The sequence below is a fragment of the Benincasa hispida genome, chromosome 1 (assembly GCF_009727055.1).
Source record: "Benincasa hispida cultivar B227 chromosome 1, ASM972705v1, whole genome shotgun sequence".
Lineage (NCBI taxonomy): Eukaryota > Viridiplantae > Streptophyta > Magnoliopsida > Cucurbitales > Cucurbitaceae > Benincasa > Benincasa hispida.
In genome coordinates, this window is record NC_052349.1 from 2,957,297 (window position 1) to 3,029,385 (window position 72,089).

The following is a 72,089-nucleotide window of genomic DNA, read 5'->3' on the forward strand; positions in this document are numbered from 1 at the left end:
TTTGTATGAACTTGTGTTTATAGGTATGACTGATATAGATCTTGATCTTTTGTTCACGTTTTCATGTTTTTACTTGGAGAAAATGATCTCTCATCATTGATAGGTATCACGTCAGAAGGAGGATGCTTTTTTTCACTTGAGCTGGATGAAGACTCCACTTATTCAACCATGGAGTTGAGGGTCTTTCCTACTAAGTTGGGGAAAGCATGTGTAGTAGTAAAAACATCTGAGGTTCTTTAATTGCCATTAGAAAATCATTCTCCTAAGGTTTATTGAGGTCTATCTTATGCAGATTTGATTGTTCCAAGGTCTTCGATCCTTCTAATAAATTTCTTGTCCTTGGCCTAAGCAGAACGTGAACAATATTTTCATTTAGTGGAGTGGCTCTGTTTTGATCCTCTTTTGGAAAGAAAACCTTTTCCTTATTTGTTCTTAGTGAACCCTGATATTTTAACCATGGCCTAAATTGATGATTTTTAATGTTCAAACCTATTGCAGATGTAAGTTTCTCTACACGGTATTTTAACATGGTCTAAATGCTCACAATAGTAGCAAAGGTCCGGAAGTCTCTCATAACGAATAGAGACCTTGGTGTCCTAAACTCTAAAAGTTTATCGAAATGAATCTCTCCTCAAAATGAGAGAGGAGGGTCTTAAATATAGAAGATATTAGTTACAAAATGATTAACTAACTATAACAACTAATAACTTCTTATATAATTACAAAAAAGGGCCTTTTAGCTTTACATCAAATCCACCCCTCCCAAAATCAAACTCGCCCTTGAGTGAACTAGGAAGTTAAATGAAAATCATCTAGTGCATGGTATGACTTTAAATCAACAACATTGAAGACGGAGTTGACATGTAGATCTTTCGGATGCTCAATTCGATAAGCATTAGTACCATATTTTGCTAACACTTTACATGGTCCAAGCTATATATCTTTCAATTTAATATAAGTTCCAGTAGGAAATCTTTTTTGCGTAAATAAACCATCACAAGACCTCCGTCTTCAAATGTTACTTCTCTTTTTTACTTATCCTTAGCTTCTTTGTAGGATAAAGTTGATTTTTTTCTAAATGATCATAGACTTCTTTGTGTAATTCTTGAATTCTCTCCATCATATTTTTAGCTTCCATACTTACATCCATGAAGCATGGTAAGTTGGCAAGGTCAAATGTGAGTCTTGACTCAAGTGTAGACTATTTCAAATGGACATCTTCTGATTGATCTATTTCTCATGTTATTGAAAGCAAACTCGGGTTGTGCAAGTGCTAAGTCCTCATTGTTAGGTTTAGAACCACTTAAACAATATATGAGACTCCCCAAAGTTCTGTTGGTTACCTTCGTTTGACCGTCTATTTGAAGATGAGATGTGGTACTAAATTTCAACGTAGTGTCAAATTTCTTCCGTAGAACATGCCAAAAATGGCTAAGAAACTTGACATCTCTATCTGACATAATGGATATAGTGTTGGGTTTTATGCTCTAAAACTCGTAGATAGTAAATGTAACATTTGACTAATCATTAATAAAGTGTTATTAATGTTTATTGCAATAAATAGTTATTGTTTATCTTGTATTTATCTTGCCTAAATAACCCTAATCCAATAAACTAACATCCTAGACTGTTGTATGAGTCTTGAACTATATGTGGAGACATATGGGGATCATTGTTCAAGATACAGTCTAAAGGATTTATAGTATATGGATAAGGTTGTGTACCTTATCCTGATAACACTATAGATACACCCACTTTGTATTTGATACAAATGCAATGATCCATCACGTTCATGTAAAGGACATGCGAGTGGAGGTATCCTATGCAATCAATTTGCATAAGACCATACCACAAAATAGTAATCACTAGATGTAACTTCGTTGACTAGTTAGGTTTCTATTTCACTAGGATAACCTAGGCAAATTAGTCTTAATCCTGAGTAAGTTATGGACTCCTGTTCATAAGGGATTGTCCTTTGATTTGTATGGGTGAGAGTGGCCAGTTCGCAACTCAAGAAGCCTACCATTTTGGGGACAAGACCGAGTGGGGAGCTAGAAACATACTTTCACGAGATGAAATTCACTTCTTCCTGACTTTAGGGTAAGTAGATGATTGTTCACTTAAGTGGTGTCTCCGAGACTTGAGCAAAAGGCCCTACCCTCTCAATGGCCCAAGAGGAGTTTCAGTTTAATAGTTAGACCATAAATAGGTTGTTCATTAGAGAATCACTAGTACTTAAGAATACAGATGTAAGTCAAGGGTAAAATGATAACTTCACTCAATTGATATGACAAACACTTGTAAAGGACTAACTTGTTGTCGTTGGTCTATATCCGTGGACATAGAAATATATTTACAGTGAGAAGAGTGCAACTATGGGTCTTTAGTGGAGTGTACTCATAGTTAACGAATACTGTTCAATTGGTTAATGAGTTTAGCCAATTAATCTCATATCGTGAGCTTTTGATTTGTAGGTCCATGAGGTCCCCTTTCTAGCCCGTAAAGGGAATTAAGGTAACTATGCTTTGAATAGAGTTTGAAATGTTCAAATTCACTTAGGAAAATAGTATAATGTGTAATGATACATTATAATATAATGTTTATATTTTAATTAAAATTTATAATATAAATTTATTTTTGGATATAATTCAAAATTAATTTATGGGAGAATTAAATATTTGAAGGAGTTCAAATATTAATGAATTAGATTCATATTAAAACTATAGGTTAAAATTAATATTTATTTGATGCACATTAAAACTAGATTATGAGAGAAATACAATTGAATATGATTTAAATGTAAGCCAAATTAAATATTTGATATCTAATTTGGAGATAATTTAATTGGAGAATTGAATAATTATTTAATTTAATTTAATTAATTGAACTAAAACTATAGGTTATGTGAGAGGTGTTTGATTTAATATGATTTAAATGAAATCATTAATTAAATTATATTTAATTAATGATTTATTAATTACTAAATTAATTAGATAACTCCCTCGTTGGAGAAATGTCTAAAAACGTGGGTCGTTCCACGTTTCTCTCCTTCTCTATCTCAGTTGATAAAAAAAAATGGTTTTGATCACAAGGAAAAAAGAGAAAAATCCTACAACAATTCTGGCCTTTTTACTTCTCTCAAAGAAAATTCCTCTTCTCCTTTCCTTTTTCCCAATTCAATTGGTTCCTACAAATAAAAAATCACTAAAGATTTCTCATCAAATAGGAAGGTTGCTTTTTTGGTGGTGTTTGAAAATCCCAATTGGAGAATTGGATTCTCACTTGGTTCTACAAAGGTAAACGTTTTCTATCTCTTTTATGTGATTTTTAAGTATGCTTAACCTAGGTCCTAATTTTGCAGTAGGCTAATTTTTGTTTTTCTTTGGTCTCTATATTATTTATGAATTACCCAGTGTATGGGTATTTCAAAAATCTCAAATTAATAATGAGCTTTGTTTTGTGCCTTCCACTACGATAAGGCTTTCGTCCCTACATTTAAGCACTCTATGGAGTCTAACAACTTTCCTAAAGAAGGGGTTAGCAATGTAAACTGCATCATTTGTTTTCTTGCAAGCTAAAAAATGAGACATCTTGCTTAATCGAGCAACAACTACCATAATTGCATCATATCCCTGTTTTGTTTTAGGAAACCAAGTACAAAATCAACTGATAAGTCTTCCTAAATAGTTGTGGGAGTCGGTAAAGGTGTGTATAAGCCGGCATTGGTTGAAGTCCTTTTGGCTTTTTGGAAAATGACACATCTTTTAACAAAGTTATTAGTGTTGGGTTTTATATCCTAAAACTCGTGGTTTGTAAACAATAAACTCATTCTGTAAATCGATAAAGTTGTTATTCAATATATGAATTGCTTATTTTATTTTAGAAATAAATCTAACAAACTAAAAAATCCATGACTATTACATGAGTAATTGAACTTTATGTGGAGACATAAAAGTGGATCAGGTTTGATTAAATAGTCAAAATGATCTATAGTATACTAATAAGATTGGGTGCCTTATCCTAGTAACACTATTGGATGCGCCTCACTCTGTAGTTGTTATAAGAAGTTGTAAAGTGCTACAAACGAAGTGATCCTTATTCGTTCATGTGGTGACATAAGAAATTGGGGTGTTCTGTGCTTGCAATTGTTCATTAGAGGATCAGTGGGACTTGAGGAACAAGAGGTAACTCAGGGGTAAAACAGCCTTTTGACCCAGTCGTTATTATGAACAACCTATGAATGGTTAACTTACTACTTATGATTATATCGAGTGGACACAATATATCTACAGTGAGGGGAGTGCAACTAGTAGACTTTAGTGGAGTGACTCGATAGTTAACAAATAGGGGTTAATTCGGTGTAAGGAGTTTAGTCAATTAATCACGGATCGTTGGAGCCCATGATTTGTAGGTCCATTAGGTCCTCCTACTAGCTCACAAATGGATTAGCCTTAGAATAGCGTGATAAGTTGATTTGAAACGTTCAAATTCGAATTAAGGGAATTAGTAATTATATGTGATATAATTACACGTTTAATTTTGGAATTAAACGATTGGAGAATCAGTTAATATATAAATATGATTTAAATATTAATTTCATGAATAGAGATTCATGGTAATGGAATTAGTTAATTTAATATTTGTTATTAAATTAATAGAATTAATTAAATTATTTAATTAATTATTAATTATTAATTTTATTAGAAAATTTGATTATTGAACTAATTTTTGTAAAATTAATAAAATTTCAATTTTAATTAAGAATTAAAATTGGAAAAAGTTTTGATTTTGAAAATCAATTTTCATAATCAAAAAGGAAATTTGAAAATTAAGAAAAATCCCAATGTGGTATTTTTCCACTTTCAAACAAGAAGGTTAGTCACATTCTTACACACAATTCCACCATCAAATTCAAGGAGTAGCTGGAATCACTTGAAATGATCAGCTTTGCATGAGAGTCATGTAATAAAATCACTCTTAATTGAGTGGAAAAAGTGATGCAATTGTTGAACTGTTGAGTTTTGAAGGTTAAAGAAGTTCTTCAACAAGCTGAAAACCCAGAAAACCTCTCCTTCAATTCCCTAAGTTCAAGCTTGTTTTGAATCCTACAACTCAATCTAAGGCTCCTCGAGAATAGTAGGGAAGTTCTAGTGGTGGTCCATAGCAAGAATTGGAGAATATTGCAGCTGAATTTCGAGTTTGAATAGGATCTTCAAAGGTATGTAATGAAACCCTCTTGATATCCTATGAACATGCTTATTTTGATGTCAAAATAAAGGAATTAGAATACTTAATGATCCTGTTTTCTTCCACTACATGTTTTTGTAAACCAACAATTAGTGTCTCTTCGAACTTATGGCCAATAGAATCTTAGACTAATTCAAAAAATTCTTGTCTTGACCAAAATGCCCCGTCAACCCCCTGAGTGAGCTTCCTTTATTAAAAGCCTCTCGAAGAGAGGTATGTGGAATACATAATTGTTCACCTTTGAATAGGAAGCCATCTATAATATGAAAATCTACTAAAGTTATGTGATTAGTGCAATTGTACCATGCTTTTCCAAAGTCTGTATCTTTTTCATATAATTTTGGGAGATAGCTAAATGCAATCACTTCAGTAGAGAGAATTGGTAGCAATGAACTCTTATGACTTAAGGCATTAGCCACCTCGGCTTGATGTTCAATAACAAAATCAAACCGTTGGATATATGAAAGGAAGGAACTGTGAGGTCCACCGTGGAAGCGCAGATAGTTCCCAAATTTTTAATTTCACATAATAAAATTCAAAATCCAAATTATGCATTTTAAAAAAAATTACAACATGCTTTTGAAGGAAAACAGAGAAGAGAATTAGGATTAAAAAATAACTTACCTTGAAGAACAAGATCTTCACGAATCTCCTCCTCGTTCCAGTGACAAACACTTCAAACAAAAGCAAATGTCAATTTGGACACCACCACAAATGTGCTTTCTGTATTCTCCTTAGGGGTGAGAATTATAAAGAAAGTTGTGGACTTCTCTGATTTTTGGGAGAGAGTGAGGTTTTGAGAGGAGAAAATCTTTTTTATGGAAGAATGACGTTGGAAGAAGAAAAAACACACAGAGATCATTTGTGAAAGATTTTCTGTGAAGAAGATGAAGAACTGTACCGTATAATTCCCCTCTCCCACACCACGTGATCGATTTTCTGAGAGAATTAGGGAGGGGAGAATTACAACTCCCTCCTTAAAATTTAAATTTAAATTTAAATTAATTTAATTTAATAAATAAAACATATATAATACTAACATATTATATATATATAATTATATGTTATATCAATTATAACACATAGCCTACAATTTACATATATCAAATATAATACAATCTATAGTTTTAGTTCTCTCAATCAATCATGGTATTTAATATAAATCAAATCTATATCAAATTTAATTATATGAATCCAATTCACATAATTAATATTTGAATCATATTTAAATATTTATTTCCTCTCAAAATAAACTTTATATTATAATGTATCAAATACATTATATTAATTATAACACATATATAATTAATTGAAATTAATTACACCATTATATATAATTATACATTATATACAATTAATTATAGCACAATCTCAGTTAAGCTATAGAGGAGACCTTGTGGACCTGTAGATTGAAGCTCCAATGGTACTTGAATAATTAATCAAACTCCTTTAACTAAATTACTCAACATCATTAACTGTCAGTCACTCCAATAAAGATATATTTCTTCACACTACACAAATTGCTCGTAAGTACAAATATATTTCTTTGCACTACAGTTGCACTCTTCGCACTACAGATATATTTTTGTGTCCATTTGATAGTGATCAAATCTTATATTAGACTGACATCTACTGACTGTCCTCACTGCTTAGTAGATATTAGATCTAGTTCATAACATCACATACATCAGGCTACCAATAGTCGATGCATAGAGAATTCATGTCATTTCTTCAATCTCTTGAGGTGTCTTAGGACACTGTTTCTTAGAAAAAATAACTCCATGTCTTTAAGGGAGTAAACCCTTCTTGGAGTTTTTCATCAAAAACTTGACAAGTAGCTTGTCAATGTACGATGCCTGAGACAGGGCTAGCGTTTTGTTCTTTCAATCTTTAAAGATCTGAATGCCCAAAATAAACTGCACATCTCCCAAATCTATCATTTGAAATTGGATTGCTAGCCAATTATTAATTTCAGTTAGCATGGTTGCATCATTCCCAATGAGTAAGATATCGTCTACATACTATTGGTCTGTAATAAATGGATAAGGCTGGATACCTTATCTTGGTGATACTACGAATATGGCATGCTTTGTAAATGTTACAATTATTGTAAAGTGCTACAAATGATCTGATCCTAATCATTCATGTGGAGACGTGTGAGCGGGAGTATTCTATACAAAGAAGTTTGTATAAGACCAGACCACGAAATGACTAGTTTATAATAGAGACTTACATTTCACCAAGATGACCATAAGTGACATGACCTGAATCTTGAATGAATTGTGAACTCCTGTCTATGAAGGTGGTCCTTTGATTTGTATAGGTAAGAGTGGTCAGATCATTAACTCAAGAAGCCTACCACTTTGGGGATTCGTCTGATTGGGGAGCTGGGAACACAACTACACAAGAAAGAATTCACTCCTTCTCCAATGTCGGGGTAAGTAGATAAATTGCTCCCTTAAGAACTGATTCTGGGGCTTGAACAATGTGGTGTCATACCCTCTTCTGGCCTCAGAGGGGTTTAGTCATAGTTGAACTATGATTTATTATTCATTAGAGGAATCAGTGGTACTTAAAGAGTTATATATAAATATAGGGGCAAAATGGTACTTTTTGTCCAGTTGTACTTATGAGCAATTTGTGAAGGGTCATCACACTAATGACTAGTTATATCTAATGGACATAGAAATATATCTGTATTGCGAAGATTGCAGCTGTCGGACTTTAATGGAGTGTCCAACAGTTAATGGATGTTGAATAAATTAATTAAAGGAGTTTAATTAATTATTCAAGTACCATTGGAGCTTCAAAGGTCCCCTCTGTAGCTCAACAGGGTTTAAATGAGAATCAATTTTGGATTAATTTGAATTATTCAAATTAATTAAAAGAATTAATTATATGTGATATAATTAATTTAATTTAATTATATATGATATAATTACTATAGTATATTTGATACATTATATTATAAAGTTTATTTGAGAGGAAATAAATATTTGAATATGATGCAAATATTAATTATGTGAATTGGATTCATATAATTGAATTTAATATAAATGAGATTTATATTAAATATCATTGTTGAAAGAATTACAACTATAGGTTATATTGTATGTGATACAATATTAAACCATAAGTTATATGTTATATATGAAGGAAATCAGACATGAGGATTTCCATGAGCAGTGGAATGATCATTCCAAATTCTATTCGAAATTGAACACAGACAATTATAGTATAAGAAACGAAAAATTATAGGTCATGCAACAACTAGAAATTATAGCATGTTGACAAGATAATCAAGGGATAAGATATACATACCTTTGAAGACTCATTCTTCAAACTCCCTTGATCACAAACGCTCGATGAGTCTCCAAGACAACAATACATGAACGCTCGAACACAACAACCGTAACACAGCACGATCCACAGCGAACACCACATGAACAACACGAAGCCAACGAATGGCCTCCAAAACCTCAATATAAATCGAGTTGAGTGAGGACACCACCATAATGGTTACCTTGGTATTTTCAGTGTGAGAATCTAGGAGTTTTGGGCTATGTATGGACTTGGTTAGAGGAAGAGACTGGAGGAACAAAAATCGTGTAGACGACTGAGCAAGTAGGAGATGACACGGTCTATCGTATAGACGATGTACTCAATCGTGTAGAAGTAGGCAGTCTATGGTATAGACAATGCCCTGAGATCATTTAGCTACAACTAGCTAAGTGAACTATCGTATAGTGACACTCCACTGCTATGTGAATGGTCATTAAAAATGAAATTGCTCCAAGTATCTCACCGAAAAGAAGAAAAAGAAGGAAGGTAAATATGATTTACTGGTCCTAGAAACTTGTTTAGTGGAAAATGACCATAATGCCTAGATACTTGATTCGGGAGTCAATAATCACATTTGTTCTTCTTTATAGGGAATTAGTTCCTTCCAACAGCTTGAAGAGGGTGAAATGACGCTCTAGGTTGGAATGGGAGACGTCATTTCAGCTTGTGCAGTAGGAGCTACTAAGTTGTTTTTTAGAAATAGATAATCTTAGAAATTTTGTATATAGTTCCCAAAATTAAGAGGAACCTTTTATCTATTTCTTGTTTATTGAACAATCATATTCTATTACATTTTCATTTAATGAAGCATTCATTATGAAAAATGGTGTTGCAATTTGTTCAGCTAAACTAGAAGACAACTTATATGTGTTAAGACTAACTGAATCAAAAGCATGTTTAAATCATGAGATGTTTAAAACTACAAATACTCAAACAAAAAGGCAAAGAATTTTTCAAGTAACAATAATATGTATCTTTGGCATTTGATATTAGGTCATATAAATCTCGATAGGATCGGGAGACTGGTAAAGAATGGACTTCTAAGCAAGTTAGAAGATGATTCATTACCTCCATATGAATCCTTTCTTGAAGAAAAAATAACTAAAAGACCTCTTAGTGGAAAAGGTTATAAAGCCAAAAAGCCCTTCGAGCTCATACATTCAGATCTTTATGGTCCAATGAATGTAAAAGCTCGAGGAGGGTACGAATACTTCATCTTTTTCATTGATGATTATTCAAGGTATGACTATTTATACCTAATGAAACATAAGTTTGAAGCCTTTGAAAAGTTCAAGGAGTATAAGGCTGAAGTTGAAAACCTATTAGGTAAAATAATTAAAACACTTCGATCAGATCAGGGTGGAGAGTACATGGATTTAGAATTCTAAAACTATATGGTAGAACATGGAATTCAATCCCAACTTTCAGTACCTGGTATACCTCAGAAAATTAGTGTACCAGAAAGGAGAAATAGAACCTTGTTAGACATGGTTCGTTCTATGATGAGTTATGCTCAATTGCCTAGCTCGTTTTGGGAATATGCAGTAGAGACTGCAATTCACATCTTGAATAATGTTCCCTTGAAGAGTGTTTTTGAAACACCTTTCGAGTTATGGATGGGGGTAAACCGAGTTTACGCTACTTCAAAATCTGGAGTTGTCCTGCACACGTGCAGAGACAAATCTTAAGAAGTTGGAACCTCGTTCAAGGTTATGCCAATTTTTTGGTTACCTTAAAGAAACGAGAAATGGTCTATTTTATGACCCTCAAGAAAACAAGGTGTTTGTATCAACAAACGCTACATTCTTAGAGGAAAACTACATGAGATATCATAAACCACGAAAAAAATTAGCATTAAATGAAGCTACTGAGGAATCGACAAGGGTTGTTGATGCAGTTGGTCCTTCATCAAGAGTTAATGAAGAAGTCAACACTTCAGGTCAGTCTCGTTCTTCTCAGTCATTGAGAATGCCTCGACACAGTAGGAAGGTTATATCACAACCTGACCGTTACTTGGATTTAACTGAAACTCAGGTTGTCATACCAAATGATGGCATTAAGGATCCATTGTTCTATAAACAGGCAATGAATGACGTAGACAAAGACCAATGGGTCAAAGCCGTGGACTTTAAAATGGAGTCTATATACTTCAATTCAATATGGGAACTTATAGATCTATCTGAAGGTGTTAAACTCATAAGGTGTAAATGGATCTATAAAAGAAAGAGAGATATAACTAGTAGCATTCAGATCTTGGAACATTAGATTTGATACTGCGGATAAATCTTTTGGTTTTGATCAAAACATGTCTACAAGAAAACCATCAACGATAAAAGGGCTTTCTTAGTATTTTATATGGAAGATATCCTACTCATTGGGAATGATGTAGGATACCTTACCGATATTAAGAAATGATTGGCAACCAAATTCCAAATGAAAGATTTGGGAGAGACACAATATGTACTTAGGATCCAAATTATTAGAGATTGCAAGAACATAATGCTGACTCTATCTCAAGAAACTTATTTCGACAAAATATTGACTTAATATTTGATGCATAACTCTAAGAAGGGTTTATTACCTTTCAAGAACGGGGTTCACTTGTCTAAGGAACGGTTTCCTAAGATACCTTAAGAAATTGAGAATATGAGACGTATTTCCTATGCCTCAACTGTGGGCAATTTAATGTATGTTATACTCTGCACTAGGCCAGACATTTATTATGCAATGGGAATAGTCAGTAGCTACCAGTCCAATCCAAGGTTAGACCACTAGACTGCGGTTAAGAATATTTTCGAGTATCTTAGGAGAACGAGGGACTACAAGCTTGTATATGGGTCTAAGAATTTAATCCTTACGGGATACACCGATTATGATTTCCAAACTGACAAGAATTCTTTGAAATCCACATCAGGATCAGTGTTTACACTAAATGAGGGAGTTGTAACATGACGTTTCATCAAGCAAGGATGCATTGCAGACTCCATTATGGAGGCTGAATATGTAGTTGCTTGTGAAGCAGCAAAGGAAACAGTTTGGTTCAGAAAGTTCCTAAGTGATTTAGAAGTGGTTCCTGGACTTGCCTATCACTTTATACTGTGACAACATTGAGGCAGTAGCCAACTCTAAAGAACCTTTCAGCCACAAACAAGGAAAACATATTGAAAGGAAGTATCATCTAATGCAGGAGATTGTGCAACAATTGCTTCAGAGCACAACATTGCTAATCCATTTACGAGGGCTCTCTCGATTAAAGTGTTCGAGAGTCATCTAGAGAATCTAGATCTGTGAGACATGTACATTGTATAATTTAGGGCAAGTGGGAGATGTGTAATGGGTATCTAGATGCCTTAGTTTATTGTATTTATTTCCCATTCTCATTGCTTTGGATAGTGATATTATATACATCACACTGACTAGAGTTTTAGTTTAAGTGGGAGTTTGTTGAGTTTTATGCCCTAAAACTCGTAGATAGTAAATGTAATTAATTGACCATCATCATAAAGAGTTATCGATGTTATTTCAATGAATGTTATTAATTGTGTTGTATTTTATTTTGTCTTAATAAGCATAAATCCAATAAACTAACATCTAAGGTTTTCTTATGAGTCTTGAATAGTATGTGGAGACATATAGGGATCAATGTTCAAGATACAGCCTAAAAGGTCTATAGTATATGGATAAGGTGGTTGGGTACCTTATCCTAGTGACACTATGGATATGACCCACTTTGTATTTGATACAAACGCAATGATCCAATGCGTTCGTGTAGGTGACATGCAAGGGGAATATGCTATGCAATGAGTTTGTATAAGATCGAACCACTAAATGTAACACCATTGACTAGTTAGGTTTCTATTTCAATAGGATGACCTAGGCAACTTAGTCTTAATCTTGATTGTATTATATGTTGGGATTGGTGTACTAAATCTCTTGTATTCTCGTAGTTTGTAAACATTGTTTAAACAAATTATTGTTAAAAAAATAATTGTTATTTTGTGTGCATACACTCAATCCAATAAACTAAGATCCTAGGTTATTTTATGTAATTTAAACATGTATATTGACACATACGGGTGGATCATGTTTAAATGATAACCTAAACGATCTATAGTAGATGGATAAGTTTGGATACCTTATCCTAGTTACACTACGAATACGAACCGCTTTGTAGATGTTACAAGTGTTGTAAAATGCTGCAAAAGATCATCCTGATCATTCATATGGAGACATGTGAGTGGGAGTATCCTATGCAAAGAGTTTTTATAAGATCGGACCACGAAATGATTAGTCTCATCATATAACCCCGTTAATAGTAGTCAATACATTTCACCAAAATGACCATAGGTGACATGACTTGAATCCTAAGTGAGTTGTGAACTCCTGCCTATGAATGTGGTCCTTTGATTTGTATGGGTGAGAGTAGCCAAATTGACAACTCAATATGCCTACCATTTTGGGGATTCGTTTGATTAGGGAGCTAGGAACACAACTACACAAGACAAAATTCACTCCTTCCCTGATGTTAGGGTAAGTAGATAAATTGCACCCTTAAGGGTTGATTCCGAGGCTTGAAAAATGTAGCCACACCCTCTCTTGGCCCAAGAGGAATTGGTCAAAGTTGAACTATGACTTATTTTTCATTAGAGGGATCAGTGGTACTTAAGGAGGTTGATGCAACTATAGGGGGAAAATGGTAAGTTTGGCTCAACTGCACTTATGAGCAATTTGTGAAGGGTCCTCGCCCTATTGATTGGTTATATCCAATGGACACGAAAATATATATGTAGTGCGAAGAGTGTAGTTGTCGATATTTAGTTGAGTGATCAACAGTTGATGGATGTTTGATAATTTAATTAAAGAGTTTAATTAATTATCCAAGTATCATTGGAGTTTCAATCTATAAATCCATACGGTCCCCTCTATAGCTCAACAGGGATTTATTGATAATAAGTTTTTGGATTAATTTGAATTGTTAGAATTAATTGAGAAAATTAATTGTATGTGATATAATTAATATAATGTATTTGATACATTATAATATAAAGTTTATTTTTTAGATGAATTAAATATTTGGATATGATTCAAATACTAGTTATATGGATAAGATTCAGATAATTGAATTTAGTATAAATATGATTTATATTAAATGTCATGTAATGATGAGAGAAAATAAAAACTATAGGTTATATTGTATTTGAGTTACAACTCCCTCCCCTGATCTTTCTCATCCAGTACGTGGAGAAGGGGGCAAGCAGTTTAGAGGGATCATCTTCTTCCCAATCTCTCTGAAGGTTAGAGAGATGGTTCGCTGAAAATATATATTATAGTATATATATATATATTATTTCCTCCTTCTCATCCTCTTTCCCTCTTCCAAAATTATGCAGGGCCCACCTCTTTTGCATATTCTCAATCCTAAGAGAATACAGAAGGTTCTCAAGTGGTGGTGTCTTGGTTTGGAGATTTAAGATCCAAATCGAAGCACTCGTGATTGTGGATCGAAGGAATTAAGCAAAGAAGGTGTTCTTCAAGGGTATGTATTTTTCTTCCCTATTCTTTATTTAATCAACATGTAATTTTATTTTTAAATGAATAATGGTTGTATGTTTCTGTAAAATTCATAATTCTGTAATTTTTGGGATTTGGTTCTAATCCCTGCTTCCGCTCATGAACCTTAACCAGTTCTTTTCATTATGAACTGATTGTTCTTTGATTTGTATGGGTGAGAGTGGCCAGTTCGTCTACTCAATAAGCCTACTATTTTGGGGATAAGACCACGTGGAGAGTTGGGAACATAATTAAGATGGAACTCACTTCTTCTCGATTTTAAGGTAAGTAGATGAGTGTTCCCTCAAGTGGTGTCTCCAAGACTTGAACAAAGAACCCTACTCTCTCACTTGCTCGAGATGGGTTTCTGTTTAATAGTTGGACCATAAACAGGTTGTAAGAGAACTAATACTTAAGAATATAGAGGAGGTAATCCAAGGGTAAAACAGTAATTTGACCCAATTGGTGTTATGAACACTCATGAAGAACTAACCTGTTGTTATTGGTCTATATCGAGACCCCACAGTTAACGAATATTGATGAATTTGGTTAATGAGTTTAGCCAATTAGTCTCATATCGTTGGTGATCTGTAGGTCCACCAGGTCCCCTTGTTAGCTCACTAAAAAATATTAACGAGAATTTGAATTATTCAAACCAATCGAGGAAATTGTTTATTGATGTGATTAATATATAATTAATTATAGATTTGATTTATAATTCAAATTATGTAAGAGATATATATTTGAATGAGATTCAAATATTAGATTTATTTGAATTGGATTCCTAAAGAAATGTATACATATAAATATGTGATATTTATATGTTAATTAACTCTATATTAAATATGATTTAATATAGTTACTTAATTGATTAATTAATGGTTAATTAATTGATTAAGAAATGATAGAGAGATGGAAGAATATAAACATGCAATGTTTATATATATTAACTAATTAACTATACAATAAAAAAAAATTAATATGTGGTTATTTAATTAGAAGAGGTAAACTCTTCTCCATATAAATTCATCTTATTAGCCCCTTTAGGGCAAAGATTAATATTGTGAAAATTATACCCTAGTCTCCAAAACAATTTCCTTCCTACACTCTCTCTACAATCTCTCTACCTCTTCCTCTTCCAAGGGTTGGAGACCACTCATCCAACTCTTGGAATCCTAGAGAATAACAAGGTTATTCTTGTGGTAATGTTGGCGTTCATTGAGGAAACATTCGTGTGAAGAACAAAAGGAGTTTTGAGAAGTTTGGGAGTCTACAAAGGTAATAATCATTCATCCTTTTGTTTCTCCTTGTATTACATGCTAAGTATGTTGTTTATCCTCCTACTCCGTTCTGTTAAGCTTGTTGTTTTTGTTTCTTTTAAAAATAGAAAAATCGAATGCAAAGTGTCCTTTCGCTTCCGCTCGGGATTAGATCCCTTCAGCTACCACTATCAATAATGACATTACATACTATAATATGGATTGTACAATGGGTTTTGAAAAGGCAATGCCTTTATAGGTGAGATTCTCTTTTTAGTGCAATCAAATTCATTGAAGAATGCAAGATAGTCTATCCCCCTCATCGGGTTCAAGAAATTCTGCCTCATCCTCCTATAATCTTTCATCATCTTCACAAGAATCATCTTCTTCTTCTACAATTGTAATTGCTTTTTGTTGAGGGCAAGCATTGAAAAGGTGTCCACTTTGGCCACATCGAAAGCATTTGTCAAGTGAGGGACGATTGTATGGATTTCGAGCTTTCTTCTTGAGTTCTAGATCTTATTTCTTTTCATTCTTATCATCGGGTTTATCTTGCTCCTTCTCCTTTGAGGATGATGGTTGATTGTGGGATGTATTCGACAGGCCACTTTTTTTGTTTAAGGCAGTCTCCCATGGTCCTCTTCTTGAAATTCTCTTGGAGCATGACTCATTTAATTATTCTACCATTTTAGCAAAAGAAATTACTTCAGCAAGAGAATGAAAAGGTTGAAGCTTCACATTTTCTTTGATTTCCAGCCATAGACCTCCAAAAAAACCAAGCAATCAGATGTTGTTCATTCTCCATTAGATTGGTTCTTGCCCCCAAACGATGAAATTCTTCTATATAATCAATCAATGACCGAGCCCCCTGTCTACAATTTTGATAGTGGCTATATAAGGTTTGCTCGTAATTAGGAGGTAGGAAATATTCCTTCATCAACTTCATCTTTTTCCACAACCGAATTGGTCCCTTGCCCCTTCTTTGTCGATTTCCTTCAAGTTGATCCCACCATGTCGAGGCACCACCTTTTAACTTCAAAGCTACTAAGTGAACTTTCTTATGCTCAAGGGTATTCATGTAATTGAAGAAATTCTCGATATTCTCAATCCAATCCAAGAACAACTCAATATTACGTTTCCCATCATAGCTCGGTAAGTCAATTTTCATCTTGAATTATTGAGGTTCCCTTCTTCCTCCACAGTAGTCATTTGCTCCTCAACTAATCAACTAAACTTTTTGCTCCTCTCCACTAGAAGAACTCCAATCTCGAAATTCTTAGTTGCATTCTTGATAGTTTGATCGTGGTTCTTGATAATGTGGCTGAGGTTCTTGATAATCCAGAGGGTATCTCCGTCGAAAAAGATTATCTTGCTCCTTTCTTGATGATTTTCTTGGCGAGCTCACAACCTCCATGGATGCCCGAGATCCTTCTTGAACGAATGGTTGGGCATTTTCTTGGTTTTGCAGTGCTGTCGACATCATCTCAATCTTTCTTGATAAAGCTTCCAATGTTTCTTGCACCGTGCTCATCATGTTCCGTAAATCTCCCACAGAGGCCTCAACGGACAACAAGCGTCTCAAGGAGGATCTTGGCGAGAGGGTGGAGAACTCCTCCACCTCTTGTTCTTGGTGAATGTTTCCACTCACCGGCTAGTTTCTTTTTCCAACAATTGGTCCAATATTTTTTCAAAAATACACGAGAAAAGATTTTTCCCATTGGTCTTAATGTTGATACCGTTTTCCATCCTCCATGCTTTGAAGAAAGCGTTTCTTATAGAATGTCCAGAGATTGCTCTTGAAGATAAGAGCTTCCCAACCATGCAATGATCTAACCTAACATTGATGTCATTCAAAATTTCAAGATCTAACGAGATTGAAACAAACTCTTCTTCTCCTGATAAGCTAAAAATTTCGATATTTGAAACTGTATCTTCATGCATCCTCAATGACTCGATCAATCCTAATCAACAGAAGCTGCTACAAGATCTTGGAGGACTCTTGATTAAATCAAGATCCTAGCAGAAATCCTGCACCCTCCAAAATTTTTATTATAAATTTCAAAAACATATTCTCATATTGGAAAAAATATAACTTTCAGAGATTAAATTTAAAATTTATTAAAAGTATAGAGATTAAAATTGGACACTTGAAAATACATTAACTAAAATTGAATAATTTTAAAAGTAGAGAGACCAAAATGATATTTTAACCTACGTTTATTTTAATGCAACGGTTTTGGGAATCAGATAGAACCTCCAATCTCAAATAAGAAGTACATAATAGTTATTAATAAGGTAAGTTCACTTTGTATAGAAATTAGGTTATTAGGTTAAAACGGAAAAAGAAAAATATCAGTTTCTTGAATTTAAAAGTGTATTAATTTAAACTTTATACAAGTACTAATTCAAAATTTAGTGTGAAATTAAAATTCTCTTAGATTATTTTGACTTCAAAAATTTAGAAATAGAGAATCACCTATCAACTATTCTTTCAAACTAGTGATTTAGGCGTAATTTGAAATTTTAATAGCTTTCAAATAATTATTTGCAATTATAATTTTAGTAAATTGGTGTTTGGTTAAATACAGTTTCAAACTTGAAATACTCTCTTAATTTAACCATTTAAATCAAGAATCAACCATTTAAATTTTATTTTAATTGTGTTTAGTATACTCTCTTAAATGATTTTAGGACACCAAAAATAAAATAAAAAAAGCTTCAACCAAAAAAATGGCACATATAATTTTCTTTTTTCCATTCCTTTTATTTTTCTTGTTTGGACAACTTTGGATTGACATCAAAATGGAACTCCAGTCTTACTACATTATTAATTATATAAATTTAAGATCAAAATAAAGGAATGATCTTCAAAAGAAATACAAAATATATAAAAATTCGATCAATTATCCAACAAAAATATTACAATAATATAATGACTAGTAAACTGGACCTGAGAGATGACCTAGAGAACAGAAATAACCATTTTGCTATCAGAAAACTAAAGAATGCAATTCACATAAAGTTGCAAACCCAATAAAAATATATAAGGCATATATATTATATATTACATGGGGACAAGATCACCACAGCCATCAGGCCAAGTATCCCATTGTTCATATCACAGTAACTAAAAATACATCAAAACAAGATGACTACTACAAAAGAATAGTAATAAATCCAAACAAATTCAGCTATATCATACAAGGCGTTTTATATATCGACCTCAATGTGCCCACGACACGGAATCGATCTCATCCCTGGCTGCCTTGTAGAGCTCAAGCCTCTTAGAACATTGCTGCCTTCTCTCCATTAGTGCAGGGTCTTCATCCAGTAATTGTGAAAGCTGCTTGGCCTGATAGATAACATTGATGAAAAAAATAAATAAATAAACGATGATTCTAAAATTCTCACAAAATCCTGGTTAATGACCAAAAATCATTAGTCTCCCAGATTAGTATTGAGAAAAAGAAAAACCTCTCACATTCAAAGGTTTCACTACCCAAGTAAACAAGTTTTTATTGAGTTAAATATGTGAGTGGGAATTTGAACATGAGATTTCATAGTTGGGGATATATGCCTAAAACTAGTTGAGTTATGCTTAGGCTGGCAAACATATCTCAACAGTTAGCACAATCTATCGAGCAAACTCATAGCTCAACAATAAAAGCATCGGTATTCATGAAGATTCAAATTCCCCACCCCACAATTATAACAATAGAAATGACATTAAGATCACCAATGGAGGGTAGTTGTGCATTTAAAAAGGAGGAGGATGATTGTCACCACCCTCTGGTCATAGTTAGGTGTCAGGCCGTCTAGAAAAATTGGCAAGAAAAAGGAAAGTTCTTTAATTCAAAAAAAGAGAATAAATAAGTAAAATACCTCTTTCTTCCCTAAGAGTGTGTAAAAATGATTAAGTAACGATTGCTTAGCTTCCTTGACTTGGCAATAAACGACGGCCTTCGGGATAGTATTCCTTAAAGTATCGGATACCATTCCTACATATGAAGAAACGTTTGATCCTATCCGCCGAAAATGACCCTCGGAGTATCGATCCCCTGTCGAGGCGGCAGCTGCTGCTGCTGCCGAGCCTCCAGCTTTCTCAATCTCTTGAGGAAGTCTTCGAAAGAAATCCACTGTCAAGTAGGAAGATTCCATGTCAACAAGTCGAATAACTGTCTTCTTACTCTCTTCACGAAATCTTTCCAGGGCCTCATTTGAAGCAGCAGCTATCTCAGCTTGTAAAGTGGGAAAGCGCTTTAATTCCTGATAGTCCACACCAAGACATGACAATTAAATATATATGCGTGTGTATCTTGTAACAAATTTTCGAAAGGAGGACCCCATAAGCCCCAGTATTATTTACCTGTGTTTCTCCAATAGACTTCCTCACAAGTTCTTTTAAAACAAAGTGAACCTAAATGAATGTTTCATATGTTAATAGAGGCTCTAGAAAATGACTAATAGTTAAAGACTAACAATGATGTCCAATTAGATGAGAAGCTAAAGGAGTCACTTACAGCATCCACAGACGCTTCAGCTGGCCCCCTGAAATAATTCAGGGATCCCTCAATAAGACGTCGGTAACCTTGCTCTGGGGCGATCAAGTGAGGTTGATAACCATCTGCCTCCGAAACAATTTTCCTCACATTCTGCATTGAAAGATGGCGATCAAAAGGAAGCTTTCTCAAAGCAGCAGGAAGTTGATGGTCAAAAACCCCGTATATACGATCACCTCCAGGTCGCCTGGCGGAATAATATACATTATTAAAAATAGATCATATCTTTGCTTCTTAAAGAGAGTCAAAAAATTATTGTGATTTTTTCTCAAAAGTAGAACCTACATTCAAAATATTAAGAAGAAAAATCATGAGGTAGGGAGAACACAAATTTTACAAATACTTTACCCTCCTTCCAAATGCTCCTTAAAAATTCGATCGAAAGCACGGCAAAGTTCCAAAATAGTATACAATTGAGCCTGAAATAAAATAGGTAAGTAGAAGGTAGTGTAACGGTAAAGCATTTTACAATCTATAACAAGTGCAATAAGTTGCTCACCCCAGCATCAACAGCAATGGGCCTGCCAAGATGATCCATCTCAGACTCAAGTTCATCGATGCTTTTGTTAATCAAAGAAGTGATACTGGGTATACGAGCTCTAATCACGGACTCCAAATGCTACAAGAACAAGAATGCACCATTAATAAAGATGACTGTTCTGAGCAAAACAAAAATTATACTGAATGGCAATAAAATCAAAACTTAGAACCAAACCTTCGATAAGAGCTTAGCAAGATACTCCGAACCCATTTTATTTGCCAAGTGTCCATAGTCGGGACTAGTTGCAAAGTACTCACGCTCCTTACGCCTAGCAATAATCATATCTACATTTTTGTTTATGTCAGCTTGAGATCGGTTCACTATGCCAACCCATGGGTGTTGTAGTCGATAAGATCTTCCTTCCAACACCTTTAGAAATAAAATGAAGGTATATGTTGTTTCAATTCCTCCTTTAAACTAAGCATATATCCAATACATCGATACAGCGAGTAGGAATTATAAGTAATGAAAAATAACTATGACAACTTTGAGCATTCTACATACTCATTAACAATTCAATCTTGCTGCTATAAATTTCCTCTAGCAAGACTTTAAAACTAATAACAGGATGACAACTTACATCCAAAGCATTAGTTCCTTTGTCCATCAAGTCGAGCTTTGTCAACACCCCAAAAGTTCGTTCCCCTACTCAATCGGAAAAAAAAAAAAAAAAAAAGAAGAAGAAGAAGAAGAAGAAAAACATAATCATGGGCTTGAAAAGCTACAAATTTTACAAAAAATTAAAGGGAAAAATGGGGAGGAAAAAAAAAAGGGAACTACAAGCAAAGCATACCAGATGGGTCCACTTCCCTGGCAAGTTTTATGGCATCAGACGTTGCTATGTCTTGATTAGCAGGAGATATTGCTAGAATAATGCAATTAGGCTGTAAAAGGTATGCACAACACAAATTCACGTCTAGTATACATTCACCATCAAAACAGCAAAATAACACAAAAATATGTATATATGTACGGGCGCATGTGGGTGTATTGTGTGTGTGTGTGGGTATATATATTTTCACAATCAACATAGCAAGTGAGGAGCAGGATAAGTCAAATACACAAACGGCTTGAGTAGAAGTTATGGACACTGGAGAAGGCGAGCACCATAACATGTTCAAAACAGGATTTATGATGCAGTTGAGATAAACGAAAACAAAGAGAGTATGAGTACCATAACTTGAGTACCCACAAATTGTTGTTTGATGCAAGGCTTGACCACCCATCACACAATAATTATTACTGAAAACGAACATAAATAATCTCACTACCTTCTCGACGTAAGTTCGAACCATGGCCTCAATGTCTTCAACGATACTTTCAGGTTGTCCCTCTAAATTTAAAAAATAAAAAATACATTTGTAATTAAAAATACAAAAATCTTGTTGAGCCAATATTATCAGCTGAACGTATCTACATACCTACTGCAACTTTTGTTAAACCAGGTAAATCAATAAGAGTCAGGTTGACAACTGAAAAAATGAAAGAAACCAAGTGTCAGAACATTGTAGTAAAACAGCCTTATAAGAGGTCCACGTAAAATAAATACTCTAAGAAACCAAGAGTCAGAACATTTCAATACTATACTTCCTAATACAAGTAAAGAGCTGCTATAAGATCACCACAAACATTTTATCACGTCCATACACTGATATAACATCCTTTAGCTTTATTGCAGAATAAATGTACTTTTAAGATTAAAAGTAGCAAGAAAATAAGGCAAATTAAAAAATAATAATAATAACAAAATAATAAAAATTGTAAATTATAAATTGTAAATTGTATTAACAAAGTAACAGAGAACACCAACAAATTGAGCGAGAGGAATCACAAAGACATGTAATAAATTAAACATTGTTCAGGCAACTGTGGAACGAACAACCTCCCACAACCATGATGAACGAGCCATGAGAAAAATAAACAGGCGTAAAACCACATACCATTCGGAGAGTAAATGCTAAGATGAATGGGAACTGGGGATATCTGTTTTGTCCTCCCAGTTACTCTGTCCGTCTCATCCTGAATTTCTTTACGGACCGCAGCTGCAGTTCATTACAAGAAGAGGACAAGATGAATTACAACAAGCTAGAACAACAAATGGGAAATTACTTACAAAGACTAGCAATTTAGAACATGTAAAATCACAAGTGTACAAATATGCACACGTGTAACCATATATCATAAACAATAAATCTGAAGCTAACAGTCAACATGAGAATAGCTAAGTGGTGATTTGCCTTCCCTCCACATTGAAGGATCAAATTCCTATACCTCATATTTGTTGTAGCAAAAAAAAAAGGTTAAACTACAGATTTAGAGTGTATGGAATGCATTTTCAAGCATTTAATTTAAAAAATAAGTCATTTTGGAAAAAAATTGGAGAATTTTGCAACAACTCAACATAGCTTTTAAAGTGTATTTTCAACAACTTTTATCAAAAGTGTTTAAATAAAAATGAATTTTTTGAAAAACATTTTTTTCTAAAGTCAATCCAGACGGGCTCTTAATCCTTAAATTACGAGATTTGTATCTATTTGGTCCATAAACTTCCAAATTTACAAATCTAGTCCTTGAACTTTGATATTTTTTTTAAATTCACAGATCTACTAGACACATAATTGAAAGTTCAGTTTACATTAAACATAAAATTCAAATTTATATCTAGTAAGTTAATTAATTTTAAAAAGATTCAAATTTTTCAAGAATCAATTAGACACCAACTGAAAAGTCTATGGACTTCTTATACCAAAAAAATTATAAGTTTAAGGACTTAGATATTTTTTGAAACTCTAGAAACCAAACAGTCACATATAACAACATAGTTTGAGGAATAACTTGTAATTTAACCCCCAAGAAATCCCAAACTATCATAGCAGAACCACAAGGAAATGGTCATCCTACCAAAGTCCGTAAATCTCCTCTTAGGAAGGTGAAGAAACTCAGCATACTCTTGCGACCCCTCCTCTGTCTTGTGAAGCTGCAACACTAATGGCCGTCTCGTCACTATCCCTGCAATTATCAAAATGTATAACCAAGTTAAGCAATATATACTAATTTGTAAACTCTACAAACTTGAAGGAAACCTAAAGGATCAAATTGTCTTACCTGAACCTCTGGGAAGGAAATCGCGACCAACGATACTTTCCAGAACCGAAGATTTTCCGGAACTCTGTTTCGGGAGAGAAATTAACTAAATAGTCAGAAGAAAACGATACATACCAAGAGAATTATTTCTTACAAAAAGCAATGGTTTAGTTTCATTAGTGAAAATCTCTTCCACCTCCCCAAAACCCTAACCATAAACAAATTCTTCAGCAACCTAACTCCACTTCGAAAGACTAACGCCGAAACTTCTCCCACCGATAATAATTCCTCTAAATCCCAAGAGAATTATCAATACTTGCCACAGAAGTAACAAAGGAAAAAACGAAAATTAAGAGAAAACAGAGAGAAATGAAAGAAAGAACTAGAACCTGGCCACCAACAACGGCAACGGAAGGAAGGGCTTCCCAGAGAGAAGAAAAGGTGTTATCACCACCGCCATAGTCACCGAGCATAGTACAAGCTCTCTGAATCCGATTCACCAGCCCAATCAAGCTCTCCATGGTCGTCATCTCAAAACCAACCGAACAGTCACCTCGAAAATCAAAGATACAGAACTCAAAAACAAGAATCGATGCTAAAGGAGAAGGGAGAGAATTCGAGGACTATTCAGAGGAATCGAAACTGTAGAGAAAGATTGAAGAGCTGAAGAAGAAATGGCCTGTGCCCGCTCGCTACTTTAGCCTTTTTGACAGTGGTCAAAGGCCCGTTGAAAGTGGCTAAAGTACGCAATGCTTTAGACAGTTGGCTAAAATGCGCTGCGTGTGCAACTCACGTGTGGTTTTCAAATTTTGAAATTTGAATATTTATTTAGAAAGTGAATGCTGTAATGGTGGAGCCCACCGGGGAGGCGAATTCTAGAAAGAAAAGCTGATGATGTTTTTAATTTGTTCGTTATAGGGATCGTCACTCCCACAATTCTATTTTATTTTATTTTTATTCATTAATTATATTTACGGTTTGTCGTCGGTTTGATCCGGCCCGACCGGTCATTTCTATAATTTTACGAACTCTTTTTTAATGAATTTATACATTAATTTTTTGGAAAAAGAAAAGAAAGAAAGAAACACACAGTAAATTTGGCAACGTATATTAATTTCACCAAATGATGCATTAAATTTGGATGATTTGTGTGTAATCCATTTATTTTACACAATGTTGATCGATGTCTCAATTTTACGTCAATACCAAAAAATATCGATAATCAATATTTCTAAAAAAGTTATGCAAATGAAATTTCAAGTCAATTATTTAGATTGGTAAATAATTATTCTTGTTTATTATTTATATTATATTTACGTTATTGATATTGTTTATTTTTTATTTTCTATGAATTATTTCTATGATATAATGAAAATGTCAGATCATTCTTCGTGTCAATCTATGAAAATATAAAAATTTCGATTGAAGACATGTTATAAGTTTTTTTTAATGTGTTTTCAACAAGTTGTAGAACATGGGTTATATACAAAATTGATATGTTTTTTAAAATAAAGTATGATATCAGAGCTATATTTTTTAGGTAAGTTTTGACATAATTATTCAATAATTGTATGTAATCGATTAAACTTAATTTTTTGTCTGCTTTGCTTTCATTTAAATTATTTTTTAGATATTTATATTGAATAAGTGATATATTATCAAGTTTTTTTTAGTACAATAGAGTATGGAATTCAAATCACATATTTCTATATATATGTCAATTAAGGAATACTTACTTTAGCATATTATCGAAGTAGTTTTTTTCCCAACAAATTTCAAATGTGCTATACATATATTGAGTTCAAAGTCATATAAGAACCAATTCGAGCATATTTCAACTGGTTAAAGCATACATTTACAACCAAGAAGTCAAATGTTTGAATTCTTCCACCCTCAATGTATATGATTTTTTCCATTGAAATAAAAAAAAATCTCATTCGTTAACACATGTTTACAACCACCTTTTGGGACAATTTGTTTTCTTTTAGAATCTAGATAATCAAAATATCAAATGCCCAAGACTATAAATGTTTTGAAATGCAAATATCTAACGTTTTAGATTACCATATTTATTTTGAATGAATAGTTTATAAGAATACCTAAAAATATTTGGATAACTCTATATATGTGTATATATACATATATATATATGTATATACATATATGTATATATATATTGCACAATAATACCCCTACTAAATTTTAGGCGATTAACATATTGTTTTAGTCTAACTTAAATTTATATAATATCCAGGTAGTTATTATTTTAATATTAGATAAAAAAATTAATTAATAAAATTATAATTTCAACAATTGTACAAGAGAGAACTCGATAAATACAGACATATTCGACAACTATTAGAAAGGTATAACAAAAATAAGCACTTTAAATTTTGATTGAAAAGAAATCAAAATATTACTCAATTTAAATAAAGTATAGTTCATATCTAAGTGCAAATATAAATATAATTAGGGCCATTTGTTAGTGTATGCTGACAAAAGATGCATTATTTTATTTTTAAACTATAAACTTATGTTGGCATATCAAATAGCCATAATTTATGAATACTACCGTATCATATGGAAGATAAATATAAGTGTAGCAACTCCAAAAAAATATTTGGTAAAACATGGATCATGAATTTACAACTTTGATCTTTATGGCTACCGTTGGCATTTGAATTTAGAAGTTCCAAATTCAAAGGCAAATTTGAACGTGCATCAACGTAGATATGAAATAATATTTTTATTCTGTTCTTACAAAGGTAGATCAATCCTGATTGTAAACAAGTGTTGGGTATTCTGGACTCCACATGTTGTTCTTCACAAATTCCCAAATTTCCTCCTGAAAAAAAATGAAAATTGGATTATTCCATGGTGATGTTATCGACTTGCATTATATTATAAAAATCATACAACCAAACTAAATCATTAGACTCCGCCAGCTCAAGCATAACTTAATGGATAAGACGCCTATTATCATTTTATAGGTCAATCGTTCAATTCTCAACCCCTGAAATATTTGATTTTTTCAAGTTCAATGAGATAAGGGGTGGGAGACTTAAACCTTTAACATCTTGATTGAGAGTAAATGTTTTAATTGGTTGAACTAAGTTCAAGTTGGGTTATTGAGCAAGTGTTTTGTAGGAATAGGAAAGTTTCTAAGAAGAAATATACCTTGCTAAATTTTCGGAGTTCTCGGGCATCGACGCCACGGTATCCTTCGGCAAGATCCTCTTCTATGGCTTCCATTATAACAGCTGCTGCAATTTCCTTTGTAATATCACGGATGCTACAAACAAGAAACATGCTCATGAAACTTCTCACCTTCACATCTCAATCAAAGGGAAGTATTTAAGAATCAAATAAAGACGATGACTTTACCTAGAAATTGATGGATAAATAATGCCTTCGTGGACTTGATCTTCAGTCATATATGCAGCCAGGCTACAAATGGAATGAAAAACAATTATTATTTTAGTTAATTTAATGAGAAAGTTCACAGATAATATCTTATAGTTGGTATTCTTCATACATTGTAATATTGTATGATGTATCACGCACATGCTGTAAATTAGAACGTGAGTAGTTCGACAAGATATCGAATTAAACCCAAGTTCACTTCATAAATCCAACTTTCTTCTGGCATTATTTTAGTTGCCCAAAAAAGAAACTCTCAATTGGCTGATATTGCCATTTCAGTTGCTGAGTTTACTTCGTTTACTCAACTCACCACTGCCAGTAACATGACAAATGCCTCATGCACACACACCAAAAAGTGAAAAGGCACTACCATATCCAATCCTATTCTAAAAGGTTCCAAAACAGAAACCATTGAAATTTGTATATCAGATCTTTGGACTCATTCCTAACACATTCCCTAGGCCATTTGGTTCTGCTGCAGTTATCAACTGCGAAACAAAGATATCAATGTCAATATCGATTTTCTAAAGACAAATGAGCTCATGAAAAGTTCTCTTGGACCCCCCAGTTCCCCGAACTCTATCTCACCATGCACAGACGCCATCATGTCTGTGGGATTGGGCGCTGAGATGTTGTACTCATAGGTAGGAAATACCAAGAACATTGATACGTGGTTTGGCATTGTCAATTCCACATATAAGACGAGCAATAGAGAAAATAGGATCAGGAATTTGAAATTAGCTCCTTGTTCTCAACTGAACTAGTTTCCCTCACTTGGATCCTCAATTTCCCTAGGATTTGGAAGATTCTCTACTAAATACACAAATGAAAAACATTCTTGTGGGTGATGAAGGAGTGAAGGCCAACAATGTAATAATTCCAAGGGAATGGTATTAAGATGTGTGCTATGTTCTCTCTCCTGTCTTTTTCATCATGGTATCAGATCATGGAGATGAAACCCTGGCCACCATTGAGAAAAACCCAACAGGAGAATCCCAAACCAATGGCACAGATATAGCCATTGTTATCCAAAACACTATTGACCGATATTTCCAATCTGTCCTTCCCCACCTTCAACATGAAGACTAGCTGACCAGACCCGACCATCCGATCAGATCTGACCAGCCGGTAAATCTTCTTCCGATTTCGTCTGATCCTCCACAGACGCAACCGATCGGAAATCCACCACAGTAAGTCCATTCGACTTCTTCCGCGCTGCACAGGTTGAAGCCGCTTCTGCCGTTCGACGCCTTCCAGGTAACACAGCCGACCGCCGCTGAATTGCAAGGGATGAAGTCGAGCCTGCCGTTCCAGCCGACTCCAGGTAACGCGTCATCAACCATGTTTCCAACCGAACCTGACACTCTTCCTCCCGTGCGGGTCAATCTAGCAGCTTCGACAGGCCGGTTCCAGCCGATTCCTCACGTGGGTGCGAACCGAGATTTCTAGTCGGGTTAGTCGGGAATGAATCCAATCAGTGGCTGTCACTTCATCAATCGGGATCCCATATTTCAGCCGAATGCGAATAGTAGTTTGGGACAGTCATCGCCGATCATTGGTGGATTTGGAGGAGGAGAATCATCGTCTCATCGTCGGGATCAGGGGAGTATAATCCAAGACCAATTTACTCAGTTGCAACTACAGATTAAGCAACAGAATGAGATGTTCCAACAGCAGATAGCCTGTCTCTTATACACATCTAGATGTGTATAAGAGACAGAGTTTACTCAGTTGCAACTACAGATTAAGCAACAGAATGAGATGTTCCAACAGCAGATAGCTGCCATTGGAGAAACACCGAGATCGACATCCAATGTTCAATCTGATCTAAAACAGAATCAACCGATTTACCTTGGAAATTCGGTAATTTCTTTCCCTGCGTTCTCTTCAAATTTATTCTCTGGAGCTATAGGCAACTCTTCTAGCTTTATTGTAGGAGAAAAATTGAATGGTGAAAATTATTTCTCTTGGTCCCAATCCATTAAAATGGCCCGTGAGGGTCATCACAAATTTGGGTATTTGACGGATGAGATACCAAAACCAAGGCCAGGTGACCCCAAGAACGAATTTGGAAGGGGGAGGACTCTTTGCTGAGATTTATTCTAGTAGGAAGTATGGAACCCCAGATTGGAAAACCCCTATTATATGCAGCCACGATTCGAGATATTTGGGAGGCAATCCAAAAACTTTACTCAAGGAGACAGGACGCTTCTCGATTATATACCTTACGTAAGCAAGGTTCATGAGTGTAAGCAAGGGGCAATGGATGTTACAGCATACTTCAATAAACTGTCACTTCTTTGGCAAGAGATGAATTTGTGTCGTGAGATGATTTGGAATTGTCCTTGTGGAGGAGTTTTGTATTATCAATCTGAGGAAACCGACCGTGTATACGATTTTCTTGTCGGACTAAACTCTAAGTTTGATGCAGTAAGAAGTCGTATATTGGGAACCCGTCCAATATCATCCTTAATGGAAGTCTGCTCTGAAGTACGTCTTGAGGAAGACAGATCTAGGGCAATGAATAATACTCTTGTGACTCCAACAGATTCTGCTGCTTTCAAAACTTCAGGCCCTGCCCATGATAAACAGAACAGTAAGCCGCCTCTAGTGTGTGAACATTGCAAGAAACCCTGGCACATGAAAGATCAGTGCTGGAAGTTGCACAGCCGTCCACCGAATGGTAAAAAAATGACAGTCAAGTCGGGCACTGGTAGGTTAATCAGCAACTGGAGACACACAGTCTCAGAATCGGGAAAACAGTCAAAGCACTTCTGGTACAGTAGGAGTAAGTGCAATCGCCCAATTAGGTACTTTTCACTCCTTTGGCTTTGTTAGTATAACTGATAATAAATCATGGATCTTAGATATAGGGGCTACAAACCACTTGACTGGTTCCTCCGACCAGTTTCTCTCTTATGAACTAAGTGCTGGGAATGAGAGGATCAGGATTGCTGATGGGTCTTTTGCCCCGGTTGCTGGAAAAGGATGGTTGTCGCCCTTTGAGGGCTTAGTTCTCCAAGATGTGTTGCATGTGCCAAAAGTATCTTACAACATTTTATCTGTTAGTAAAATTACAAGGGATTTGAAATGTCGTGTTATCTTCTCACCTGATGTTGTTGCTTTTCAGGATCTGAACTCGTGGATGACGATTTGCACTACCCCGCATGATAGGGGGCTCTATTTCCTCATTGAAGAAGCCTCATCTAGGATATGTGATAGGACTAGTTTGCTTTCATCTCATTTTTCTATTTCTGAAACTGACTGTATGTAAGCACTATCGCCTTGGGCATCCTAATTTCCATTATATGAATTATTTGTTTCCTCATCTTTTTCATAATGTTAATATCTCTAAGTTAAATTGTGATGTGTGTGTCCAAGCCAAACAACACCATGTATCATTCAAATCTCAGCCTTATAAGCCTTCTAAACCATTCACCCTTTTCCATAGTGATGTTTGGGATTCGTCACCTGTTACTACCACCACTGGAAAACTATGGTTTGTAACCTTCATTGACGACCAAACTAGGCTAACCTGGGTTTTCCTTCTGACAGACAAATCCGAAGTTACATCGGTCTTTCAACAATTCTGCTATTCTATAAAAACCCAGTTCAATGCCAAAATCGTTATTCTCCGTAATGATAATGGTCGGGAATACTTTAATAATTCCTTGAAGGAGTTCTTAATCTCAAAAGGAATAGTCCATCAGAGTTCCTGTGCGTACACTCCTCAATAAAATGGAGTGGCCGAACGGAAAAACCGTCACCTAATCGAAGTTGCTCAGTCTCTTATGTTGTCAACTTCCCTTCCTTCCTATTTGTGGGGGGATGTTGTTCTGACAGCAGCCCATCTAATAAATCGAATGTCGTCCCAGGCTTTAAAATTCCAAGCCCCCTAGAATACTTCAAAGAGTCCTATCCTAATAACAGACATATTTTTTATGTTCCCCTCTGAGTATTTGGATGTGTTGTGTTTGTCCATACTCATGGTCCTAACCGAACCAAGTTTACTCCTCGTGCTCAAAAATGTGTCTTTGTGAGGTATCCACTTCATCAGCGTGGGTACAAGTGTTATCATTCCTCTTCCAGAAAATACTTTGTCTCAATGGATGTGACATTCTTCGAAGATCATCCATTCTTTCCCAATGGTTCTCTTCAGGGGGAGAATACTAGTGAAGAAACCAATTGGGGTCCGAGTCTATCCGTCTTGCCCGAACCCATCCTTGACATAAGCACCAATGAATCCATTCTACCTACCAAACAACTCCCATGGATCACATACTATAGGAGGAATCTCATAAAGGAAATGGCACCTATTACTTCTCCGGCTCTAGTCCATGAGTCAGAACGGGGATTAGTTCCAGGTATTAATATTCCTATCCCTGTTGACGGTAATAGATGTGATAAAACCGATGCTTGTGTTGAAAATGATGAGAGCAAAGACGAGGTAGACAATGACAGCAAGTATGATTGCACCAGAAACAATGTGACCGAGGCAGGAAATGATGATTGTGAGACACTTGTTCCAGCAGAGAATATTGTTGAACCTAGAAAAGAAATGTCACATATTCCAGCTAAAAACACCGTTGAGAGTGGAAAAGAAATGACAGAGTATGAGACTTATGAGCAGGAAGTTGAGTGCAGTCTAAAGTCCGAGGAGAATAAAGATCGAGATGCATCTCTTGACCTTCCGATTGCCCTGAGGAAAGGTACCAAATCATGTACAAAATATCCACTGCAGAGTTACTTGTCTTATAGCAACTTGTCTCTTGGGTTCAAGGCCCTCACTACGAGCCTAGACACAGTGGTGATACCAAACAGTATACACACTGCAATGGAGATTCCTGAATGAAAGGTCGCAGTCATGGAGGAAATGGGGACGCTTGAGAAAAATCATACATGGGACCAAGTTACTCTTCCAAATAGACACAAAGTAATTGAATGTAAATGGGTGTTCATAGTAAAGTATAGGCCTAATGGCACAGTTGATAGATACAAGGCCAGATTGGTTGTCAGAGGTTTTACTCAGACCTTCGAGGTTGATTATTCCAAGACTTTTTCACTAGTAGCAAAGTTGAATACAGTATGGGTTCTACTTTCAGTTGCAGTTAACAAAGACTGACCTTTTCACCAGTTTGATGTGAAGAATGTCTTTCTCAACGGAGAGTTGGAGGAAGAAGTCTACATGAGTTCTCCCCCAAAATTCAAGAAACAGTTTAACCACCGAGTATGCAGACTAAAGAAGTCCTTGTATGGGTTAAAACAGTCCCCGAGAGCCTGGTTTGACAAATTCACTACTTTTGTAAAGTCACAAGGGTATAGTCAAAGACATTCAGATCACACTCTCTTCACTAAGAGGTCACTATCTGAGAAGATTGTAGTTTTGATTGTATATGTTGATGATATTGTCATTTCAGGTGATGATGCTTCAAAGATTGACCGATTAAAGACGAAGATGGTTGAGGAATTTGCAATCAATGACCTTGGAAAACTAAGGTACTTCCTTGGAATGGAGGGAGCTCGACCAAGAGAATGGGATTTCAGTTTCCCAACGGAAATATACTCTGGACTTGTTTAAGGAGACAGGTATGACAGGCTGCAAACCAGTTAATACCCTTATAGAAGTGAATGCGAAATTAAGTAATATGAGTGGAGGTGTTCCAGTTAATAAAGAGAGATATCAGTGGCTTGTTGGAAAGTTAATATACCTCTCTCATACTAGACCAGACATTTCATATGCAGTGATTATGGCAAGTCAGTTTATGCAGTCTCCGTACAAAGAACATATGAGAGCAGTGGAGCGCATCCTGAGATATCTGAAAACTTCTCCAAGGAGAGCCTTGATGTTCAGAAAAACTGATAGACGATGCATCGAGGCATACACAGATGCAGATTGGGCAGGTTCTATGGTAGATAAAAAGTTGATATCAAGATATTGTACCTTCGTGTGGGGTAACCTTGTCAAATGGAGGAGTAAAAAGCAAGGGGTTGTTGCCCGAAGTAGTCCTGAAGCTGAATACAGGGCCATGAGTCTGGGGATCTGTGAAGAAATTTGGCTTGAAAAAGTTTAAAGAGACCTTGACCAAGGTCACTTCAATCCAATAAAACTTTATTGTGATAACAAAGCCGCAATAAGCATAGCAAATAACCCAGTTCAGCATGACAGAACAAAGCATGTGGAGATTGATCGGCACTTCATCAAGGAAAGGCTTGACAGTAGCAACATTTGTGTCCCCTATGTTTCTTCCAGCCAACAAATTGCAGATGTCTTAACAAAGGGACTACCCAGACAGTTGTTTGACTCTTGTGTGAGCAAGTTGGGTCTTATTGACATCTACGCCCCAACTTGAGGGGAAGTGTTGAAATTAGGGTTTTTACTCTAAGGGCATTTCTGTCTTTTTAATTGGACCCTAGGGTTTCCCTTTTTCTATTTAAGCTGGTAGTCACTGTGTATTCTTTGTATCAGTCTTCTAATAAAAATTCTTTATCCCGTGGTTTTTTGCTCCCTGATTAGGGTTTTCCATGTAAACCTTGTGTGTGCTATTTTCTTTCTCTACTCTGTCTTTTTCATCAGGATGGATTTAATCTTGCAGTTGCAATTAACCTTGGAAAAGCACAATGTGCTAATTGCATCCTCCAAATTTTAATATCTCCACTATTCTCTATAACTGGTAACTAAATGCTTACATTTAGCCTTGAAGGTTAATGGACGTCATGAGCTGTTATAGTTGCATTGTAATTAGCACGGCACTGGAGTAGGCATTTAATTACCAGTTATAGAAAATAGTGGAGATATTAAAATTTGGAAGATGAAATTAGTACGGCATTGTGCTTTTATCAGGTTTTATGCAATTACAAGAATAAATCCATTTTAAGTGGTTGGAGCAAGTAAGACATTACATCCGCCAAATCTCTACCTTCACATGTTGAACTCAAAGGAAGAAAATTGTTGGAGTGGAGCTGAAAGTGGAGGCTGATATTCTTTCAAATATAAGGGAGGTAATTGAGAAATACTCTAAGTTTTGATGGTGATAGAAGGTTATTAATCCTTCGAACATTAAGAAGAGTTTTGGTATCAAAGGTATACGAGAAAACTGAACTTTCATTTGAACGCTCATCCTAGAGAGTTAAGATATTGATGCACTTTGTGTATAAAAAATTGAAAAGATGTTAATCGTTTGTTTTCAAAAAAATCATTTCCCCCATGGACTTTAGCAGAAATAATCTATTGGAAGTATCCCTATGCGTTGGAAGATATTCCTACTCAATTTGGTTTGTGGTCATTCGTCTTTTGTACAAGGCTGAAAATTCTTTCTTCTATTTTAAAAGAATCGTAATTATTCTCCCTCAAATTTATGCACTCAAGCATGTTATTTTAACTCCGTTCTTAGACTAAGTTGGGAGCATTTCCATGTGGATCACGCTAACCAGTGAAAAATTTCTTTTAATCCAGAAGACAATTCCTTTTCCAGTCAACGAGTCCTTTCTGGCTACTGCGCCTGCAGCAGAACGTGACACTGCTATTTTGCAAAATGACTGAATTTCATCCTTCTAAAAATTTCAAGGATTGTTCCTCTGAAATTTGCATCAACAAAATTTGATCTACAAAAGCTTGAAAGTACGGAAGGCTTACCACTCAGCAGCAGCCTGCAACATGCCATCAGATACGATAGGAGAACCAGATAGAAGTGTACCGAGCCCAATACTACACAAAAATGCAACCACGCATATTATAAACCCCAAATATCATAAAATATTCTTTTTATCAGCATTACAGTGTGCAACTTGGCAAACTAACCCTGGGAAAAGATACATGTTGTTTCCTTGGTTGCAGTGGCCAATATGACCGTTCCCTGGAGAATATTGTAATAATATTAGAGCATTTTCTAAAAGACTGTAGAAAGAAGAACATTTCTAAGATATTTGCACTCATAGAAATTGAATAAAGTAAAGGTTGTCTCTAGCATGAAACTAAGAAACTAGTTTCATGATCCACGAACAAAATGGCAAGTCATGAAAGGACTACTTACCAAGTTATAGTTACTACAAACATTATTATTGTTATTATAATGAAGATAATGTAACGCACTAAAGTTTCTATCATTGATTTGTTTTTGCTTGTTAAGAAAGAAATTGCACCGAGAAGAAACATTTTTTGCAAAATAATTTCTCAAATTATGGATGCATAACGAAAGAAAGGAGGTCTGCCCAAATTTAGTTGAAAGAAAAACATATTCCCATTCCCATTAAACACTCAAAGCTATGTCGTTAAATACAAGTCCAAATAATCTGCAAATTTTACTTGGGATTTTTAAAACGGATGTTATCTGAAACAGGATGTTCAAGCTAAGTAGACGTTTAAAAGTGCCACCCAATCTCGCTAGTTTCAAGAACATAATTTCACGCTGAATGCATCTAAAAATTTCCTGTATTCTTGCTGGCTGCTAGTAAACTTTTACTTGTTTTTCCAATACCTTTCAAAGAAAAGATCCGAGAATTATATTCTTGATCTTAATTTTCATTTTTAGAAACATACCTCTTCCTTGTTTTAAGATCTTAAAACAGAAGTGAAGCATTAAAATTTAAAGCATATGACACATTTATTTCACATACCAAAATCAACATCCTTGAATGGGCTTCCACTTGCAAATATGATGTTTTCACCCAAGATTGAGAATGCTTCTTCAGGAGTGCACTCGGCTACATGAGATAGATATACAAACTGTAAGAATTACCAACCAGCTCAGGGGCGAGATTTGTGACCTATGTACAGGTAGAGAAATTCATAAATTGTACAACTGTACCATTTGTTGTAGGATTAGACATTGCAAAAATAGCTGGTCTTGTGGCTGTTGATCCTTTAAGAGCTTCTAATACCTAAACACGTGTACAAGAAGAGTAAATTGCACAATTTTCACATTTGGGTGATTGGTAGCATTTATTTCTTAAATCCTAAACTATGCACAAGCTAACTAATTCAGTTACATTTTCATTCATTTAGAACTATCCTAGTTTAGATCCTTTTTATAAAGTTATTTTTCTCACCGACTTTTGTTTCTGTTTTCAGCCGTAGTTTTTCTTTTAATCCCATCATAGAGGCTCCCACAGAATATGACCCATTTTTGCATGGAGAAAAATGCAAATAGAAATGGAAATCATCCAATTCTCTTTCCCCCCTCCTTCTCCATCCATTGCAGTTAGTAAGATATAGTGTTTGAATTAATAGATATCTAACATACAATTATAAGGCACAAATAACTGAAAGAACAGTCAGTTTATCTCCCGGGGAAAAAAAACAAAAACAAAAACAAAAGAACAAAACAAAACAAAAACTAAGAAGACAAGTGAATAGTGATCACAAATAATTTTGAATAAAAAAAAATCATGCTTAATACCTCCTTCGTGAACAACCCACCAACGGCAGACAATCCCAAAAGCACATCAGGTTTCACTTGTTGCACCTAATATAACATTTCCAAGAAAATGGGAGAAAATCAAAATGTTTCATATGGGGCCGATAGAATTAAAATACGACATATTTTTCAAAAATAAAATAATAATAACAATTATTAAAATACGACATTTAAAAAAATTAAAAGGAAAAATCCATTTTTGGTCCTTAGGTATTAGTTTCCAATTATTATACTTTTAGTCCTTTTGAATTTTGTTTCAATTTGGTCCCTAGGTTTCAAGATTTATACTTTTAAGCTCGATTTTTCACTGAAAAATTCACTTTCAATTTTAGCATTAATGTTTATTAATTAATCAAAAATAATAAATAATTTTTAAGTGAAACAAGCAGAAGAACCATCAAATAGATACAATGAATCCCAAAAATAAAAGAAGACAATCCTAAACCTAAGGACCAAATGTGTAACATTTTGAAACCTAGGGACCAAATAGAAACTAAATCCTAAATCTAGGAGCGAAAATGTATTTTTCCCAAAATAGAATAATCACACCTAAAAAAACTAACACAAGAAAGATCTATAATTTCCACGCACTTGAGTTCAATGTGTTAAAAAATACATGTATATATATTCACTAAGCAAACGCACCCTAATTTTCAACCAAGAGGATTGAACCCAAAGCATTGGAGGTTAACTTCAAACATCCTAACCTCTTACAAGCTAGCACCCTACGAGGTCACTCATAGAACAGTTCATTAGTATTAAATTGACAAGTACACATCCTAACAATGAAATTATGTTGCCTCACAAGATTGAAGTATTTTCCTATAACAATTATTAAGTTATCCACTCAAATCCCACCTTTTTCAACAACTTTCAATTTCTAAATGCCAAACGTCAAAATAAAAGGAGTACTAAGACAATTATTTTATGCAAAAGTAGCTATCAGCCTATAAATGAGTAGATTGGGGAATTTACAAACCACTTCCACTAGACTTGCACCTTCCCTCAATCCTTGACGATGAATTTCTTTGACCTTCCTTGCAAACGGACTTGCATCTTGATCAAGATTTTCTCGTTCCTCTGTGATCAAACCCTAACAACGACCAAAAAAAGACAATTAACAAATGTATGAAAAGTTTGATCCCACATCACCCATGTACCCTCTGAAGGATAGCAACATGATAAAACAACATCCTACAGTAAATGGACGTAACCTTAGACAATGAAGGTTATTGCAAATGTAAGCAAAAAATATTCATGCATGGGAAAATGTTGGCTGAACTCAGTAACATGATACGCTCATAACTTGGATATATGTTGATCAATAAAATAATATAAAATAAACTTAAAATAAGGAAAAACTACCAAATAGAGGTAAACAACTTCTCATTGATGTAATGAAAAGAAATAAAAGTTTAGGAGATACAAACTCTCAAAAGGAGAGAAATAGAAAAGATACAAACAACAAATCCAGCCAAATAGGGATAAACCTTCAAACAACTTCGACGACAAGCCTCCTTCAACTACTGAAAACAAGGCTACTACAAAACTACTAAACAACCAACAGAAGACCAATAAAGAGCAAACTGAAAACTCTTCAACGAAGCACGAATTAAAATTTTGATAAAAGAAGTTTTTGATGAACCAACACCAAGAAACTTTCTCCAAAAGCTTTAAACCCTTCCAACAGGATAACGAAACATAGCCCAACAAGAAAAAATAAACTTAAAATTTCCAAAAACTACATTTTTAGTCTCTAAGTTTTGAAGAATAGGTGTGTTTGGTCCAACTTACCTTTTTACTCCCCAAGTTTTTTAGAATATCAATATTTGGTCCCTAAGTTTTCAAAATATACCTTTTTAGTCCCGAGCTTTTAAGAATAGTTTTAAAAGGTCCTAGTTTTTTATCTTAAATAATTATATGCCATTTTAAATTAGAAAAATAAGTTTAAAAATAATAATTAAAAAAATTATTATAGAAACCTTCTAAACCTGTTTTTAAAAGCTTAGGGACTAAAAAGGGTACATTTTGACAACTTAACGACCAAATATAAATATTCTTAAAAAGTCGATGACTAAAAAGATATATTTTGAAATCTCAGGCACCAAATGTACATATTTTTCAAAACTCGGAGGCAAAAAACATAATTTTCCCTTTAAATAATGGACACATGGAAGTGGGAGGAAAAGTCTTAAGGTACATTGTTAGGTACTTAAGCACCTTGGAGAACCACACCCCAAAAGCTAGCTATTGGGGTGGGAGAGCCAAGCCACTTAAGTACCACATGGTAATCTCATTCTAACCAATGTGGAACAAAGGCATCCCATACTACCTTGGTTTCTAACAATACCTCATCCCCGGAAAGCCGACGTCCGAGGCCTACTCCGACGGTACTTCACTCGGGCACCCCGGTCAGAACCCTCCTCGATTCCACTCTGGAACATCAATAATTATCTCTGATATCATTGTTAGGTACTTAACCACCTTGGAAAACCACACCCCAGAAGCTAGCTATTGGGGTGGGAGAGTTAAGCCACTTAAGTACTAAATTGATCATTCCATTCTAACCAATGTGGGACAAAGGCATCCCATGCTACCTTGGTTCCCAACACACATAAAGAAAATCTTTTAAATGTGAAAGGAGATTTTCTATCAGCTAGTTAGATACCTGAGATTCAACATCATATTTTACTTAATGAAAAATTCTCTTATAAGAAAAGTCTTCTTGGCTTTTTACATGTATAATATAATAAAGCCAAGTCTTCGATTCCACGGGCATTCTGAGAGTAAAATGACCCATTTGCCTAATTGGGCGCGTTAATATATTACAAAGAGATGTGAACAAAGTAACAAACAATTTACTTTTCATCTTTACCGAACACTTGCTGACCATAAAATCTCACCTTCCAAAACTGGGAAGTACTGCCTGCCCTTGCATCATGAGATATTTATTGTGCCAAATAGTTAGGTCCAAAAGTTTTTGAACTCAGGCCAAAGGCTTTTTCCTAATGAGCATTCTTGGTTTATATGAACATGTATAATTTGTTTTTGTTAAAAATGTTGAAGAAAAAATGTATACAGGGCCATTAAGAACTTGCAATTTAAAGAAAACTTTTCATTTTCCATTCTCCCAAGAAAATCATAAAGTGGCATGGTTTTAAGTATGAAAGACATAACATAATAGTCTTGCAATATATTTACCGTTAGCTCTTAAATGTAAAAATTTTAACTCAAGAATTTTAAATACAAAGAATGACTATCGGTTGATCACCTGAGCATCTACCACCCAAAATTGGCTACGAGCAGCCTCGAATGCTGATTCATTGTTTCCCAACATCCTCGCCATGGTTTTCCTTGCCGCATTTAAAACCCCAATTCCTGCACTGCATCATTATAAAAAATAATAAGCCAAAACTTAAGTTTAACACGTACTAAAAAATATGGAAGTAATAGTGTCCATTGTTAATAAATGGAACAATTGACAGAAATTGAGTTAGAGCAGAATAGCAAGATTACATGGTTGGAAGTTTTGTATGTTTCACTAAAAGAGCCAAGGCTTGGGGAACTATGAACGCTATCATCGCAAAATTCTAAATTTTATCCTTCTATCATATAATGTTAGATAACACCAATAGGAATGCAACTACCTTCCAGCACCAGCAACAACAATCTTTTGCTTTGGAAAGTCAATCATCGGTCTTCCTTGTGCTCTCACAGCCCCTAAAAGTCCAGCAATAGCAACTCCTGCCGTTCCCTAGAGAGAGTTTGACATTGGACTGTTAGTGATGGATGATCATGGTCCATGTCTCCATGATGTTGGCCATTAAAACATAGCTTTTAGAATTAAAATGTCCCTGTAATTTTCTTTAGAGAAGAAACATTTCGTTGATAAAATGAAATGGGGGAGACCACAAGCACCTATAGGTTGTTAAGGAGTTTGTTATTGGTGTATGATTTGGCTTATTTATTATAGGCACGACTTGAACAACATGTTTATGTAACATGTTTCATGTCGTGCTAATTCTTTCTTGAGATTAGTTCCTTAGATGTTGATATGTGTAATGCATATTGGCTGGTGTCTTTTCTTGTCCTCTACGACATGTCCTACAACACGTCGTGACATTATTTGTGACATGGTTACGTGACAGAAAGAAAAATCTGCAAAATATTTTTTTCTTATCTGTCGGCAGGATTTTCCAGAATTCGTGGTCTGCTGTATTTTCCCTTGCAGAGTTCATTTATTTTTTCCTTGAATACATTCTCAACCCTACCCAAATATAAATAATGATTTTGTTCAATTTTAGGGTTGGCCATTTTGAAAAATATTCAAGTCACTGCCTTGTGTTTGTGCCGAAAAACACAAGTGTGTCAATATATGAGATTGTGAAATTTTGCCATTGTTGATCTAGAGTGCCTCTAGATCCTTTTGATTCGTTCAAAATGAGTTCTGTTTTTGTGGTTGGTTGAACTTTGATTCAGAATCTTTGTTGAACTTGAAGTTGTGTCATTTTTCATTGTTGAAGCGTGCTTCATGAGAAGATTGGTTGGTCTAGGGGGAGCCTAAGATATCATCTCTTAAGAAGAGATTCTCTAACTTAGGAGGAGCCTAAGTTCATAACGTGAAGAGATATTCACAAGAATGTGGAAAGATACTAGTAAAGGAGGAGTCTCACACTTAGGGGGAGCCTAAGTGATCATTCACTAATATTTTTATACTTAGGGGAGCCTAAGTACATTGAAGTTGAAGAAATCTCACACTTAGGGGAAGCCTAAGTTTCATTGAGAGGGAGTCTCACACTTGAGGGGCCTAATTGATTGTTCTCTAAGTTGGACTATTTGAATGTCACTGTCATTGTCGTTTAGTTACAGATATGTACATCGTTGTAATTGCTTGACTTTATATTAGTGAATATATCTTTCCACGGGCACACTATCCCCCAGACACAGGTGGCATTGCACCGAACTGGGTTGCCAAACTCTGTGTTCTGTTCTGGTTTTAGTTTTCTGCGTTTATTTATGATGTTCCTAGAAATATTGTAACATCCTGTGTGACAAGCTTGGTCGAGTGTTAGATAACCTAAACTTTCAAAGGTGATTACGTAAGAGATTTCCAATTGGAAACTAAATAAGAAAGATTAAAATTCATAAAAGGGTGCCTAGTCTTACACCAATAAAACCAGTAGACAAGACCAATTCTATGAAACTATCAAAACAAGAAGACGAATCTTTAAATAGACATTTATTATGCTCACCTCATAGAGTCCAAAAAAAAGCATGCAAAATGGCCATCCAAACAATCTTGTTATTACCATGAAACGAATTGCCCACAAAAAGAGAAGCCAAGATATCAAAAATATTATCAGAGCAAGCTAAGGACCAATCAAAAGCATCCAAGATAATATGCCGAAATCGAGAGGCAAAAGGGTAGTAAAGAAGTGAGCAGGGAACTCAAAGTGACATTGACACATAACACGCCAAGATGGAGAGATGGATATATAAGGCATATGATGTTGAAGACAATCAATAGTATTGACCGCACCCAAGATAAGTTCCCGTAAGAAAATTTTTATTTTTTTAGGGTAATGATCCTTCCAAATAGTAGAATATAGAACCTTTGCAGGAGGAACTGCAATGTTAATCAAATCATCCATAAGTGATTTAACAGAAAAAGATGAAGAATGGTCGATAGTCCATATCCAAGAATCCGGTGAAACATGAAATCTGACCGAGAGCAATATCTGAGATAAGGAAGCCAACTCTAAAGTCTCAAGATCATTAAGATTCCCACGAAAATGTAAATCCCAAGCCTCTGAATCCGCAATCCAAATACAGCCACCTTAATATCATGGAAACGAGGGAAAACCACTGGGAGGGCACCACAATTAAACCAAGGGTCCTTCCATAAAAAATTGAGGAACCCACAACATTGCACACAAGATTCAACAAGAGTAATGATTTGACAAATAAACAATATGGGGAAAATGCCACTGTAATTTTCCCTACCTACCTTTAGAATCAAAACGAAGATATATTTATATATGTATCAACACCATCGTCATCGTCGTATAAACCAGAAAGTGTGTTTAGCAGCCACCATAACTTTTCTTATAAAAAATGCACACATGGAAAACATAATAATCTAAATAGCCAAGTCAAGAAAGAAAATAAGTGATAAAAGTTTAAGAAGAAAATTGCCAAATAAATCTAGATGAGTTGACATATCAGTATAGTACAAGAAATCAATGTAAACATGGCAAACTATTGGGAAAAAGGAAAGAAATCAAGTAGAAGAAGAAAGGAGATAATGGTTAACCTGAACGTCATCATTAAACATTCTGTAGGTATTTCTGTATCGTTGCAATAACTTGAATGCCCATTTGCTTTGAAAATCTTCAAACTGTTTAATAGTTGAGTATTTATTGCATAGTTTAAAAATGTAATATAAAATAAGAAAATAAAAAAATAAAAAATCCTTATTTGACCAGGGTAGCAGTTTAATTACTTGAACAATAACATGTGGCCAGCGAGTAAACACAGCCTCCATGAATTCATCGATAATGGCCAAATATTCATCACCATCCAATCGGTGTTGTTGCAATCCTAAATCTACCAAAAACAGATTAATTCAAAATGCCATACCAATAAAAGTAAAAGTTTCACAAAAGCATCATCCCAGTGTCGCTTTGGGTATTTTAAAGATGTTAAGTAGTCATGGAAAGTTGAAAACTAAACCTAGCTAGAGAAAATCGAGCAACTTTTTGGATGTTTTGAAGATGTTGATCCATCATGAAAACAATATAAAAGTTTTACACATTATACGATGGAAATAGTTGTAGCCAAACTCATTTTGAAGAATAACGTCCTTTTTTCTTAAAGGCAAATCGTCTTATTACAGTATTATCGAGTAAATTTTGTATGATTTTTTTTTTTTTTTTTGAATTGGATAACAACTTTCGTTGAGAAAAAAATGAAAGAATATATGGGCAAACAAAAAAACCAGCCCACAAGAAAGAGAAATCTCACTACAAGAAGGGACTCCAACTAAACAAGATCATATCAATCTAATAATTACAAAAAAAAACCTTCGAAATCGAAGGCCAGTGAGACACATGAAAGTGAATTTTGTATGATGATTAAGACGTGGAACATGAGGCAAGGACAACAATTTCCCTGCAGCATTTTGTGCATATTTCTAATCTCAATTCAAACATGAGGCAAGGACAGGTATGACCCTTAACCAAGTAAAAAAGAGATTATACACATACTATAAATGATTGGCCATCAAATTGAAGATTTAGCTTTTATTGTTACTATTAAAAAATAAATTAAATAATAAATAAATAAATCAAACCTCCATTAAGACAATATTTATATATAGAGAGAGAGAGAGAATTTAGTCATTATCCACCTAATAGTGTGCGAGTACTTACATAAGGGATCCTTCAGAAGCTTTTCATTGTTGGTTCCAACATCAATCATGACTGGAAGTACCTATTGTGATTTGCAAGAAGAGATTGCTTGTTAAGTTATAAAGAAAAGAAAACACAGAAGAGACATCCATCTAAAGAGAACTCAAAAATTGAATTTTAATAACCCAACATGAAACTGGAAAAAGATTAATAATAACCTAAACTGAAAATAATCTCAAGAAAGCCTGTTACTCCATTAGTTAGAAGTGGAAATTTGTCTGTAAGCGACTAAGTTTCTCGACAAATTTCCACATCAAACTAACTGGCTTTCTTGAGATTATTTTCAGTCTGGGTTATTGTTATTCTCTTTCCATTTTCAGTTTGGGTTACTCAACTTCAAGTCTTAAGCAGTCGCTCACATTGTGGGACAAATTTGTCCCACAATTAAGAAAGTATTCATGATTCAAATAAGCATTACCCATTTAAGAAAGTATTCACGAACCAAAACGATAAAACAACTTGAAAAAAATGAAAGAATACACAGACATACCGAGAGAGAAAGAAAGAGAGGAGTAAAAAAGAACCAACACTAACTATAGAAAGGACTCCAACATAACAAAAGAAATCAAACACATAATGTTAGAGTGTTGCTATAAATAATAAATTCATCTATAACCCATTAGCTTAAACTTTTGGATCAATCGGTTATTTAGCATGGTATCAAAGCAAGAGGTCTTAAGTTCAAACATCACCAATTAATATTGAATTGAAATAGTTGACTTGAACCTTTAACAAATTTTCTAGTTAGGGAAAGTGTTAGAGTGTTGATACAAATATTAAATTCATTCCTAACCCATTAGCTTCAGCTTTTGGTTCAATTAGTTATTTAACACATGAAGACCTCAAAAGGAGAGGAAAATTCTTTTTAGTGTTTGGACTATGGTAATCATAAATGTAAATCTTTGATGTGAAATTATGATGATTCCATCTCAAAGGGGGGATCCTTCAGGCACGCATGAAAGATAAATATAGATAGAGCAAGAGAGAGTGAAATAGCATCCAAGTGGATGTGCCATATCAATTACAAATAAATTCTTCCAATCTTGAAAGGCCTTGTTTAAATCATTTTTTGAACATGAATAAAAGTTTTTGAACCAATAAACTCCAAAACATAACCAGCTACTCGGTAATCATGCCAAGGAACTAAACACATAAGATATCAATAGAAGCGAGACAAAGAACCTACCCTCTGAGGATTTATCCCGGCAGCAGCAACATATAAATCCAACTTCCCAATGGCAATCCCAATCCCTTGAACTCCAAGATCTCCAAGACCTAATATTCTACTTCCATCGGTAACAACAATCATATCAACCTGCAAAAAAAGTTACTGGGTTTTCGATTTACTTTATATAAAGAGTTCCAATTCCAAAAAGTCTAAACTATTTGGCTTCTGAATAATTTGAATTGGTTCAATGAATTGTCTGTTATGAGCATCGAAGATATTTGAAGAAAACCTGATCAGCAGGCCAATTATAAACCATAGACATCATTTCTCCACGATCTTCTGCACTGAAATACATTCCCCTTGGCCTTCTAAACAAGCCACCATAGTTTTGGCAAACAAGACCTACAGTCGGTGTATATACTATAGGTGCATACTCCTCGATGTGAGCAATCAAAACCTATCAAAGTCACATTTAATTAGACGACTTATGATATGACAAATAAATCATAAGACAATAACTGCATTCAATAAAAAATATGACAGTGCAAAAATACTTTATTACAGTACGAGTATGAATACGCACACTGAGAAAATAAACCATGTGAAAATTTGTTATTTTTCATGTTTTTGAGAATATCTTGAATGTGATGTGTTGAAGTGTTAGATGTAATTAAATTTATTGTAACCCATCAACCCAAACTTTTGGTTGATTGGTGATTTAACAAGTCGAATGACCAACTTTAAAATTGAAGAATTTCTACTAAAGTGTGAAGCTGCATTTTGTCACCAGTAGAAGAATGGGAGATATCATTGAACACATTTGGTAGACAATGTTAACAATGTTTTAAAATTTTGTGGCATATTTAATTATTACTTAAAAAACACACCTTAGAAGAGATCTCTTACTAAATCAAACATTAGAGAACAATTTTTTTTAACCTAATGAAATTTATTTATTCCATTAGAAGAAATGTCCTTCCCCTTTAGTGATCGCAGACTACTTAGCCTAACTTGATCGATGTTAACAGTAATTTGTAAGCAAAAACAAAACTGGATAATAAGATTGTATAGATTTATAAAGCAAAGACTAGCTAGTTTAGATCATGAATTCATTGAGAACAAGTCAATAAAACTGTCTTCACTTATAGATGAGTGACCTTAACTCACTTTATAGTACATTGTTTCATTTCTATCGTGCAATCTATTCAGAATTCGCCATTTGGCCAAAGCATTTGGATCTGAAGGCCCATCTCTTGCTTGCACTTCAAGCCTCTTCAGGTCAACCACTGTAAATTATCTAAAGTTATGACATGTAGATTGAACCTACATACATTTTGTTTCTGAATTTTAAAAGAAGTAACAACCAGAACTACAAGAAAACTGTTGTCGATCTTACAAGTTCAAATACAAGATCAAAATAAAATAACAAGATGGAAAGTTGAAGTTGCATATTATCTAGAATATAAATTTACAAGTTTAAACATCAAGGAATTTAATGAAACGTAAATTGAGATACAGCCTATATACTCGAGAAGAACTACAGTAAACAACTGAAGGAATGTTGCTCCAATATAAATGGAAGGAATTCAGAGCTGCTATATTGAATGTGCACCAATGATGCCAAGGATAATCTTTTTCGATGATGAAGAAAGATTTTGCTAACAATCATTTCAAATTTATGAAGTATTTAACAAGTAAAAGCATAAAATTAACCAAAATCAAAATAGACAACACTGGACAAAGAGCACCGTTTTCATTGTTGTCATGCCAGCACTCTCTTAAGACATGTACACGATGTTTAAACCATGTATAAACTAACAGGCACTGATGTACACAAAGTTGTTTCCAAAACTCCAAGATAAAAATAATAAGAAGAAGAAGATTTCAAAGGTAATGCTAAGTAGATGGTCTTTAATTCTCAGTGGCTCCATGGAAAATAAAAAATCTTAAGAACTTACTAAATCGTTCAATTTGCTGCTCCGAAGACATTACATTTGGTGGAAGAAGTCCTCGAAGATCAAGCCGGTCACGTTCTGTCATCGAAAAGGCAGTCCCCTACTATGATGATAACAAAGAATGGGTCCATAAATGGCACTTATACCAAAGCTAAATAAGAATCTAAACACCGATAAAACTAGCTCCAAATTATATTACATGCAATTTTCCAATTCCCATAATAATAGTTTTGAAAAGGAAAAAGTATTCTTCAAAGTAAATTATTTCCCTTCTTTCGATGCAATGAAGAAGTCGTGAAACATAATAGTAATAGAAGTTGGCTTTTGACAAGAATTGATCTAGAATTTGGCGATAGCATTTGTGAACAAAAACTGTCATATCATATCAATGCATATAAAATGACAAGTTGGATTCTTTCCAGATGAGAAAGTTGTTGGGGAAAAAAGAGGGATAGTTTCTCATGAAAGAAATAAAAGTTGGCTTTTGACAAGAATTGATCTAGTATTTGGCAATGGCATTCTTCCCAATTTCATAACCATGAAAGTGAACAAAAATTGTGTCATATCAATACGTACAAAATAATGAATTGGATTCTTTCCATATGATAAGTTGTTGGGGAAAAACAGAGGGGAAGTTTCTTATGATATTATTTTCAAATGTAAGTACACAGTTTAACATTAGAAAAAATGGTATCGAAGACATTCCCTTGTGGCATCTCTCTCTTTTTTCCTCATAAAAGCTCGAAAATAGTGTCAATTAAAGCAAAAAAAAAAAATGCAGAGCATTAACCGATAATTTAAAACTAATAAACAAAATCAGTGCCGAACATGCAGTACCATTTAATTTCAGCTAATAATTGAGCTAAACTTGATAACCAATTCATGCTTTCACACACCATATAATTAGCTAGGATTTTATAAACACTGATCTAATAACCTTGGATCGCGCAAACCAGTATAGTAGTCAGTACAACTTACGAAAGGAAGCTCTGCTCTGTATAATTAATTCTTCACAAAATTACCCCAACTCGATCCAGTATCCGACGGTATCATTTGGGTGCTCAAGAACCAGAATCGTTATCAATAATCATGTAGTGAGTTAGAGAATTATCAATGAATTTGAGTAGTTTATTATCAGAGCAAGTGTTTTCACTACTCAATTACAACAAATAATTGATCATCCCTCTAATCTTAATTTCGAATACAGATTATCATCTTTGCAGATCACCGAAGTACGCACAGGCTCCATCAAATAACTAATAACTCCGGTCATGCCAAGTACCGCATCTCACAAAGAGTGGATTAGAACGAAAATACAGAACAATAGTAGCAAATCAGATAAGAAATGAGAGCGAAATCGAACGAGTAGCGAAAGGCTTACTTTGTTAAACCATGGATCGTGAAGAATATCGAGGCTACGTTTATGAACAATGGTGGGACGATGTCCCTCGCTTGTGGTGAAGGATCTCGCCTGAGCTAAGGCTGGAATACTGTTGGTCATCTGATAGTGAAGCTTGAGGCGCTTCATGAGCGAAGCAGAGAGAGAATTCCACTTCGTCATTTAGCTGATTTCAATGGCTTCTCCACGAAAACTGGAAAGTTTTTCAGACGCAGAGCAGCTTCTCGGAGTGAGATTGGGCGAGACTGAGAGCGAATGAGATGGAGGGGAAAGTTGTAATATGGACATTTAATAAATTTGACGTAGAAATAATGGAAAATGGAATAGTCAATTTTGGAAGAAACGAAAAATCATGTAAAATTACCTTTCTAGCCTCGATATCTGAAGATTCCGTGTGTATGGTACTAAGTTTTTAAAAAATATATTATTTTAAATCACAAAATTATTTAAAATATTTATAAATAATAATAAAATATTATCGTCTATCTACGATAGACCGTGATAGTCTATCACATATAGATAAGAAAAATTTATTGTATTTATAAATATTTTTTTTTATTTTTTATATTTGAAAACATTCTTTTTTGTACCATTTTAGTTCATGTAATTTTTAAAATATGTTTAAAAGGTGGGTAAAGTAACTTTTAGGAAAAATATCAAATTATACCTTGAATTTGGGATGTATCGGATTAAAATCTAAACTAATAATTGTATAGTTTAAACATTGAACTTTAAGGTTCCATTAATTTAAACATTAAACTAATAGTTGTATCAATTCAAACTCTGAACTTTCATAAATATATTTATTTAAACACTAAACTTTCTCAAGTGAATGGATTTAAAAATAAAAAAAAAAAAAAACTGAATTTGTGTATGCAAATTTTATTTTTTATTTGGTCCATGTGTTTTATATTGTTACATTTTTACCATTGAGTTTTTATTTGATTCACATGTTTATAGAGTGTACACTTTTGATCTTAAAGTAAAAAATGCTCACTTTTGGTCATTAGTGTTAATGTTCAAAAACAATGCAAGTTTTGAAAACTTACAAATATATAGGCCTCCTTTGACTTTTGGTAACCATCCCCTCTTTTTATTTTTTGGTTTTGTAAAATTAAGTCTATTTCCTCCTCATTTCTTATAATGATTTCCATATTTCTTAAGTACGGTGGTTGAATTCTTAGCCAATTTTTAAAAACAAAAACAAGTTTTTAAAATCTATTTTTTTTAATTTTCAAAATTTGGCTTGATTTTTAAATCACTAGTAAAAATATATAAATATATTATAAAAAATAACAAATTAAGAAATTTGGAGGTAGAAGTAACGTCTATAAATTTAATTTTTAAAAATCAAATGGTTAACCTTGTAGTTTTTAAATTTTAGTTTTATTTTTTGAAATTGAATGAGGGTTTGTATATTTATTAGGAATGTGACAACCATAATAATAAAAAGAAAATGGAAGAAATCAAGTATAAATTTTAAATATAGTAAACTAACAATGAAATCGTTGTCAAATGAGACTTGAATGATTATTCAATAGGGTGATTGGTAATTTTGTACCAAGTATCTCATAGTCTCATTGAGACAAATTATATGTATTATTTTGGTTTTCAAAATTGTAGTTTTGTATTTAGTCCTTGGAGTTGGCCCAAGAAGGAAAAAAGTCCCTGCATGTTAAAAATTAATGGTTCAAAAAACTAAAAACTGTTGTGAAATTAAGGAGTACAATAGAAACACGGTTATGGAGAAAATAAAATATGATAATATTAAATATATAAATTATAATATAAAATAAAATAACTAAAATTATAAAATTAGATAATATGTAAATTAGTGGAATTTCGAAGTGAAATTCTCACCAATGTAGGTTTAATTTTAAGATTCACTAAATGCCACTATTTATAGACAAGTAGCAATTAGGATGTAACTTAAATGGACACCATGCATGAATAATTACGAGGCACGTGGACAACATAAAGGATGATATGTAGCTTTGGGACACTAAGCAATGGGCATCTATTTATTATTATAATATTCATAATACTCCCCCTTAGAAGCCCATATATATATATAGAATACAGCTCGTTAAAACCTTACTAGGGAAAAACCAATGGAAAAAAACCATAGTGAAGGAAAAATAGTACATATTTCATATAATACATACTCCTAAAAGATTACAATATATTTACTCCCCCTCACGAAAACATCACTTAAGATCTCTGTGTCACCGCATTCCAATGTTGTGCACCAATTTTTCATAAGTCGCAGTTAGTAATGCCTTTTTAAATAAGTCTATCAGATTATCCTTCGAACAAATTTTTTGTACAGTAATATCACCATTTTCTTCAAGATCACGAGTATAGAAAAACTTCGGTAAAATATGTTTTGTTCTATCTCATTTAATATATCCTCCTTTGAGTTGAGCTATACAAGCTGTGTTTTCTTCATATAATATTGTTCAAACATTTTTATTAAAAGATAAGCCATACATTTCACGAATGTGCTGGGTCATTTGTTGAGGTTTGTGCCCCAAAGTCTCGTGTTCTGTAGTTTGTAAACAACTTTGTACGAACACTTGTGATATATAATATATATGATATTTACTTCACCTCTTGACTTTGCACATTTATATGTTTTTTATTTTACCACAAACCAATAAACTTAATATCCTTTGTTGTCTTTATGTAACTTAAGCATGTATGTAGTGACATACAAGTGGATCATGTCTTAAGTGACAACCAAAATAGTCTGTAATATATTATCCTGGTAACACTACGGACGCGGCCGCTTTGTGGAATTGTTACAAATGTTGTGACTTATTACAGATGGTCTGATTCTGCTCATTCGTGTAGCAGACATGCGAGCGAGGGCATCCTATACAAAGAGTTTGTATAAGACCTGACCTCGAAATGTTAATGTCTTGTCATATACCTCTTTCATGACTGAGACTTCACTTCACTAGGATGACCATAGGTAACATGACCTCAATCATGAGTGAATTGTGAATTCCTGCCATTGAAGGCGGTCCTTTGATTTGCATGGGTACGAATGGCCAGAGCGCCGATTCAAACCTACCATTTTTGGGATTCGTCTTATTTGAGAGTTGAGAACTCAGTTTCACAAGATGGAGTTTACTTCTTCCCCATAGTAGGGGTAAGTAAATAGATTGCTCTTTTAAGGGCTGATCTTGGGACTTGAACGATGTGGCGCCACGCACCTTCTAATGGCCCGAGAGGTGTTCACACATAGTAGGACTATGTTGTATTATTCATTAGAGGGATTAGTGGTACTTAAGGAGGAGGATGTAATTACTGGGGCAAAACGGTAAATTGGCCTGTTGTAATTATGAGCATCTGTGAAGGGTCATCGTACTGATGATTGGTTATATCCAATGGACATAGAAATATATCTATGGCAAGAAAAGTTCAACTGTCGGTCTTTAGTGGAATGTCTAGCAGCCAACGGATGGTGGATATCGTGACTAAAGAGTTTAGTCAATTATTCACGTACTGTTGGAGTTTCGAGCTATAGGTTCATAAGATCTTCTTGGTAGCTTGGATACAAGTTGATAGTCGATTTTTGGGTCAGTTTGAAGTGTTCAAAATTGACAAGAGGGAGTTCAATTATACATGATATAATTGAACGAGTTAATTAAATATGATATAATTAAATTTATGCATGAGATACATTAATATGGAGGAAATTGGATATAAATATGATTTATATCTAGTAGAGGAAAATATTATAATTAATATATGATATTAATTTATATGTTATGAATATGATGAGATCACATTCATTGGACGATTATAAAGAAAATGGGATGGCGTCTCTTTTGTTCTAATAACGGATGAATGTATTGAAAGATCACTTTGAGATGCATAAATAACTGACGGTGTGCTAAGTATGAGATGTGCAGACATTGTATTAAAGAAAGTGTCATCGCTTAGAAAATCAATGCATATACGATAGTATCTACACGATCACTTACATATACGATATTGCTAAGCGATCGCTTACCGATTACACCTTCGTGCGCTATTAACTAAACGATCGTTTACCTTTTCTTAAGCGATCGTTTAGCTCCCAATATTTACTAAATGATCGTATAGACGATCGCTTAGTTTTTCCTACACGATCGTTTAGACGATCGCTCACCCTTTTCCTACACGATCGTTTAAATGATCGCTTACCCTTTCCTACACGATCATTTAGACGATCGTTTACTTTTTCCTACATGATCGTATACTTCACCTAAACGATCAAGCATCTTGTCTATACGATAGACGACCTCATCTCCCACTTGCTTTATCGTTGTGCATGGTCTCTCTTCCTTCTTCCCTCTACCAAATCCGAACAAAGCCCTCACTTTGGATTCTCACTCCAGGAATACTGAGGGCTCTAAGTGGTGGTGTCATCTCTGTTTCCTTCTGTTTGAGTGGTGATTGTTTGAGATAGACGGTTGGGTTTTAGACTCGCTATGAAGAAGAAATCTTCATCTGGTATGATATCTTGATCTCTTTAGCATTATGAATGCATATTGGTATGTTTGAATGTATATATAGTAATTATGACACAATGAATTGGAAAGATTCGCTTCCGCTCGTAGGTACTTTTGAATAAGAGTTCCTTCAATTGGTATCAGAGCACTCCATTTCTGATATTCCAATTCATTGCTGCAAAAGAATTGTGTTTACTTTACGGTGGGTGCAACATGTTTACTCTCTGTTTTAATTTTAATTCGTTTGTGGATGTGTGGATTAATAGAAATTTCTAGGATGTAATCTCGGTTTTTCGAATTCTCTAGTTAATTGTTAAGGCCCCTACGTTTTTAGGCAAAATTAATTGCTTTTGAGTCTGTAAATTCAAAGTTAGTTTGAGTCTTGAGTCGTTCGTGATGAAGTTTGGAGTAAGGGTTGCCGTTCTTCATGAAAGAAGACGATCAAGTGTTGGTTAAGTCGTGTAGACGATGAGGTAGACAATCGTTGAGTATCGAATGCTCGACTGTAGTTTAACGTGTGCTCACACTAGACGATCATATAACTCAGAAAGCCTCATCGCTTGGTTACTGACTATACGATCACGGAGTAATTGCATGGTAAATCGTTTACCTTTCGCATGCTAAGCAATCGTCTAGACGATCAGGCTTCACGGCCTCATTGTTGTCTATGCGATCGTTTAGCTTTGACATTATCTTCTAATATACTACACGATCGTTTACCTGGAGGCGTTTAATAAAAGATGGGAGCTTCGCCCGGTGGTTCAAGACCCGATTCGCTTGTGAACCGGTTTGCTCAGCTAAATTATGTAAATAAATTGTTTTCTCATTCCGGTTTTGTTTTGGTTCATCCCGGTCCATTAATCCATGGTTTTATACATGTGATGTATAAGTATATATATATTTTTTCTTCATATGGTATACACATATAGATAAATCCCATCTTAGGTCATGTATATTCTCTTTATTATAAGTGTTATGATTTAGTGAAACATGATTTAATTTACATAAAGGCATGCTTATGCATCATATAATATAAGGGTTAAATTTATGTATGCTTTATTTATTTAATGTAATATTTATAAGCGTTATAAATACTTCGTTATATGGCGTGAGTGTTTTAGTTGTTTATTTTATAAATGGTTATAACATGAAATTAGAACTAAAATAAGTAGTAAAAGATCAATATGTAGCAAATCTATCTATAATAGACCTTTGTCTAAGGTGAATTCTGTCTAGGCTGGGGTATTTAAGATGACAACAACGTAACACCCCTACCTGAAAAGGTAATTTAGATAGATTTGATGCATGCATGCAAATTAAGGCCGTCCATTAAAGAGTTTAATGTGACTACTTGGATTTGTTTGTTTTAAAAAAAATAAAAAATTCAAAGACAAAAGTTTTTTTTTAGCAAACTTAATAAATGACTTAGATCATTATCAATAGCCAGATAGTCTAGGTTAATAAACCTTTAGGTAGAACATTTAGTGGGAGATACTTGGGGCATTTGATGCTTCATTTTCACCTCTCGCATTTCTCCCTCATAGTCCACACCATGAGATCTACCCTCGGCCTCGAGGTACCTTTGGCGTGTCCGCCTAATGGATGGTGTTTGGGTAGGTCAATAGCAAGGTGGATGGAAAAAGTATTCATAGCAAGTGGGAGCGGGAAGTGCGACAACATATCCCTCGGTCTCTCTCGTTGGATTGAATAAAATTTATGCACATCACCTCGTGGCACCCTGGGTGTGTCCCCCTATAGGATGACTATTTTGCGTGTTTCTTTATTTGATCTCCTGTAAGAGGATAAGGTTACTTAGTCTCTTATCCTAATCTGCTTCCCTACGGTGGGCACATTAGGGTGGGACTCTAGGGCCGAAAACAAGGGGTTACACTTACGCAGGATTGTCAACGGTTAACTATTCTGGACCGAACAAATGGTGGCTATTAGGTGTAGTTCCAAGAGTTGGTTCTACCTAATGGTTGAAAATGTCTCATCCTAGTGAAAGAAAATCTGATCACCCCACCGGTGACGTTTGTCCTGCCTCGCTAGGGCATCATTACAAAATAGAAGTATTTTCACTTAGGGTACTTAGAATTTGTTTTGCTAAAACTAATTGGTTAAAAAATGTGGATTTTTACAAAGTCTTATAAAATGTTATTCGTTTTTTTTTTTCAGCAACGGTTTTTAATGGCTTCAACCACTATCAATTTACTTAGCGCCGAAAAGTTGAATGGCCAAAACTATTCAAGTTGGAAACATATGCTCACGACGATACTCATCATCGAGGATCTGAAGTTTGTTCTTACGGAGGAATGTCCTTCTATTCCACCTCAGGATGCTACTCAAAATGTTCGAGCGAAATACGAGCGTTCAACACGGGAAAATGAAAAGGCCCGAGCCTTGGCCAGTTTTAGTGACGTGTTGGCCAAGAAACACGAGTCCATGGTCTCAGCTTGTGAGATCATGGAGTTTCTGCGGGGAATGTTCAGACAGCCGTCTGGGCAGCTCAAGCATGAGGCTCTGAAAACACATCTTCAACTCCAAAATGGAAAAAGACACCTCTGTTCGTGAACACATGCTGAATATGATGGTCCACTTTAATGTGGTGGAGATGAATGGGTCTAAAATTGATGAGGGTAGTCAGGTTAGCATTATCTTGCATTCAGTACCGAAGAGCTTCCTCCACTTTGTTAGCAATACGATTCTTAACAAAGTGGACTACTCCCTTACCACTTTCCTCAACGAGTTGCAAACTTACCAATCCTTGCTGAAAAGTAAGGAGAAAAAAATAGGTGAGGCAAATGTTGTCTCGTCCTTTAAAAGGATCTATCAAGGTTCGACCTTGGAAACAAAGTCTGCACCTTCAACTTCTAACTTTGGAAAGGGGAAGAAGAAGAAGAGTGGTAAAGGGAAAGGGAATGTACCTACTAACCCGCCACCTGTCGCTCAGAAGAAGCATCCACCGTCGATTGAAAAAGGAAAATGTTTCTACTGTAACCAAGACGGACACTGAAAGTGGAATTGTCCTCATTATCTGAAGGAAAAGAAAGCTGCTAAGGGTAAGGCCAAGGCAGACAAAGGTAAATATGATTTACTTGTATTTAAAACTTGTTTAGTAGAGAATGATGATTCTGCTTGGATAGTAGATTCGAGCGCCACTAATCATGTATGTTCTTCATTTCAAGGGATTAGATTCTGGCGACAGCTAGAGGCTTGTGAGATGAAGTTGCGAGTAGGCACCGAGCACGTCGTCTCAGCTGTGGTAGTGGGAAACATCCAGTTAACTTTACATAATAAGTTTCTCATATTAAACGATGTCTTTGTAGTTCCTAAACTAAAAAGGAACCTTATTTCTGTAAAGTGTCTGTTACATTGATTACATATCTTTTAAATTGAATAAAGCATTTATTCATAAGAATGGTGTTGAAATGTGTACACCTAAACTGGAAAATAACTTATATGTGCTAAGACCTTTAGCCTTAAGTTCCCTACATAACATAGAGATGTTTAAATCTGTCGAAACTCAATCTAAACAACAATGAGTTTCTCCAAAAGAAAATGTCCAACTTTGGCACATTCGAATGGCACATCAATCTCAATAAGATTGAGAGATTGGTGAAGAATGACCTTCTAAGAGAGTTAAAGGAAAATTCTTTATCAGTGTGCGAATCTTGCCTTGAAGGTAAGATGACTAAAAGACCTTTTACTGAAAAAGGTTATCGAGCCAAAGAGCCTCTTGAATTAGTACATTCCGACCTTTGTGGTCCTATGAATGTGCGAGCTCGAGGAGACCATGAGTACTTTATCAGTTTTACTGATGATTACTCGAGATATGGGTATGTCTATTTGATGCAACGAAAGTATGAATCTTTTGAAAAATTTAAATTATTTAAGGCTGAAGTTGAGAATGCTTTGGATAGACGATTAAAAACACTTTGATCAGATCGAGATGGAGAGTTTTTGAATTCTGAGTTATAGGACTATTTATTAGAACATAGAATCGTTTCCCAACTTTCAGCACCGGGTACACCTTAGAAAAATGGTGTAGTAGAGAGGAGAAACAGAACCTTGTTGAACATGGTTCGTTCGACGATGAGTTATGCTTCCTTACCGGACTCGTTTTGGGGTTTCGCAGTAGAGACTGCGATATACATTCTCAACTGTGTTCCTTCTAAGATTTTTGCAAGAACACCTCTGAAGTTGTGAAACAGGCGTAAAGCTAGTTTACGTCACTTCCGCATATAGGGTTGCCGAACACATGTGCTCGAGGCAAATCCCAAGAAGTTAGAATCATGATCGAGGTTGTGCCTATTTGTAGGCTACCCCAAAGGTACGCGAGGAGGTTACTTTTATGATCCGTGCGAAAACAAGGTGTTTGTTTCCACGAACGTTACTTTCCTGGATGAGAATCATATCAGAGAGCACAGTCTACGTAGTAAAGTTGTGTTTAAGTGCGCTTTCCAAAGGAACTATTGAAACTTCAACAAGAGTTGTTGAAGGACCTGCTTCATCTACCAAAATTGTTGATGATAGTTCGTCTGGTAGGTCGGTTCCACCTCAAGAGTTGAGGAACCTCGATTTAGTGGGAGGGTTACAAACCTGCCTGATCGCTGTCTAGGTTTCACGAAAATTCTAGCTATGGTGACAGATGGCGACGTTGAGGATCCATTGTCCTATAAAAAGGCAATGGAGGATTTTGACTGGGATGAATGGGTCAAAGCCATGAATCTCGAGATGGAGTCGATGTACTTCAACTCGATATGGGATTTTGTAGATCAGTTTGATGGGATAAGATCTATAGGTTGTAAATGGATATATAAGCGCAAACAGGGTGCTGATGGGAATGTGCAAACCTTCAAGGCTTGACTTGTGGCAAAAGGTTATACCCAGGTGGAGGGAGTCGATTATGAGGAGACTTTCTCACATGTTGCCATGTTAAAGTCGATTCGCATCCTCATTGAAGGAAATTGGAAACGCAATCTCTGTGAGCAGCGGAAGCAAGATTATTCCAAATTACAATCATGAATCAATAATACGTTTACAGTCTACTACAATACAAGCGGTTATGCAAATATACAGAAAAATTAATGCATGAACATCAAATGTACAGAGGGCACTTTACACATATATGCAGAAACGTCTCGACGCTCCGATATGCGACTTTGATCGAACAACTGCAACCACAAACACTCTATCTACACGACTGCAACACCGCACGAACACAGCACAAACTCTTCATGCTCGTCCTCAATGATTTCCTCGGTCACGAACTTCTATGCAACAACGAATAGCCTCGCAGCACCACGAACGACCTCCGAAAAACCTCGATGGTGTCGAGTTGAGTCTGACACCACCAACAAGCCGACCTTGGTATTCTCGGTGTGAGAATCAAGTGTGTGGGCTCTATTCGAACTTGGTGTGAGGCAGACGAACGGAGGAAAGACGGATCATGTACACGACTGGGCAAGTGGAAGAAGTACGAGACCTATCGTATAGGTCGATGCCCAATCGTTTAGATAAAACTATGCGATCATCTAGCAAAAGCTATGCGATCGTTTTGCTCTATCGTCTAGCTCGACAGACTCTACACGATCGTTTACCTTGAGCTAATGATCGTCTAATAAAGCTATTCGATCGTTTAATAAACACTACACGATCGTTTAGCTAACACCTGCACGATCGTTTACCTAGCCCAGCCGTCGTTTAGTAAATCTATATTTACTTGACGACTTCCATGAGTTTCTTTTCATTGGAGAGAAAACTCAAAACTTTTCAAACTTTGCAAAAACCTCATTTTTTTCAAAATAGGAAACCGATTTCCTTTTAAAACCTCACGATTACCATGACCAATAACCACCCACTACATTTGGTTATTTAAAAGAAAAAAATATTAATTATCTAATAATCAATATTATTATAAATATAAATGATAACCAACTTATCATATTATATTTATAACCTATAGTTTTAATATTTCATCTTATGAAACATATAAACCATAGTTCTTTTTCTATTCCATGGTAGTTAATGTAAATCACATTTACATCAACCCTCCACTAGATGTATCTCATACATCATACCGATTATATCATATATAATCAAAATACCTCTTGTCAATTTGAACATTTCAAATCAACACCACGAACTGATCCTTCAACATGAATCCAAGCTACCAAAGGGACGTCATGGACCTGTAGATCCGGAGCTCTAACGATACGTGAATAACTGACTAAACTCTTTAGTCACGAGATCCACCATCCGTTAATCACCAGGTATTCCACTAAAGACTGACAGTTGAACTCTCCTCACTACAGATATATTATGTGTCCATCTTAACCAATCAGCAGTGCGACAATCCTTCACAGATCTCTCGTAAGTACAGTTGGGTCAATAACAATTATAACCCTGTAGTTACATCTGTCTCCTTAAGTACCACTAATCCCTCTAATGAACATAAACCATAGTCCTACTATGACTGAGTCTTCTCTTCCAAAGAGAAGCTGTGGCCACTATGTTCAAGCCCCGAAATCAGCTCTTAAGGGAGCAATCTCTCTACTTATCCCTGCTTCGGGAAAGGAGTGAATTCCATATTGTGGATTGAGTTCCCAACTCCCATATCAGACAAGTCCCCAAAAAGGTAGGCATGTTGAGTTGGCAATCTGGCCACTCTCACCCATACTAATCAAAGGACCGCCCTCAAATGCAAGAGTTCCCAAAACACTCAGGATTGAGGTCGTGTCACCTATGGTCATTTAGTTGAGATGAAAGTCTCTAGTATCAACGGAATTATATATAGAGTCTAGTCATCTCGTGGTCCAGTTCTTATACAAACTCTTTGTATAGGACACCCCCACTCTACGTCTCCACATGAATTGTCAGGATCAACCATCTGTAGTAGTTTATAACACTTGCAAACCTCTACAAAACGGGTCGTATCCATAGTATCACCAGGATCAGGTATTTCACCTTAGTCCTTATACTATAGACCGATTTAGGTTATCACTTAAAGGCATGATCCACTTGTATATCACATATACATGTTTAAGTTCATATAAGATAACCAAAGAGCTTTGTTTATTGGATATGAGTAAATGCCAGAATTAAATAACACTTATTTTATTCATTTAACAATGTGCATATTTACAAAACAACGAGACTCCGGGAGAATTAGGATACCAATCCCAACACTCTTGTCCATTCCAACTTATTATAATTATGAGATTTGGAAAATAGACGTCAAGATGACTTTTCTGAATGGAAATCTTAAGGAGACCATTTTCATGGTGCAACCCGAAGGATTCATTGCCCAAGATCAAGAGCAAACAGTTTGCAAATTAAATCGATTCATTTATAGGCTGAAACAGGTGTCTCAATCTTGAAATATTCGGTTTGATGTTGCGATCAAATCGTATGGCTGTAACCAAAACGTTGATGAACCTTGTGTTTACAAGAAAACAGTCAACAGTTCAGTAGCTTTCTTAGTATTGTATGTAGGCGATATACTACTCATTGGAAATGATGTAGGTCTACTGACTGCAGTTAAGAACTGGCTAGCAACCCAATTCCAAATGAAAGATTTGGGAGAGACTCAGTTTGTTCTAGGTATATAGATGTTTCGGGATCGTAAGAACAAAGTGCTAGCGCTGTCTCAAGCATCGTATATTGACAAAATCTTGCTCAAGTACTTGATGCATAACTTCAAAAAGGGCCCACTACCATTCAGGTATGGAATTACTTTGTTTAAGGACATGTGCCTAAGATGCCTTAAGAGGTTGAAGACATGAGATGCTCTGCACTAGGCCAGACATCTGCTATGTTGTAGGAATAGTCAGTAGGTATCAGTCTAACTTAGGCCAAGGTCACTAGACTGCAGTTAAGAACATCCTTAAGTATCTTCGGAGAACGAGAGACTACATGCTCGTGTATGGGTCTAGGGATTTGATCTCTATTAGATACACAGATTCTGACTTTCAGAATGATTAGGACTCTCGAAAGTCCACTTCAGGTTCAGTATTTACTCTTAATAAAAGAGTTGTAGTGTGGCGGAACACTAAGTAGGGGTGTATCGCCAATCCACGATGGAGGTCGAGTACATAGCGGCTTGTGAAGCTGCTAAAGAGGTCGTCTGATTCAGAAAGTTCTTGACAGAGCTGAAAGTTGTTCTATATATGTCTAGGCCCAACACCCTCTATTATGACAATAGTGGTGCTGTGACGAACTCCAAGAAGCCTAGAAGTCATAGGCGCGACAAACACATAGAACGGAAGTATCATCTGATCCGCGAGATAGTGCATCAAAGAGACGTGATCGTTACGAAGATCGCCTCGGAGCAAAATGTTGTTTGATCCTTTACGAAGGCTCTTCAAGCTATAGTGTTTAAGGGTCACCTTCAGAGCATGGGTCTACGGACCGCCGCGGCTATACTAGGGCAAGTGGGAGATTTTGTTGCACTGGGTTTTTATGCCCTGGTTTATTGTTTTGTTCCTGTTTACTTGTACTCCCCACTTCACTTTAGGACAAGTGGGGATTTTTGGGGTTTATGCTCTAAAGTCTCGTGTCCTGTAGTTTGTAAACAACTTTGTACGAACACTTGTGATGTATAATATATATGATATTTATTTCACCTCTTGACTTTACACATTTAGATGTTTTTTTATTTACCGCAAACCAATAAACTTAATATCCATGGTTGTCGTTATGTAACTTAAGCATGTATGTAGTGACATACAAGTGGATCATGTCTTAAGTGACAACCAAAATAGTCTGTAGTATATGGATATATGAGGGAAACCTTATCCTGGTAACACTACGGACGTGGCCGCTTTGTGAAATTTTTACAAATGTTGTGACTTGTCACAGATTGTCTTATCCTGATCATTCGTGTTAGTGAACAAGCGACTGGGAGCGTCCTATAAAAGAGTTTGTATAAGACTTGACCTTGAAGTGTTAATGTCTTGTCATATAACTCCATTCATGATTGAGACTTCACTTCACTAGGATGACCATAGGTAACATGACCTTAATCCTGAGTGAGTTGGAACTCTTGCCACCAAAGGGCAGTCATTTGATTTTCATGGGTTCGAGTAGCCAGAGCGCCAACTCAAACCTACCATTTTGGGGATTCGTCTGATTTGGGAGCTAGAAACTCAAATTCACAAGATGGAGTTCACTCCTTCCCCAAAGTTGGGGTAAGTAGATAGATTGTTCTCTTAAGGGCTGATCCCAAGGCTTGAACGATGTGGCGCCACGCACCTTCTCATGGCCCGAGAGTGTTCACACATAGTAGGACTATGTTGTATTGTTCATTAGAGGGATCGGTGGTACTTAAGGAGGAAGATGTAATTACAGAAGCAAAATGGTAAATTGGCCTGCTGTAATTATGAGCATCTGTGAAGGGTCATCGTACTGATGATTGGTTATATCCAATGGACATAGAAATATATCTATGGCAAGAAAAGTTCAACTGTCGGTCTTTAGAGAAATGTCTAGCAGTCAACGGATGGTGGATATCGTAACTAAAGAGTTTAGTTAGCTATTCATGTACCATTAGAGCTTCGAGCCATAAGTCCATAAGGTCTCCTTAGTAACTTGGATACAAGTTGAGAGTCGGTTTTTGGGTCAATTTGAAATAATCAAAATTTACAATAGAGAGTTCAATTATACATGATATAATTGAACGAGTTAATTAAATATGATATAATTAACTTTATGTTTGAGATATATTATTTTGGAGAAAATTGGATATAAATATGATTTATATCTAGTAGAGAAAAATATTATAATTAATATATGATATTAATTTATATGTTATTAATATGATGAGATCACATTCATTGGACGGTTATAAAGGAAATGGGACGGCGTCTCTTTTGTTATAATAAAGGATGAGTGTATTGAAAGATCGCTTTGATATGCAAAAATAGCTTACGGTGATTTAAGCATGAGATGCACAGACATTGTGTTAAAGAGAGTGTCATCGCTTAGACAATCAGTGCATATACGATAGTACCTGCACGATCGTTCACATATATGATATTGCTAAGCAATCGCTTACCGATTACACCTTCGTGCACTATTAACTAAATGATTGTGTACCTTTCCTAAGCGACCATTTAGCTCCCGATATTTACTAAACGATCATATAGACTATCACTTAGTTTTTCCTACAGGATCGCTTACTTTTTCCTACACGATCATATACTTCACCTAAACGATCAAACATCTTGTCTATACGATAGACGACCTCATCTCTTGCTTGATCATTGTGTACGGTCTCTCTTCCTCCTTTCCTCTACTAAATCCGAACAGAGCCCACATTTTGGATTCTCAGTCCAAGAATACTGAGGGCTCTGAGTGGTGGTGTCATCTCCGTTTCTTTCTGTTCGAGTGGTGATTGTTCGAGGTAGATGGTTGAGTTTTAGACTTGCTATGAAGAAGAAATTTTAATCTGGTATGATCTCTTTAGCATTATGAATGCATTTTAGTATGTTTGAATGCATATGTGGTAATTCTATCACAATGAATTGGAAAGATCCGCTTCCGCTCATAGGTACTCTTAAATAAGAGTTCCTTCATCATTGACTTTAGCCACATATATTATCGACTAGCCCCGTGAATTGTTAGAATTTTAGCATGTATTGAGGAAGTGGCCGTTATAGTCCATTCCATAGATAGCCATGATATAGTAGTTCCTCCACATGTGAACAAATAACCTGTTTAAGATCTAGCTTTGTGTGGATCTGATAAATATTCATAATCTGTATAATCAACTAGATCAAAATTTGATTTATTTGAATAAAACAAATTCATCTCGATTGTTCCTCAGAGATAATGGAGTATACGCTTAATTCCATTCCAATATCTTTTTGTACGAGAATAACTATATCTAGCTAATAAATTTACTGAAAATGCAATATCTGATATTGTATTATTAGCAAGTTACATAAGTACATCAATTGCACTAAGATATGGTACTTTAGGACCAATAATTTCATTATCTTCTCGAGGTTTAAATATATCTTTCTTTATATCCAATTAACAAACTTCAATTGGAATGTTTAATGGATATGCTTTGTCCATATAAAATATTTTCAAAATTTTTCCTGTATAAGTTGACAAATGAATAAATATTTCATCTGCTGAATGCTCAATTTGTAAACCAAGGCAAAATTTTGTTTTTTCGAGATATTTCATCTCAAATTCTTTTTAAAGATATTTTATTGCCTCTTAAAGCTTTTCAGGAGTTCCAATTATATTCAAGTCATCAACACATACAGTCATAATTGAAAATTCCGATTGTGATTTTTTTATAAAACATATGGACATGGTTGATTATTTTTATATCGTTCTTTCAATAAATATCAACTCAGGCGATTGTACCACATTCGTTCTGATTGTTTTAATCCATATAGTGATCTTTGTAATTTTATTGAATATCATTCTCAGGAAGTTGATGTATATATTTTAGGTACCTTAAATCCTCATGGAATTCTCATATAAATATCATTATCAAGAGATCCATATAAATATACTGTGACTACATTCATAAGATACATATCCAAACTTTTATACATAGTCAAGCCAATTTAATATCTTAATGTAATTGCATCCACCACTAGAAAATATGTCTCCTTATAATCAATACCAGGTATTTGTGAAAAATCTTGTGCAACTAGTCTTGCTTTATATCTTGTGACTTCAATATTTTCATTTATTTTTCTCACAAATACTCATTTGTATCCCACGGGTTTAACACCTTTTGGTGTTCGAACTACTAGTCCAAAAACCTGACATTTTGAAAGGGAGTTTAACTTTGCCTCGATTGCTTCTTTCCACTTAAGCCAATCTTTTTTATGTCGACATTCTTCAACATATTTTGGTTTAGGATCCTCATTTTCAGATATAATATCAAGAGCAATATTATATGAAAAAAATGTTGTCAATAATTACATTAGTACGATTCCATCTTTTTATTGACATGACATAGTTTATTTAAATCTCATTATTATCATTAGATATTTCACCTTCCTCACTAGTCATGTCGAGGATTTCTTCATGGGTATTTACATCCTCAACCAAGTCTTTTTTACTATTAATTACTTTTTCATTTTCGAGGATTTTTATCTTTGGAACCCACTAGTCTACCATGCTTCTGGCATGTTTCAGACTCATTAGTGATAACTTTTCGTGTTGAGATATCAATTTTCGATGGAACATTTGCAGCTAGTATATGTGACCTAGTTACTTTATTTGCATCTATAAATGAATATAATATAATCCAGAAGATAAACAGGCAACTCTTCTGATATACGTTTTTCATTCGAGACAGTGGATATGATATATAAATATTCCACATTATTCTTACTACCAGTCTGATAACCATTGCAACGTATATATTTAAAACTTAGAAGATTTCTCTTTGATTGACTAGATAACAATGCATTATCAATTATAAATTTTGTTCTTCTAGGCAAAATAATTTTTGTTTTTCCAAAACATTTGATCAAGTTTGCAGAACCTGATATTACATTTACTTTTACTTTCAACATTGTCAATTTGGAAAAAAAATTTCTATTTGTAAGTAATGTACGTAGTTGCACTGTCTGCCAGACATAGATCTTCTTTGCTCATTTTTTAATCATTCAACATACGAAAATGATCCATGTTTCTCTAGAACCTACCTTTAGCGGGGAAAACGATAGAAGCTCTTGCTGATAATGTGTTGTAAAATTAAGGAGCACAACAGGAACACTGATATGGAGAAAATATTATATAATAATATTAAATATATAAAATAAAATAATTAAAAACATTAAATAACTAAAATTATAAAATTAGATAATATGTAAATCAGTGAAATTTTGAAATGGAATTCTCACTAATGTAGGTGTAATTTTAAGATCCACCAAATGTCACTGTTTATAAGAAAAGTGGCAAGTAGGATGTGGACTCACATGGACACCAAATATGAATAATTACAAGGCATATGGACAACATCAAAGGTGACACATGGCTTTGGGACATTAAGTAATGTGCATCTATTTATTATTATAATATTCATTATAGTCCTAGATTTTTGGCACTTTTGGTAAATATATATTTAGTGTTGCTTTTGTCCATACCTTTCTCTCCATCCATTACACCTTTCCCAATATAATTATAAGTAGACTCATAAATATACATATGTACATTTATATTTTATATTTTATATTTTTTCTAGTTCAAAAACAACATGTGAGTGGGAGAATCGAAGATCTAATTAATCTTTTGACCGAACATACATACACAATGTCAGTGAGTTATGTCCGTGTTGGCCAAATTTATATAATTATGTATTGACATATTTAAAAAAATGTTAACTATAAATTTTGGGTCTAGTTTTCAATTGGTTCTTAAGTCGTGAGATTTTACAATTTTACTCATAATTTTTTCCTAATGCTCATTTTTTGTGGTTAACTAGTATTAAAAATTCAGTTATTTAATTAAAGATAACGAAATTCTGTAATAATTTTACACTAACAAATGTTGGTGAAGACCATGTTAAATGTTTTAAATGAATTGATAGAAAACAAACAAAAATGACCAAAAGTGAACGTTAATAAGAATTCATTGGCAAAAGGTAATGGTACGAAACCTAAGACTAGACGAAAGATCAACTCAAAACTTAAAGGTAAAAATGTAATATTTTGAAACTTAAGAACCAAACACCGAACTCAGGATTAAAGTTATTTTAGATAATAGTAATAATTGTCATACAATTTTGATCCATGTATTTGCAATTTTTGTACTAAACCCAAAACTCAATTGTAAACGGCGTAAAAATCACTTACCATTTTGCTAAAACAAGTTGTTCACACAAAGATTCCATATAAACTTGTTTCGTGAAATTTAAACTTTTGCATTTGTATTAATTTCAGTATAACAAATACAATTTCTAATACATAACCCTTTGATGGTTTCAAAATAAACTTTAAGTTTAAGCTAGTTGATCTTATTGAATGATCAGCCCTTGAACTTGATGATCTTCTTGGATGGATCAGTGTTCGCACGAGGCTTCTAGAGAAATGTATTTCGTAGAGTTGAGCTTGTGCTAATGTAGATTTTATGTGAATGTGGTTAGATCTCATACTTTATCCTTTGATTCTCTCTTGATTGAATGCATATGCTTGATGTATGAAAGTGGAGCGTGTGGATGTTATTGATGTTGGAGTCTTGGAAGAATGCTTGTATCTCCAAAGGACAAGTCTTCAAGTGTAGTCAGCTTCTGGAGCCTAAAATTTTTTATCCCACAAATGAAGGGAGCTCCTCTAGAGTTCTCAAGTGGGCTTAGTTAGTCCATGAACATGGTCTTTATGTCTGTTTAATTGAGAAATGAAGGGAAAGATCTGAAAGTAAAGTGAGAACGAGGGAAAAACAGAGAGATTCAAGAACGAAAATAGTCCCTTAAAATGGTGAGAATAAAAAAGATTTGGAAGTAAAATAAGTGTAACGACCCGATCCCCTAGGACTTAAGTTAGACCGTTACTAATACATGCATGCATGGAACTTAAAACGACACTCTGTATGGTGAAATAAATGCTAATAAAATAAGGTGAATTTAAAAGATTTTGAATTTAATTTCAAATATTAAAAACAATGGTAGGGTACCCATAAATCATAAATGATAATAAATAAATCTGAAAGCGATTCTTAATAGTAAGTTTTAAACATCAACACTGAAAGCTAAGAAAAACATGAAAAGAAGTTTAAATTTCACGAGCGGAAGCATGGAACTAGTCCCAGTGGCTCGATCACGAATTTCGCTTGTCCATCACCGGTGCATCTTTACCTTTACCTTAAACAACAACATGAGAAAGAATGAGTCTAAATACTAAGTAAGTAACCTCACTACTGGGTTCAGGCTAGACATCTATATCCTTTAGATACCTACCTCTAGTAAAACATATAAACTGCTCTAGTCCTCCTCAGACACATACATACATGAAAAACTTATTTCTATCCTACTATAGTAAGTATGCTCACTACCTCTAGTAAGTCCCGTAGGACCTATAACCGCTGGTGAATCCTGAAGGAAACACAATATCTGGTGAATCCCGAAGGAAACAAAATCTATGGTGAATCCCGAAGGAAACACGATCTCTTACGTACACATGGTTATGCATACACCTCTTTCTATACACATAACCCACTTAATGTATGCCTCTTTCGTATACATGGTTATGTATACACCTTTTTCGTATACAGATAACCCACTGAATGTGTACCTCTTTCGTACACCTGGTTAAGTATACACCTCTTTTGTATACACATAACCCACTGAGTGTGTACCTCTTTCGTATACCTGGTTATGTATATACCTCTTTCGTATACACATAACCCACTAAGTGTGTACCTCTTTCGTACACCTAGTTATGTATACACCTCTTTCGTATACACATAACCCACTGAGTGTGTACCTCTTTCGTAACCCCAGATTCTCTCTATGAATGTAGGGATGCATACCTCTTTCGTACACATGGTTATGTATACACCTCTTTTGTTTACATGTAATCCACTGAGCGTGCACCTCTTTCGTTTACATATAATGAGACTATTCATTTCGTGGTCCAGTCTTATATAAACCGTTTTGTATGGAACACCCCTACTCACATGTCTCTACATGAATGATCAAGATCGTATCATTTGTAGAACTTTACAACAATTGTAACATTTACAAAGTGGGTCGTATTCGTAGTGTCACCAGGATAAGGTATCCAACCTTATCCATCTACTATAGACCATTTAGGTTATCACTTAAACATTTAAGCTACCTAAGATAACTTTGGATGTTAGTTTATTGGTTTTGTGAGTTAATGCTAAATGTCAAATAAAATACCTCATGTTTTATTAAATAAATAAATTATTTGTACATTACAGTTACAAACTACATGACCTACGAGATTCAGGTATTAACTCCAACATGAAGATTGAGTAGTTGAAGGCTTGATACAATCAAAGACAAAAACTCTTTGCTCCATTTCTTTTGAGTTGTCGACTTCTTTAGAAGTTATATGATTGTTATCGACTTCTGCTATGCTGACAGCGTGACATGCAATAACTTCTGATACTTCCTCTGGATGATTATCGAGGAAGCTTCTTGGGAAAAATTCTGCCAAAATTACCGACTGTCGAAGTTGAGGAAAGTGTTCGTCTTGGTCCTTAGTAGGCCTAGGCTTCCATGCAATATTTTTTTCTTTATTTTTATGAGTCTTGCTTTCTCTTTTGTAATGTTAATGGAAGCCCAACTTCCTTTGGGTGGAACCTGACTTTCCTTTATTTCGCTGAGTCACAAGGATCCACCATTCATTGTCATCTTCAACAAGATCATCTTTGCTTCGGAAATCTGTTGTTAGAATCTCTTGTTGGAACCGAACAACTATAGACTCACAGATCCCAAACTGGATGAAGCTTTCTCTTTGATCATAAGACACAAAAGGTGTTGGAACACTTGAAGTCGTCGCTACTGCAACGTGACTTGTTTGAGCTATTTCATTAAGATCCAGCTCAATCTTCTTTTCACGAGTCAATTTAAGAATTAGCTATTTTAGCACAAGGCACTTTTTCACTAGGTGGTTAATGACTCAATGATACTTATAGTAGTTAGGATCGTCTACTTTTCCTAACTACTCTGACCGCTTGCATTCTGGCAGTTGAAAGAGTTATTTCTCTAATAGTTACTCTAACATGTCTACAACATCAGAATCAGGGAATGGATAAACTTTTTCCTACCTTTTATCTAAGAGTTGGACAACGTTTTTCGCTCTCATTATCTTTTCTTTCAAATTTTGTTTCTTTCCTTTTAGAGAAAAATTTCATTAGAGTTGCATGAACGACCATAGATTCTTTGGTGGCACTATTCAAGATCTTTTCAGTGCCCTTAGTTTCATTTTCGTTTTTTCTCACCTCAAGAACTAAAAAGTCCTTAGTTCCTCTATTGGCGATGCTCAACTCCATGTTATGGGCACGAGTCGCCAGCTCTTCAAATGTACGAGGTTTTATCCCTTGCAGAATGTAGAGGAGTTTCCAATGCATACCTTGGGTGCACATCTACACTGCAAATAATTCAGTGAGTCTATCTTTACAAACTAGATTTAGAGCTCTCCATCGATTGATGTAGTCGATGACTAACTCTCCCTTTCACTTTTTGGTACTTTTCGGCTCCATCATGCTGATGATACGCTTAGTGCTATAAAAGTGGTTGTGAAAATCTCTTTCCAACTATTCCCAATTGTCAATCACTTATGGTTGTAGATTAGTAGACCAATTGAAAGAATTTCCTTTCAAGGTACGGACAAACTACTTGACTAGCTGGTCTCCTCTGGTTTCTGCACTTTTGTAGGTTTCAATGAAGTGAGCAACATGTTGTTTCAGATTGCCCTTTCCATCAAGCTATTGGAATTTTGAAGGTTGATACCCAACTGGAATTCTCAGGTTGTCGATCCTCTTGGTATACGACTTAGAGTACATAAAAGAGGATTGCGATGGTCCTCCATACCGAGTCCTTATGGAATTCGTAATCATATCCTATAGTTGTTGAACTGACAATGAGGCGACAGAGGTAGATTATTGTTGCTGGTTTTCTTACAATACGGTATTTCCTTTGTCATTGGTTATAGAAGCTGGAGCTTGACTTGTCTCAACAGTTTCTCGAGTCAGCATTTGATCTCTTAAGGCGGCGATTTCATGACCTTGCTCCTCAACAACTTTCATTACTAGATTTATCTTTCTTTTCATCTCTGTCATGGCCGACCCAACCGTTACATCAACCATCATGACAAACACTACATCAAGGTATGATTCTCTCTCCGATCGATCAGAAGTAGAAGTAGAGTTACCGAACCAGGAATTTTCTCTGATGATGATCCCGTCTTTAGGAAATTCCATTAGCTATTCTCAAATTTTCTTTATGATGACAGAGTCTTGTTCCTATTCATGCAAGATCCCTTTTGAGTGATTATTGGTGACAGGTCTCGTATAGGAGCCGCTTGTAGCGATTACTTTGGATGCAACTTTCTTTGGTGCCATTTATTGATTTGTTGATTTGGATGACGAGAAAGAGATGATGGGTAGAGAGGTCCCATTGGGCGTGCCAATTTGTTTACACGAGGTTTATGGAGAAACTTGTTTCGTGGAAGTTGAACTTTTGTATTTGTATTAATTTCAGTATAGCGAGTACAATTTCTAATACATAATCCTTTGATGCTTTTAAAATAAACTTTAATTTTTAAGTTGGTTGATCTTCTTGGATGATCGACTTTTGAGCTTGTTGATTTCTTAGATGACCGACTTTTGGGCTTGATGATTTTCTTAGATGATTGGCCTTTGGGCTTGTTAATCTTCTTGGATGTCGGCCTTTGGGTTTGATGATATTCTTGGATTATCGGCCTTTGGGTTTGTTGATCTTCTTAGACGATCGGCCTTTATGCTTGATGATCTTTTGGGATGATTGACCTTTGGACTTGTTGATCTTCTTGGATGATATGCTTTTAGGTTTGTTAAGTTTCTTTGGTGATCGACCTTTGGGCTTGATCTTCTTGGATGGATCAGTGTTTGTACGCTTGATGTATGGAAGTGATGTGTGTGGATGTTCTTGAAATTGGAGTCTTGAAATAATGTTTGTATCTCCAAAGGGCTTCAGTCTAGTGTGGTCAGCTTTAGAAGTCGAGGAATCTTCTAATTGTAGAGAATTCTCTTTAAGCTATCTGGAGCCTAAAATTTTTTACCCCCACGAATGAAGAGAGCTCGTCTATTTATAAAATTCTTAGGTGGGCTTTTGGCTTGGTTGGTCTGTGGACTTGGTTCTTTAGTTCGTCTAGTTGGATATGAGCCTAATTTTGGCATTTATGTCAAATTAAGTCTATTTTCAAGCTCAATTGGATCTTAGCCAAATTATAATATCAAATTGGATCGAAATGATTTTATCTAATCCAATGGTCATGATGAAAACAAGTGACATCATCAGGACTTGACCATTTATGTCTTCAATTTCAATTTAGGACACATGTCAATTTTTAATTATTCTCAAATTAAATGATTTGTAATTTCGTCATTAATTTGGTAAATGACGTGACAATTTGTGATTGATCCCAAATTTCTCATTCAACATAAGCATAACACAACCAACATATTGTATGTGTTAG

At 34.9% G+C, this 72,089-nt stretch overlaps 2 protein-coding genes across 5 annotated transcripts; both read right to left on the bottom strand.

Moving 5' to 3' along the window:
• Positions 1–18,409: 18,409 nt before the first annotated feature.
• On the bottom strand, positions 18,410–24,273 carry LOC120089023 (dynamin-related protein 1E). The gene is made up of 15 exons (XM_039046458.1): positions 23,972–24,273; positions 23,604–23,667; positions 23,400–23,507; positions 22,439–22,540; positions 21,920–21,970; positions 21,770–21,831; positions 21,292–21,382; positions 21,079–21,143; positions 20,673–20,867; positions 20,457–20,576; positions 20,306–20,376; positions 19,919–20,144; positions 19,765–19,815; positions 19,281–19,664; positions 18,410–18,750 (listed from the first exon to the last, which is right to left on the bottom strand). Exons 1-15 carry the CDS (start codon positions 24,110–24,112, stop codon positions 18,622–18,624), a joined length of 1,860 nt encoding a protein of 619 aa, XP_038902386.1. The 5' UTR covers positions 24,113–24,273; the 3' UTR covers positions 18,410–18,621.
• Positions 24,274–26,140: 1,867 nt separating this feature from the next.
• Positions 26,141–48,691, bottom strand: LOC120067607 (NAD-dependent malic enzyme 62 kDa isoform, mitochondrial). 4 transcript variants are annotated; one of them, XM_039019151.1, is made up of 19 exons: positions 48,392–48,691; positions 47,014–47,110; positions 46,223–46,341; positions 45,345–45,512; positions 45,074–45,202; positions 43,849–43,909; positions 42,921–43,024; positions 42,732–42,815; positions 40,066–40,172; positions 39,690–39,801; positions 37,398–37,511; positions 36,401–36,466; positions 35,810–35,882; positions 35,619–35,705; positions 34,804–34,858; positions 34,639–34,710; positions 26,967–27,029; positions 26,760–26,874; positions 26,141–26,427 (listed from the first exon to the last, which is right to left on the bottom strand). In XM_039019151.1, the coding sequence occupies exons 1-19, from the start codon at positions 48,569–48,571 to the stop codon at positions 26,353–26,355; spliced, it is 1,881 nt and encodes a 626-aa protein (XP_038875079.1). In that variant the 5' UTR covers positions 48,572–48,691; the 3' UTR covers positions 26,141–26,352. The 4 variants fall into 4 exon arrangements, with proteins under 4 accessions (XP_038875079.1, XP_038875089.1, XP_038875085.1 ...); XM_039019161.1 differs by having other exon boundaries at positions 47,014–47,113; positions 48,392–48,515; XM_039019157.1 differs by lacking the exon at positions 48,392–48,691 and adding an exon at positions 47,989–48,374.
• Between the last annotated feature and the right edge of the window lie 23,398 nt (positions 48,692–72,089).

Coding starts and splice junctions, on each gene's coding strand:
- LOC120089023 (XM_039046458.1), bottom strand. CDS start 24,112: ATGACGACCATGGAGAGCTTGATTGGGCTGGTGAATCGGATTCAGAGA. Junction 22,541..23,399: donor GAGGAGATTTACGGACTTTG/GTAGGATGACCA, acceptor AATGAACTGCAG/CTGCGGTCCGTAAAGAAATT. Junction 20,577..20,672: donor TTGCTAAGCTCTTATCGAAG/GTTTGGTTCTAA, acceptor TTGTTCTTGTAG/CATTTGGAGTCCGTGATTAG.
- LOC120067607 (XM_039019151.1), bottom strand. CDS start 48,571: ATGACGAAGTGGAATTCTCTCTCTGCTTCGCTCATGAAGCGCCTCAAG. Junction 35,706..35,809: donor GTCTAATCCTACAACAAATG/GTACAGTTGTAC, acceptor TATCTCATGTAG/CCGAGTGCACTCCTGAAGAA. Junction 34,859..35,618: donor ATTCAAGGATGTTGATTTTG/GTATGTGAAATA, acceptor AATATTCTCCAG/GGAACGGTCATATTGGCCAC.